The sequence below is a fragment of the Chelon labrosus genome, assembly GCF_963514085.1.
Source record: "Chelon labrosus genome assembly, chromosome: 2".
Taxonomy (NCBI): Eukaryota; Metazoa; Chordata; class Actinopteri; order Mugiliformes; family Mugilidae; genus Chelon; species Chelon labrosus.
In genome coordinates this window covers 15,627,785-15,688,732 of record NC_140338.1, presented here as the reverse complement: position 1 = coordinate 15,688,732, position 60,948 = coordinate 15,627,785, and the positions used below count along the sequence as shown (strand labels likewise).

Here is a 60,948-nt window from a genome sequence, read left to right as displayed (position 1 = left end):
CAAAGGAATAAGACACAAATATACAAACAGTACTGGTTATAAAAAGCAGCCTGATGTGGGGAAGTTATAGGAGAGTATTGCAAAGTATAGTAATCATGGTATAAATAAAAAAATATTGTAAGAAACAGTAACAGTGCAATGTAGCATGGTGAAAAACAATTGTAGTTTAAGTAATATAAAATAATATTGCAAAGTAAGTGGTAAAAAATAATATACAATTAATTAAATTGTGGAGTAATTTCACTCAGGCGTGACGAAGCTATCCCTAAATTAAAAGTGGTTAGAACTGATTTTACTACTAAATGTTGAGAAACTGTTAACGTGTTTGCAGTGTTTCAATGAGGCTCACATTATCAGCAGCTTCGCCTTTTTTACCAACAGAGGGAGCCACAGGAAGCTACAAGAACTCGCGAGATGGGACAAATCTCACGACCTCGGTCTGTCTCTTTATTTCTCGCGGGATTTCCATGTTCCTCCTCTTTCACTCCCTGTAGCCAACATGGCAGTCGGCAAGAATAAGAGGCTGACCAAAGGCGGCAAAAAGGGTGCCAAAAAGAAGATGTAAGTAAAAAATTTAAACATATTCACACAAGGAATGTTTTTCCCTTTCCAGCGGTGTCACTTCGGTGAAAGAAATTTGAAGGATGAAGCCGATTTTAAGTAGATGCTGGAGGGCCGGTGCTAGTCTCGTCATTGCCTGCCGCTGTCGCGCTGGATGGAGTTGTAACACGCCGTGTCCCTTTTTTATACTATAACGTGTTTTCACAATTAATTTGCTTCAACTATACTTGTACATCTCATAGACGGGAATCTCAGTGTGCGAAAAGAAACAGTGGAAGAGTTTGGTGCTACAGTGACTGCAAGTAACGTTTTGTGCTAAACAGTTAGCATGAATTTAGCCGACCTCGATTAGCATTGTGGCACTCAGCCGGCACACTTTAAGCGTTACAATTAATGTACAGTGGTACACAATTATATAAACGGTTAACAAGAGCTATCTGGTCAAGTCATCGGGAAATAACGTGACAGCTTTGAGTAGGTAAACTAGTTATTCGTGGTGCATGCTAATCTGAGCGGTGTCCTTAATAGTAGAAGCCTAATGAGAGCAGCTGGTCTTCCTGAATTGAAGCCGCGTGTGTTGTGGATATTGGATTGTTGTTTCTGTGTCATGAGGTCTCATCAATGTTTGCCACTCTTCTGCAGTGTCGACCCTTTCTCCAAGAAGGACTGGTACGATGTCAAGGCACCAGCCATGTTCAACATCCGCAATCTTGGCAAGACCTTGGTCACCAGGACACAGGGAACCAGTAAGTCTGCATAATATAAATGCACTGTACCTAGGTAAATGTGCATTCATTGAAAGCTGTCTTTGAGGCAAGACGAGCCCTATCATCTGTCTTAGTGACAGATGCGCCGAATGAGGTTATAGTGATGGTGTGGTAGTGTGGAGATGAGACGTTTAAAGCTACCCTTTGTTTCTGAGTTTTCTATACATGTAAGTCAAAATGGTGGGAATTGGAGCAACCCCTTTGTTCTCAAGTGACTATTTACTGTGGAAAGAAACATCACAAGTATTCAGTTTCAGAAATTTCTCATTACCCGATAGTCCATACCTAACTTTAACATCCTATCATCACCCAGGGATTGCCTCCGATGGTCTCAAGGGACGTGTGTTCGAGGTGAGTCTCGCTGATCTGCAGAACGACGAGATTGCCTTCCGCAAGTTCAAGCTCATCACCGAGGACGTTCAGGGCAAGAACTGCCTCACCAACTTCCACGGCATGGACCTGACCCGTGACAAGATGTGCTCCATGGTCAAAAAATGGCAGGTAATGATCATGTTGTGAATAGGACTGGATATCAGTTCAGAACTCTACAGCTGTCACTCTTGAGTTTTGGCAACAATAGCAAATCAATACTTGTCTGATGCACTCATTAGCTCTCAAACTTCAAAGCACCAACATCAGACAGTTATTTTACAATAGCCATTTGAAAAATGGTAGGTAAGGTATCCACTGTAGGGATAAATTAAAGGATTGTGTCTAAGTTTCTGAATGCTTTAGACAGTGCATTGCTGAACAAGGTTTTAGATGGATAATGTGGAGTGTTAGGTGATGAGCTCAATAACAGAAGTTTTCCTAATTGCATTGCTTTGTGGGGTTACTTACTGAAGTGTGGCTTGTGGCATCACAATGTGACATTCATGTCTACCGGACTCTGGGCTTTATTTACATGGAGAAATGTTGAATAGCATACATGTACTTTTTCCACTTTAAATATTTTTTTGTAGCGATTTAATTCAATTCAATTTTATTTATATAGCGTCAATAACAATACAAATCGTCTCAAGACGCTTTACAAAAACCCGGCCTGAAACCCCCAGAGCAAGCCTGAAGGCAACGGTGGCAAGGAAAAACTCCCTTCAGTTTAAGTACATAAACATTTTGTGCTCATGATTTCTGTAAAAAAAAAAAAAAAACATCTTCCATATCCTTTCATACAAGAATACAATACACATATGGTACAAGAATGGGGTTGAAAACTTTACTACTTGCTCTTGTTAACTTGACTGATTGCATGAAAATCTTCTGTATTCAGAAGACAATAAATGACTGTACCTATTCAATAGAAAGTGAAACCTGTCCTGTAATGGTTTAAGTACACTTTGGTTGAGCTCCATCAAAAGCTGAAATACCACCCACAAATACTAATATCATCAGTTGAAAAGGTCCTTTTTTTCCCCCATTAATGTTGATATTCCTTGAAGGCCTAATCAAGATTGATTTGATCTTTCCACTCAGACCATGATCGAAGCCCATGTAGATGTGAAGACCACCGATGGCTACCTTCTGCGTCTTTTCTGCGTGGGTTTCACAAAGAAGCGCACCAACCAGATCAGAAAGACCTCATACGCCCAGCACCAGCAGGTCCGTCAGATCCGCAAGAAGATGATGGAGATCATGACCCGTGAGGTCCAGACCAACGACCTGAAGGAAGTGGTCAACAAGCTGTAAGTCCTTTACAGTTACTCCAGCTGTTAATGATAACCTGTTAATGGTCCTGTCAGTGGTGGCCTAGAAGCTAATTTTTGGGTGTATAGTTGGTGTTCTGTTTTCTCTGTACATTGATGTTTATGGTAATAACTCGTGAACTGTTGGATCAGGTATTGGTGAAAATGGCTGTTCATGTATTTAATCAAAAGGTTTTTTCCCAAGAGAAACACTGCTGAATATGATCTTTAACAACCAAAAATGAATTCTTTTAGCTATAAAACCATATTATCCAGTGGATGCACAGTGAAATTTGCTGTGTAGGCTGCTGTTGTAGAGCAGTGAGTAAATGATTTCTGGCAGTGTTAACCAGAGCTTAGATCTTATGTCAGCAGTCTGGCAAAATGTCCCACTGGAATGTCCCAATTGGAAAAACAGGGTTGTGAACATGATGCCAAGCTTTAGTTTAAGGGATTGAACTGGTGAAGACGCCAAACACCAAAGAACGCTACTCGATAGGAGCCATGGCACAGTTTACCAGGTTGCAAATACATCTAAACTATACAAGATGACAATGGAACTCATTCAATACCGGCTAAAAGATTTGCTGATAATTAGCTGATAGCTTAGCAATCGCATCCATACATGGTTAGCTGAATATTTTTTAAGCACTTTTATTGGCTCTGTATTTGGTCCTGATGACATCTAATGTTTGGGTTGTTATTTAAAAGATCTATATTAATGACGTTTATTTTGTTGTGTTCCAGGATCCCTGACAGCGTTGGCAAAGACATCGAGAAGGCCTGCCAGTCCATCTACCCTCTACACGACGTCTTCGTCCGCAAGGTCAAGATGCTTAAGAAGCCCAAGTTTGAGTGTAAGTAATACACGGCAGTAACATACTGTATTATTTTTTCTTTGTACTTGTGGGAACAAGTGATGACAAGCTGTTTCGGTCCCATATGACGGCCTGATTACTACCTGTTGAGATCACCTGACGTTCCGCAAGTTAGACTAGCTTCTTTGTTAACTTGATTTGCATTGAACTGTTGCTACTACATCTGTAAAGGTTTTAGGTTAAAACAGGAAGGGTTCTCAGTTGTTCAATAAACCTGTGGTTAATCATGGGCCTGTGTTAAAACATTCATGTCATCTGTTGCAGTGGGCAAGCTGATGGAGCTCCACGGTGAGGGCGGTGCCGGCAGTGCCACAAAGGCATCCGGTGATGACACTGGAGCCAAGGTGGAGAGGGCTGACGGCTATGAGCCCCCCATCCAGGAGACGGTCTAAAAACCCATCTACAGATTTAATAAAAAATGTAAATGACCAACAAACTGTACTGTGTTCTGTTTTGTTGTTTGGTATTTGAGCTATTTGTATAGTATTTGTACTTTGTACTTGTGGACAAAATGACAAGTTAGACAAGCAGTGAAGGAAATCAAAAGGTAATGAATGCAGAAATGTTAAGATTTGGAGGCTGCTGTGCTACAAGGTTTTAATTTGTTCCTGTAAGAAATGTATTTTCCATTTGTTTAGGTCATCTCTATTATTTGAAGGGTAAAGGGTGCTTGTAGGATGGAAACTACAGCAAAAAGTCATGCAAAAATCACATTTTTCTGAAGCCATGTGAAACTAATCCGATAGTATCACCATGTTTAAATAGTCTGACCTCCATTTGAGGTCAGGTAATGCAAAAAAAGGTCAGGTTGTAATGATATTGAGCACATTTTTCAAATATGTAGAGGCAATGATGGAACAAACCAGTAGATGGTGCTAATTCACCATTTGAAGAATCCAAAATCAAATGACGGTGCCAACAATCTTTAATATTTATTTATAGGCATGATAAATTATTCAGTAAACATTTCTGGATAACGTTGCACTAGTTGGAGGTTAACACTGCATGAGAGTTAAAGGCAGTTCACTTCTGACTTCCAGTGCTGAAAACATCCCGTGATCTCAATAGTTCATGCCATAGCCCTATCCCAGTACTTTCACATAGTTTTTAGGGACCAGGCCTTGTTTTCCTCTCAAATGCCCGAAAAACCATTCTTCATCGACAGACTCCAGGTTTGTTATAATGTCCCCGATCTGTGAAAGAAGAAAAACGAGACAGCTGATTCAATTGATGCGTTCTTGGGAGTGATTTGGGGGAAATGCATTGATAGAGACAAAAAACTATGACTGCACCTGCAGAGAGAGCTCCTCATCACAGTCTGATGAGAAGTTATACAGAGCCTCTGCTCTTAAACTATCGACAGCTCCGTTCTGCTCACTGTTAGAAAACTGCTGGCCTGTTGAAGAAAGCCAATACTGAGTTAATGATTAACAGTTGTGGCAAATTAGAAAATTATCAGTTTGAATGAACAAACTAAGTGATAAAGTATTTTGATGACTAATTATTTATATCCAAAGATCAAATTATACTAGAAAAATCCCATTAAGGATTTTGGTCACTTATAATAATATACAAAAAGTGGTTCCTTCTTGCTTGAAGAATCATGTTTCATTGGGAATTTAAAACTTTATTCCCCAACCACAAGGTAGCACAGAACGACATTCATATTAACTTCCATTACTAACCCAATAACAAGCTCAGATATCACATTAACCAAAAGACATGTTAAAATCTTTGTACCTGAGGTCTCAACAAACGCCCGGGGGAACATGCCCTCTCTGCCGTTTAGCCTTCCACTGCTCCAATCGTCGTCAAGGTGCTGCGTGACCAGGATAGAGTCGCCCTGTTGGAAGGACAAGTCGCCCTCTGACTGCCCGGTGTAGTCGTACAGAGCCACCACCCACTCCACATTGGACTGAGACGCCTGAAACAGGAAATGTTTTACGAGTGACAATCTTGCAGATTAATCGCTTTGCCACACAGCCAGCATTGTCTTTATTGATATATCTGGTTGTATAAATGGTGGTTACCTGAGCAGGTTTGGCAGCCTCTGGGTGTACACTGTGAGAAGCAGCAGCCATGCCTGTGGAAATATGTACAACATTCAGTGAAAAAGGACAAATCGGTTGGTTGGTTTGTCTGTATTATTGGAGTAACTGAAGCAACAGTTGATGAGAACTCTTTGAGTATCTACCACACGAATAAATCCAGTATTTGTTGATCAGAATTTTGATGTTGCATACAAATTTTGTAATTCACCTTATTACAAAATAGAACCTACTATACAGTATAATAGTAATTACAGAGAATAGGTTGTATTGTAGTGTTTGTAAAGACCTGATTTGAAAACAAAATGTATGTTACTCTAATAGGTGGTTTAGGCTTCTACGTCAATTTGACGGCGTAGCTACGGTGACAACATAGACACCTACGCAGACGCCACGCGGAGCCTAAGAGGCAGTTTATACTTCTGCGTCAATTTGACGCCGTGGCTACAGCGTCAACGCAGACACCTACACAGAGCCTTCGCCTAGCACCGTAACTTTACCTCCCCAGAAAAGCAACTACGCGACACAGCGCAAGAGCTGTGTCGCGTGTTACTAGTTAGCGAACCAGACTAACTAGCGCACAAGTATAAATGGCTCACACCGGCATAGGCTACATGCGTCTATGTCCTGCAGAGGTATAAACTCTGCTTAAAGCTGTAGCTGACGTGCACCTCCCCAGAAATGTAACTACGCGCCTACACAGACCGCCAGAGCTGTGATTGGTCCGCTTGGTAGTAGCGTAGTTCCGCTTCAGTATTTCCGGCTGCTTCTCCATTGTTGCAATTTTCAAATTGATTATTTTAGATTAATAAAGATGGAAAGGTCAACTGAGGAGGTTCGGAGACACAGATATTTGTATGCCTCATTTTTGGTGAACATTTCAACGTTCCACTGTTGACAGTGAAGCAGGAAGTAGAAACAAAAATTAACCCAACTGACAAAAAAGACAGAGAGAGTCAGACTGACGAGCATAAAAAGAAACAATATGAGATGTTTGGTGAGGGTGTTGTCACAACCCATGACCTCTAATCTGTATTTCTAAACTCCCGCCTCTTTACTGGACTTCAGTAAACAATACTTTAATGAAACAGAAACACAGGAACAAATTCCTGACACGCCACAGAGGGAAATGCCAACCAGCACAAAGGGCAAGGTCAAATAAATGCTCTTCAGTAACGGACACAAACTGCTCTTTTGCTTTCGACCAAGAGTTCAGGGCAGAGTAGATATTTGCATTGAACACATAAACATGTTCAATGGTAGAGAGGAGCATTAACTCTGGAGAGACTATCTGTTTGGTATATGGTGTTTTCTGGTAACTTACCAGGCAGTGCAATTTTGGCAGACTGTTGCTGACTCGGGGGTGGAGGCAGGTCTTCGACAATTTCAGCAAAGTTAAGTGGGAAGATGCCGACGCGGCCGCCGACCTCTCCGCGTGCCCACTCCTGTCCCACATATTCCATCAGCTTGATCACATCCCCCTCGCAGAACGTCAGCTCGTCACTGTGCTCCCCATCAAAGTCGAACCTTGCCACACACCTCGGGCCACTTCAGGGAATTCAAACATCCTGTTAGCTCATGGGGTTTGTTTGTTAAAAAACAGACTACTGCAAACATTTTGTAAAAACGGTACCTGACTGATGCGGGTGGTGGCTTTGCTTTTCGTTCTGGGAGGGGTTTTGGTGAATTCGGCTAATTGGAGAAAAAGGTGACTATTATTCATTTTTATTCAAAGATTACGCAGAAGGTGCTACTACTAGAAAAGTTGCACTGAAACTTACCAGGACTTTGACATAATTGATGGGAAAGAAACCAGTAGATCCCTTACAGGTGCCTCTGTACCACTCACTGTTCACCTGCTCCACCATGGTCACTACATCACCTGCTCTTAGAGCCAGCTCTCCTGACTGCTCTGTGAGAAGGACAGACACATCAACTTTATAGAATCAAAAAATAAATACAATAATACATGCCTAAAACGTGAAATCCAACAATTATCTCTATATGATTCCCTTTCAGTTAGAAACAGTATCTTAGCATTTTTAGCTAGCTTTCTGCTATGCTAAGCTAACCCTAAGCACCTGCTGGCTCCAACAAAGGGACTGAAAGCAAGGACACACATAGTCTTGGCCTCTCCAGAGTTAATGCTCTTCTAAATCCCTCTAGCTGGCTCATGGTGTCTTATTTGTTTTGAGCTTTAGAGGCAGGCTAGCTATTTCCCCAGTATGATGTGCTAGCTAATCACTTCCTGTCTGACTCCACCATAAAAAGGTTCAAAGCAGAAAGGACACAGACAGCTTAGCCCTTTTCCAAAGTTAACATACTATCTAAAATACTACTACTAACTGTTTCCCCATACCTCTAGGAATTATGCTATGCTAAGCTAATCACCTCCGAGCTCTACCTTTTATAATTAAAGCACGAGAATGGTATCAATCTACTCATTTAACGTCCGGCAAAAATAAATTATATCCACCTATTTTCCAAAATGTCAATAGTCTCCATTTAGTGTTTAGTGCAACCAAACTGCTATTTGGTTTGTAGGAACTGATGACTTACCTGGAAAAAAGTCATGTAGAGCCTTTACCTTTAGCCCAGAATCATCACCACCCCAAGCAGGAGGACCGGCACCCTGCTGAGAGAGAACAAAGGCTCTTAAATTGCCCACTAAATCAAATTTTAAATGTGTCTTGAACTAAATACCACCTTAAATCTTAATGGTATCTTAAAGTTTGTCACTTTGTGGAAAATGACTTTAAAATTCTAATGACTCATCCTGCACTCGCAGGCGTATACAATTTTTACATTCAATCGTTTCCCCTAGTTTCCTGTTTTTCTATTAAACATACAGAATCACTTTTTTGCTAGCTATTTCATGACAATAGCCGACTTGGCACAAAAGCAAATACGGCTCAGGCATTCATCAGACAGTTACCTCTGGAGAGGCGTATGACTCGAGGGGAGTTATGATTTGCATGCGAGACTTGTGGACTCGGCCTTTGGTTTCTCCAACTTGGCACTCAAACTCATTGTGGTTAATCTCTTCCAGCAGCAGAAGCACTTCATTTTTCTGTTGAAAAGGCCAACAGAGGCATTAGAGTCCCACTTGATGTACCGTATTACATTTTTACATACAGTACACAGGCAACATTTGCATATGGGGGTAAAAAGTTCAGTCACCTGAAATGAAAGTTCTCCTCTGTTGCTACCATTATAGTCAAAGGCTGCAATCCCATGGGGAAGTTGAAGCTGGTGGAAGAAAGAAAGATTTAAAGCAACGCTCATGAAGTGGCAAAGGGAACACAGCTACAGCACTCTGAGGTGCAGTGGGATCTCCCTCACAGTGTATTTGTTGTAGAGACGGTGGCCTGGGTTGGGCCTTGGAGGTAAGACGAGCCCTCTCCTCTGAGACTTCTGAGTCTTGGGTTTAGGTGAAGCGTTCACCGGCACTGACTGTGATCGACCTATGGCCTGAAGGCTTGGTGGGGGAGGTCTCCCGGGCCCTGGTTTGGCTGGAGGTGGGCGAGGTGGGAGGGATTTGTTCATACTTGGCTTCCTGAAGTGCAAAGACATCAATAACGTGAGTGGAGTATGCTCTTTGCGCACACCCTGCCTCAAATTAATATTCTAATTTTAGCAATTATGTTTCACCATCACTTACCGTGGTGGTAGCGATGGCACAGGCGTAGTACTGAAAGAGTCCTGCAAAATAATTCATTTGTATTAGCATTAAAACAGAAACACTATAACAGTGTGCAGCACTTGGGCCCATGCTATCCATGTGACAGCACGTAGCATTCAACAGGGAATTGTTTGTGGGGCTACAATGGTTTCTTTGTCTGTGGAAAGCAGAGGAAATAGAGCAGGTAAGCTGCACGGTTAAGAAAAACCTGACTGATTTCCCACATAGAGTAGTTTTTATAGACTGACAGCACTGTGTAGGAGGTGCATAATAATATTATTTTTTATTTTATTCTTCTAAGTCAGTCCTAAGAACCAAATACATTGTTTCTGGTCTAAAGAACAGAACATGACACCAGGAAATGGAGTGTTCATAGCTAGACTGTGTCATTTGAAGTGTGTGTCTGCACTGTCATGCATCTCTTACCTGCAAGGAGAGAGCAGGTGTCAGGGTTTGTTTTTGTTTCAATGAGGTGTTTAGCGTGCCCACAGGCTTCTGAACTGGCAGAGGGGGAGGACCATCCTGAAAGTTATCTGACACTGAGGAGAGATTTGTGTTTAATGCAAAATGCTGCAAACCCATGCTCAGCTATAATGTGTATAAATAAATTGAAAATGGTTAAGTTTGGGGTAAAAACCACAGAACCAGATACGATAATGTACACAACTTCCAGTAGTTTCATGTTAGTATAACAAAAATCTAATGACATTCGGTCACGCAACATTTGCCGGACTCACTTGAGTTGGTTTTGCTGGGCACTCGGATGGTGGTTGGTCTTTTTGTCACACTCTGTCTGTTGAACGAGCCTCCGCTGCTGTCCAAGCTAAGCTGAGGTTTGACTGGGATGGGGACTGAACGAGAAGACACTTGACTGTATAGACGTACATTTATATCACACCAAGCAACAGTTTTCTTGCCTTATTTTTAATTAGAGCTATGACTCTTTATGTGCTGTCTAGCTGTTAAGTATTTTATTTATGACTTATCTGATTTTCTTATTTGATTAACCATTAAAGGATTAGTTTGACATTTTGTAAAAAATACGCTTAGCAACTTTCCTGCAGACATACCACTTTCATATCTACTTTTGCAAGTTAGCCTAGCTGCTAGTTAGCCTAGCTTAGCATAAACTCTAGAAGCAGATAACACGACTGTGCATCTACTTTTTGCCCGTACACTCCTAAATATTGATACCTGGGCTAGTACTGGGCCACAAAGTATTGAATGCTCGGTCATAAGTTATTTGGCCCCAGTAATAATAAACATTTAACATTGTAGGCTATCGGTATGGTGGCTACTGTACACTGAACTTGGCACAGCCTGTCAGGGCCTTTCATTTGACTGGGTTAGCTGTTTCACCATAAATTCAAACTGCAGATGGCCCAAGAAATGCAAAGAACTGGATCCGTGACCCACTAATCAATGTCAAATTGTCCATGTCGGTTTGGGAGGAAGATCAACTTCTTACGTTTGTAAATGAAAGGTTTATTTGACTTAATGTCGGTATGTTGACTCAAAGCAGCAATCATGTCTCCGCAAATGGGTTCCGGGCAATGAATTCTTTTGGTTTTTCAATAATTTATGTCTTGTAACTGCAGTATTTATTAACAGCTCCTCCACCCACCCTTTCATTTTTTGTCCAGCATCTCTGGCTATACAGAAGTGCTGGTTGCTTGGCAACCTCATGGTCAAAACAACACTCCTGGAAGAGGTTGGATGCCTGCACGAGGCTGCTGTACAAAGACAACACACTGCACACACAGAATTGGCTTGCTTTTCTCAGATTTTCTTTTGTTGTTTGTCGTTGTTTTTTTTGTGTTGGTCAGACAAAGACTGATATTTTTAGGCAAAAGTCATCGTTTAGTTTAGTTTGTCTTATACATTGAGATGTACAGAGTTGTACATTTTACCTCAAAAACCTTAAAGTAAAATACAGTGCTACTCACGTGATGGAGCGTCCACATATTCGTACTCTCTGTCCATGGAGGCTGAGTTGTGGTTGTTGATATTCAGGTTGGGTTGAAGCGGCTCCATGCGTGGTTTCGCTGGAGGGACAGGAGGAACTGGGGGTATTTCTTCCTCATAGATGCTGTTGGCTCTGGTCAGTACCGACGGACGTGATCTCTGCGGGACGGACGCCTTGCGGTGTAAAGTCTCTAACTCCTCCTTTATCGATAGCCCCACTGGTTTCTTGAGGGGTTGGGGCCTAGGGGCTGGTGGAGGGTTTTGTGGGGCATCATCGGCCGGTACGTTTTGATAGTTGTCATCTGTGCTGTGGCTAAGTTGAGGTTTAAGAGCCACTGAAGGCTTAGCAGCGACTGGGGGTTTGTAGGAGGGCTTCCTGGTTAGCGGCTCAGATTTGGCCGGTTCAAATGCATTTCCCTCCTCTGTGGTTTGGATCTCAAAGGCCTGGATCCTGGCCCGGATATTACGTTGGCTGTGGTTGTCGTTCATCTCGCCAGCATCATATTCATCCTGCAAATCCTGGTCTGATAATGGGTTGATAATGTCACTGTTATCCTCAAGCTCGTTATCTGCACTGAAGACCTCCAGTAACTCCTGTAAATACTTATTTGATGAGACTTCCTGTTGCTCAGATTGGATGTCCTCACAGTTTTCACTAAGCTTGACCAAAATATGATCTTTGGTCTCCTCTTCAGCTGCTAGCTTTCGGGATTTTGATCGAGGACGTGGAACGGGTCGTCGGGGGGCGGGGGTAGGGTCGGTGGAAACAGCAGAGACAGGATGAGGATTTGTAAGAATATCCCAGTGTACGGTGACAGATCTGGTGCATGTGTGAGCGGAGTCTGCCTTTTCAAGTTGCTTTATATCTGCGTTAGAGTCACTTTGGTCGGCAGTGTTTGTGAATGTTGTGGTATTAGCTGTGACCTCCCTGTCTGCTTCAGGTGCCGGCTTTCTGTCCACTGGTTTCGGCAGTGAGGGCCTTGGCGGCTTCTGTGGCTTTTTACCTGTGAGCAAAAATAAAGTCACAATAGGAAGAGCCAAAATGTCAGCTAGTTTTTCCCTGACAATGATTCTCGTATGCCTCACCAGCTGATGGTGGAGTTGCACCGCACCGTGGGGAGGCGGTGGCAGCGTGTTCCTTCACAGGGTCAGTCTGCGTGGAGTTTGTGGCGGTGCAGGTTTTCCGGCGGGGGGCTGCAGTGGGTTTAACGGTATGTTCCTCCTGGGTCTTCTCTTTAATCACCTGGTCATAGGATGGTGGAGGCTGAGTCATGAAAAAGAGAGGTATTCACACATGCAGACACATTATTTTGCACATACCATAGCATTTTCACTTATTGCACTGGGCGAGTGAGTAATACGCTGTATATACAGTCAGAATTTACTTGCTGCTGTTGAGATTACAGTTGAATGGATGAGTTTTTTCTAGGATGGATGAGTTATGAATAAGGTATTAGCATTTTACTGTAAAACCTCCCATAAGTGAGTGTATGTTACGGGTTGATCCCAATACTTTCATACTTAAATTCTAATATTTTCCAGAAGACTTTTAAAAACACACCGATCAGCCACAACATTAAAACCACTGACAGGTGAAGTAAATAACATTGACCATCTTGTGACAATACAATGTTCTGCTGGGACACTTTTGGACCTTGCATCCATGTCGATGTTACTTAGACATGTACCACCCAGTTAGACCAGACCAGACACCCCCAACCCCGGAGCCATGATACACCTTGATGGCAGCAGCCATCCCCAGCAGGATGCAGCCTGACACAGGCACACACACACAAAACCGGTTTAGGAACAACTAAAGAAAACATGAAGAACAGCACAAGGTGTTGACCTGGCCTCCAAATTCACTAGATCCCAGACTAATCAAGTATCTGTGGGATGATCCACAGAGGCCCCTCCCCTCAACCCATAGGACCCAAAGGCCCCCACTATCAACATCCTGTTACCAGACACCACAGGACACCCTCAGAAGGCCCATGTCCATTCTCTGATGAGTCACAACTGTTTTGGAGGTACAAGGGAGACCTACATAATATTAGGAAGATGGTCATAATGTTATGCCTGATCAGTGTTTATACTTGTATTACATTTTTGTGCTCCATTTAGTATTCTTGGACAGCACAGACCACACAAATGTCCATACACACATTCAGAACCAGGCAGGGATTATTGAGGATACAAACTAGATAAAGTCTACCTTGGAGACAGCCTGAATGTCTGCAGACCAGCCTGGCTGAGGAGGAGGGAAGACCACGGTGGATCCTGAGAACCAGTTGTTGCTGACCAGAGGTTCAGCAGAGACGATGGTGATCTCTGGTCGCCTGGAAGACAAACCACACGGGCACCGTAAAAGAACATTCACCTCCAAGTTCTTTTCCTACTCATTACTTAATTTTTAGATTCACAGTCAAGGTGTAGACATGAACAGGGATTGACGGAAATTCAATTTTACATTACCGTCTGTCTCTGGTGTTGTCACTCTGAGAGCCGGATCTTGCTGAAGGACGGAAAAAGAAAAAAAGTATGAATTTTGCCTGCTTCACACTTCAAGTCCATCATGTCTTTGTTATTCCAATTACATTTCAGCGCTGACATTTTATCCAACCACACATTTCATCAGTAAATAGCTCCCGGTCTTACTAAAGCTCAGATTGGGTAAACTTACTTCGTTTGATCGCAGCTCTTAAAGAAGACAGAGGTCCTTGACTGAAAAAGAGAGCAGAAGTTCATCAATAAGGTGTGGGGGGCGGACGCAAACAACAGCAGGCTTGTAACAGTACCACACAATGTACTCTGATCGTACAGTTTATGCCTACCTACTTTACAAAAACATGATGCCCTGTAAATGGTACCACCTCCAGGCAAACACAGGGCATAAGTGTACACAGCACAGTCGCTGAATGTGCTGACACAGTTTGAGATCCTCGGGTTATTTACCTCTGGAGACTCTTTTCTGCTCCTTTTAACACATCATCGTCATCTCTCTGCTCATCTTGCTCTCTAACGTGCACCTGAAGTCACTTCATCGGAGCTACGGGAAGCTCTTGTGGCAGCGGCAGGGCTCATTATGATCACACTTTACGACCTGAGTGCAGGAAGAGCATCTAAAGCAACTGTAGGGAAGATCCTCCCCTTCACTCTTCTACCACGTGCTGGATTAAATTGATAAACTAAGCCGTAAACACAAGGAGCTAAAGGTCAGTAACGTATCTTGTGTTATCCAGACACCATAATATCTAAATGTAACTAGGCAACAACTGGGGGAAAAAAAGAAAAGAAAAAAGAAGCAGCACGGTATGTTTTTGTGCCTGTGTTGACCCCGTGTGTGTCAGCGAGGATGGAACCACTGCATTGTTTGGTCCATTCACAACTTCACCATCAGCAGATCTGACCGTTAAAGGGACAGGGCCACGTCCCCCGGCCACAGCTTGGTGAATCTAAAGAGGCGCCGCATGTCAGGTAGTGATAGAAGCTGGAGAAGAAGTGACGTACCTGGAATGTAAATGCTCTGCCTTGGTTCTTTCGGGACGATCTGCGGGGGAAAAACAGACGTGCGGCAACAAATTTAACATCCAGGCACACGTCATGAAGAAGAAAACACAGTAGAAGAAGAAGACAAATGTGTATTGTCCTTGTGTTTCTACACGAATACAAACGTGGCCTCTACACTTCACTCATCCATTTGCACACACATACACACAAGTAGCAGGGAGCGCACACGGAGCAGTGGGGAGGGGTGCCTTGCTCAAAGGCAGGGGATGTTGAGGGGGATAGCGCTGCCTATTCACTAAACCCACCGCAGTCTCTCACAATAAGAGATAAAATCCTGCATCACAATATACACCGATCAGGCATAACATTATGACCACCTTCCTAATATTGTGTATGTCTCCTTTGTGCCTCTAAAACGGTTGTGACTCATCAGAGAATGGAAATGAGCCTTCTGATGGCGTCCTGTGGTGTCTGGTAACAGATTGTTTTTAGTGGGGGCCTTTGGGTCCTACGGGTTGAGGGGAGGGGCCTCTGTGGATCAGGCTTGTTCCAGTGCATCCCACAGACACTTGATCAGTTTGGGATCTAGTGAATTTGGAGGCCAGGTCAACACCTTGTGTCCTGCTGGGGATGGCTGCTTCCATCAAGGAGTGCCATTACTATGGGGTGGCTGTGCCTGGTCTGGTCTAGGTGGGTGGTACATGTCTAAGTAACATCCACATGAATGCCAGGTCCAAAGGTTTCCCAGCAGAACATTGTATTGTCACAAGATGGTCAATGTCATTAACTTCTCCTGTCAGTGGTTTTAATGTTGTGGCTGATCGGTGTATGTATATTTAGTACAATATTATATTATCAAAGTACACTGATTCAGAGAAAGTGTTTCAGGAGAGATTAACCAGAAGGGAATGTAACACTGAAACATACCAAATACCTTCGGACATTCGTGAGATACTTTCAGGCTTTCATTTGTTTTGCAAATCAAATGAATTTCGTTGACACTGCATACATGAGTATGAACCGTAAGCTTTGAAGTCTCCATCAAAAGTCTCTATTAAAGCTGACCAACAGCAGTCGACCGCGGTGTGTCACCTAAAATCCCATCTGCTTGCGACACATTTCCGACTGTAGTTTCAGATCGGACTGCTTATGAGCTGGAAATACAAGAACCCAACCCTAACCATCGCACAATTAACATCTCGATCAACCTGTTTGTCTGAAGTAACTGCGATGATACTTTCAGGTCTAGATTTGCCAAGTAGAGCATCAGCGAAATATTTTCAAAAGAATGAGAGATATTTTAAGCTGGTTCATTTAATATCTCCTAATTCAAAAACCTAGATGTATCTGCACTGTAGAGGACCAAGAGCACAAAAATAATAAGAAATACAATAAAAATAGATTATGATCATCCTCTAGCTGTCCTAAGTATGGTGAACAAAAACTGTGTTGTGTTAATATCTAACACTACTCGGAAATCATCAGGAATATATATTATGTTCGCCAGCAGTCAAATCAGTATTAAAATGCTCTCCTCTATATAAAAATAGCTTTTACCCAGGCTGTAGCCAGATTAACAGGTACTTTCAGTGCTTTCAGATGCACCTCAACACATTCACGTCTATTAATTCCCATACTATCTGTCAGTGACCTATTTGTCAGCGACCTGAATTTCAGCGTCTTAAACAAACAAATAAAAAAGTTCATTCTAATGTCTGTGAGCAGAGCTGAGGAGCAATATCTGAAACGCAAACAATCGAATCAAACAAGAACTCATTTGTGTATGGAGAAAAATGCAGGCACTTGTTAACGCCTGCAGCCAGAAACCATGAGCTCGTTGGCAGTCGATCCCACCTGTCACACCTGTTCCCTGTTATCTGTTAGACCCACGGTGCCTCGGGTTACACTTTAACAGCATGTGGGAAAAGAGCTTCTGCACTTTTCTCCTAATGAGAAAGCAGTGTTTTACTAACCCCCCCAACAAGCCTTTACGGTATGTTACTTCAAATAAAGAGCCATGACTTCCTTGTAGATGTACGGTCTGCCTATACTCGGCATAACAGCTCAACTGTCTCATCACCTGTGCTTTCATTTTGTGGAAGTGACGTAATCATAAGACCCTTCTTGCGTTACTTTATGCGATGATGTCCCTACCTGTGAGGAGTGACAAATACCAAATCTTCAGCGTCAAAAGGACAATTTCCACCTAGGTGTTTTCCTCCTGGTCCACGGAGAGTCAACAGAGTGTTGACTCAGGACTTGAAGGTAGCAGTCAGTCACACACACCCACAGACAACAGAGAAGAGAGGGACGGCCCTGTAATATCTCGCCGCTGTTTACTTGGCCAATCTGTTGAGCAGGAATGCGGTCAGTCAGGAAGTGGAGGCTGCGCCGCACGACGCTGCGCCGTCACTGTCTGTTTCACTGGGATATAGGCTACATGTCACCCCGGGGCATTCGGCCAAATCATGTTCACACTGATGTTCAGATGACGGTCACAAGAGTATTTGTCTGCTTAAAAAATGGACTGGAATATTGTCCAACATTTTATGTAAAGCATTGTTCGTGATGGTTAGGAAACTAAATTAAAACACTACAAGAGAAATAAAAGTTAAATGAGATTTTTGCTCATGAGAACTTGACCAAAAAAAAAAAGTTGATCCGCCAGTTGGCTAAATTTTTTTTTTGTCATGTCTGGAATTTCAAACAGTTTAAGGTTCCCAGAACATCACACATTCAAAGTATTTTAAAAATGCAGTCTAACTTTGAAAAATATAATCTGAACAAACCGGAACATACAACAACTGAGCAACTTTAAGATTCATTAAATGCCATCTAATTTGGTGAAAAATGCAAGTGCGCATTGATCCCTGACTGAGAGAGAAACTGATTTGTTGAGGTTGCCTAAAGCTAAACATTAACTCGTACACTCACACAGGCTAGGTAGGAAATGGGGAACGCCTTAGACCTGTCGGACCTTTGCTGCAACAACACGTCAGTTTTATCTCGGTGGAGCTGTAGGAGAAGTTCATAACCCTGAGACATGAATATCTCAAATACATGACTGAAAAGGGTATTAAATGTTGAGTGTATATCATGAACCCTGGACACTGGGAAGGCTGCTTTCTACAGGATTGTTATGTATTGTAGTTTCAAAGGCAACATATTTCATTCCCATATAAATTTGTGGAAATCCCAGAGATTACAGATTATACCTGATATTTAAAGAGAACGATGGCCAGTTTCAGACAGACCAGTGTCTTCCATCGGACCTAAACGTCACTATGCGACTTCAGCCGTGATATCTGAGTTCATCATCAGAGTGTTCTTAAGATAGGCAATGTGAAGATTCTTAGTCGTCAAGGTCGTGGTTGTGTCCACAACAAATAGCTAAAACAAAGGTGACGGTTTAGGAACAACTCAAAAAACATGAAAAACAGCACAGGGCTTCCAAATTCACTATATCTCAAACTGATCAAGTATCTGTGGGATGATCCACAGAGGCCCCTCCCCTTAACCTATAGGATCCAAAGGCCCCCACTAACAACATCCTGTTGCCAGACACCACAGGACACCCTCAGAAGGCCCATGTCCATTCTCTGATGAGTCTCAACTGTTTCAAATAGCACTGATGCCTCACAGCAAGAAGGTTCTGGGTTCAAATCCATCGGCTGACTGAATGTTCTCCTTGTGGGTTCTCTCTGGGTACTCCTGCTTCCTCCCACTGTCCAAAGACATGCTAGTTAGGTTAGTTGGTGATTCTAAATTGGCCGTAGGTGTGAGTGTGAATGGTTGTCTGTCTCTCTGTGTTAGCCCTGTGATAGACTGGAGACCTGTCCAGGGTGTACCCCGCATCTTGCCCAATGACAGCTGGGATAGGCTCCAGCTCCCTCACCCCGCGACCCTCCAGAGGACAAGCAGTTACAGTTCTAGCATAATCTTATTTCCTATTTAACAACAATAACAATAACTTCTAGAAAAAAGACGATCTCTCTCTTAAAGTTTTGAACTGTATTCCAGATCAGTAAATATCTCTGGGTGACACCTGGAAAAGACAAATGCGACGTGAAAGCCGCTGAAGTCAGCAGGAGAGGAGTCCCTTCACAGGCCCACTCTCACTTGAACACATGCTGACATTACTCAGCATTACTGCAGCAGCAGTCGCGGAGCAGCTGGGCGAACTGGCCACAAAGGGAAAGAAAGCAAAACAGTCTGCCCAAATGTGTCACACTACACCAGCCAGAACCCGAGCAAAGAAGCTGATCCCTGAACTCTGATCAGCGATTCAACTTTAATCTGCCTCCAACTTTGGAATTTTTTTCAGCAGGGATGTGCTGACTACACATGTTATCTAAAACATGCTGAGACATTTATAGGGGAAATATTCTGACTCATGTCAAAGTGTGAACAACAAGAGTTTTAACTTGTGTTAACAGGTAACTAGCCAAAACAGACCTGGAAAACTAGACCATTTAAAGTTGACAGATGACAGCGTCATGACTGAACAACACAATGTCAGCGGCTGATGTGGACCTTTAGTCAGAGAAGATTAGATGGTGTCAAAGTAGACGCGTGATTCACAAACTGATGTGGATCCAGACATGTTCTGTTACTTTGATAAACTTCATCAAGCTCAGACAAGGGCTCGTTCATGACGCAGCAGCCTGTCTTGCTCAGGCTCTGACAGGAATGCCCCCGTCCAGACAGCTGCCGGGGGTGTACGGGGGTCTGAGCTCGTGCACCGGCTGCAGATAGCTGAACAGGGCAGGGCGCACGGGAGTCCAGGAATAAGCGTTGGCACGGCAGGTGTTGATAAGGAAAACAATGAACCGAGGAGCAGTCTTCTCAACTGCAGTAAAGGGAAATTATTCCTACATAATACTTGCTTGAATACGGCTTGAACTTGTCCGGTGGCTGAAGTTTGTACAGTGAATCACACACTAAAGCTAACAGGAACTAGAGCAGCTTTCTTTTCAGGAGCAAGTGACGCATGGTGATATGAGCAGTGAGGGACAAGTTTGCTGCAACCACCAGGTGGCTGACAAATGCTGTTTAAGACGTGTTGCTGTATTGAGATGGTGTGTTTTCAGCTCTGTCGTCTGCAGCCAGTACTGTACTCAGGTCTTGGAGGGACACACTTTTCATTCATGGTGAAATCAATCAGTGGTTCGAGACAGAAAGGAAGGTATGAATATCATATAGAGGACATTCCTTTAATCGTTGAGGCACCATTAACCAAGCAATCTATCATTGCTGTTTATCTCTTACGCTGTAAAAAATATTTATGAACTAAAGTAAGTTGATTTAATCCCACCCAGGAGATGAACATGTAACAGGAGCCTGTACTTCCTCATGCTAGATTTAAGTTTTGGATGAGTCCCAGAGGCAGCAGAGCACGCCTGTTAACTTGTATATTCACGCACATCAAGAGATTTAACTAATGCCTTTAAAGTGTGATGATTTTCTATCTGTTTCAGATGCTTCTCTCTGTTTCTCTCTGAGTTTTTCTTTTTTTTTTTTTTTTGCCTTCCCAGCTAAAAATCACACTGTCACATTCAAATTTTGGCTGATGAATTCCGAGTTAATGTTTTTGACGTAGTTTTTTATGCTGTTTTCCAGTGCTTTCCAGGAAACTCCTCCCGGACTTGAAACGGTTGAAGGGTTTGACTTGTGGGAGTACAGATTTTTCATATTATTTACCCCTTACATTGCATTTGTACACAGTGAGTGGACAAATCTGTTTGACAGGAGTTAAAGCAGACCCGATGTTCCCTTTGATGGAGTTCACATTTAGGAGATTTAGAAGTTTGTTGAATGATTTACATTCTCTCTAAAAATTAAGGAAAATAATGGCTGTCCTGTATAAACTGTATAAAAGAATTAATACACTTTTGGTTGGTTGCTGAGATGTAAAGTACAACTGATTTGGTTTTAAATAAAAATGATTTCTGACAGACAGCAAATCAAAGACTAAAGTGGTTCAAAGTGGAAAGCTTTCAGCTCAGCTCCTCAGATGATCATCACATACCTGCTGTCTGGCTTCTGTCCCGCAGATCTCTGTGCTCCCCCTCTTCCTCCTCCTCACGCCGGGCTTCAGCCATCGGGTCTTGTAAATAATTTAGAATTTCAAAAGAAGTGACCTTTCGAGAGAAGTTGATTGATCTTTCATCTGTCTGCGGGCTCGATTAAACGGTCGGTTTATCTGTCCTGTAGCTAGAAGTTTCAGCGCGTCCTGCCCACAACAGCACTTTCTCTGGATGGAGGTGGTGCCACAGTCACTGTCCGGACCCCAGCTGGCAACAGCAAACAGCCTTTACGTGGGAATTCACAGAGTCAAAGGCGGACTGATCGCCAGTAATGCTCCTTTATCCCACTGGCGAACGAGTTTTGAAGTTGACATGCGAAAGAAAAGCATGTATTTGTAGGGGTTTCATCTGGAAAACACACTGAAAAGTTTTGCTTTTTTTTCTCCACAGACCAGATTTTAGGTTCCTTTTCAGGATAAGAAAAAAAAAAATCAAAACTGTAGGGCTAAAATGTCACTGGTAAACATTATTTATATATAGTTTTTTAAATAACCTTTATGCAAATTGTACTCATCCTTCATGATATTCTCAGTGTTTAAAAACTATGCATTCAGAAAAAAAACCTTTAAATGTCACACACATATAATTATATATATATATATATATATATATAATAAAATATATAATATAATATATATATAACAAACAAATAAATGCTCAGCTCAAGCAAGAAATATGCAAATGTTAAATAGTTGGATCACTATCTCGAATTTCTCTCCATTCCTCTTCACCGGAAACATTTTTCCACCATCATGAAAAACTTTCCCCTCCGGACACTCATTCGCCCTTAATATCTATGAATTAACTAATGTGGCTTTAATATTTATGTGCACCCCTGGCAAAGATGCCCGTGGTGAAAAGCGGAAATAGTTCTGGTGTTGTTTTAAAGTTTCCTGTCGATAAGTGAATTCTTGTCTCTGGTGGTGGTGTAATTCGCGCGTTTCACCACTGGGTGTCGCTGTAGACCTGCTCATCTGTACAGTCTGGTTTTAAAACTTTTAAAATTAGAGCTTTAAACTGTGTCAGCAACTACCTGAAATGACTTCATTACCACTAGGCTAAATAATAATTAGAAGCCTTTGCTTGAATGGCGACTTGGTCTAAACACATCCTTCAGTCAAGAATACATAGACGTGGTGTTGTGTGCTGATACATCAGCTGGAATGGGATAACAAATGTTTGCGAGGTTCATCTTCATCTTATTATTTAGTTTTTTAGCAAAGAAATATGAAATTTATTTATTTAATAATTGGTTTATTTAAAGAAAACTTGAGACATAATTCGCCAAATGTTTGTCGTGTCCATGCGTTTCACCTTTCTCCTATAGGTGGCGACAAAGAGATCAAATCTAACTCATACATTTTTTTCCTGTTTTGGTTTTGATCTTGTGTCAGTTAAAGTAACCACTAAAGATCAACTTCAGGAAACGCCTGTAATCATGACTCAAATAAAGTGTTCTGGAAACAGACGGTTTCAGATTTCAGCACAGACCGAAGGTCAAATAAAGGTTTAACTACAAGCCCAAGGCTGAGGACAACTCCAAATAAGGACAACATTCACGTGGCTCCAGTTTTACTTTTTTATATGCCTTTAAAATCAGGTATACTTCTCCACCAATCACTTCTCACGTGTTTTTTTCCCGTGGGGGGGAGACTAAAGCCTAAAAAAAATGCCTCCTTGAGTGGATGTGGGTCTGGTCTGCTGTGGCTCAGTGGGAGGAGCGTTCAAATGAGGATTAGTGTGGTTTCACCTATGTCTGCGCCACGGACCAGGTTAAGTAGGTGGGTTACATACAGTACAGCCTAACGACGGTAGTAAAGTGGGACAGTGTGGAGCTGCGACCAAGAAAGAAAAAAAAAACCCACGGGTGTTCATTCCTGGGAGGACGTACTGAGCGTTTCTTGTTGGAAACCTGCTGCTGCTCTTGTGCGCTCTCGTCTAAACGGAGGATCCGTCCGAGTCCGACGGTAAGAGAGAAAGAAAAATGACCTCTAGTTAGGTTTCTTAGTGTAGCTCAACTTGTTTGTTAGCTTTTAGTTTGACAGTGAAGCTTTTTCTTTGACAGTGGCGGACTCTGTGATTGACATGTGCGGGTGGGAGCAAGGGAAGGGTTGGGTATCTCCAAACTGGTGTTCGGGGGAAAACCAGTGGTGTGTGTGTGGGTGTGGGTGTGGGTGTGTTTGCTGGGGAATATCCAGCAAAATAACTACTCGGTTTGCGTCAGTGTAAAGTTAGAGAAGTGAAAAACTAAACTGCCTTCCGCGGTATTTTCTATTTGACTGTCAGGCCAGAGAGAAAACAGGCCAGCCCTGCCTCCAGTCATAGTTCACAATTTGGCAGCGCACACACAGCCAATAAATCTGTCACCGCTTAATGACTGTGTATTTGCAAGGGTTTCATAATCTCGCGGTAACTCGCGACATGTTGTATCCACGTGGTGCTGTTGTTGTGAAGTTAATTTCCAGGTGAATGCTGAGGTGCAGCCACCTGTCCTGATTCCATCCTCCTGTTTTAATGAGCCTCTGGACTCAGGTGTCCAGAGCTGAGGTGAGGCTCGGTGTGCGGGTGTTGAGTTACCTGCAGACATCATCAATGTTTCATGGCCGCCCAGGGTTGTGGAGGCGTGTGTCATTCCACTGCAGGTGTTCTCTTCCACCTGCTAAATCACTGTTATTCACAACCACCTGATGTAAGCTGAGCTTTTTTTGAGGGAGGTTTAGAAATGTGTTTCTCAGCTTCTTTCTCTATGTGGAAAATGTGACCTCAGCCTTATTTGTGTTCCCACCCTGTTTTTGTAGATGTTTAAGCTCAGATGACTCGGCAGTCTGCACAATCTATGACTAGGTGGACATGTCACATTCCCAGCAAACATTAAATAAAATTTTGTGTTTTCACAGAACCAATGTAGGGAATTTGTGTTGCACATTCGCTTGCCAGTTCATTAGGTAGGCTACACTAGTGAAAGCACGTGCTTCTAATAGAACAGTCCTGCACTAAATCTTTGCTTCACGAAGGTTGTGGTATTCAACAGTTGTTTAAAACAACAGAGAAAACCGTTGATTCAACAGTGTTTTCATTGTGGGCGTGTGGTTTGTACTATTGGATTGTATTGGGTTGTAACGACACGTTTGAGTTCATATCAGTCAGTGGGTGAGGTTAAATAACAGAAATGCATGAAGGAGGATTTAATACAGAGCTCTTACATCATCATCAACATGCATTCACTTCACTGGTGTACTTAATGTTTTTGACAGGTGAGAGTTTATACGCTTCAGCTAAGAGATTCAGCTCATTTTCTTCATTGAACCTGCTTGCTCTTTAAAGCACGGAACAGCAAAAAAGGCTCATCACAGACTCCTGGAGCCAAATGATTTTATCATCAGAGGTGTGTTTTGTTCTTTCAATGGCTCATAGCCCAGAGATTCAACTCATTAAATGATATATATATATATATATATAGGTGTGAATTCTCACCCTGAACCATTATAAATACAAATCAAAGCAGTTAATGCTCTTCAAAGTACTTAAATAGCACAAATTCAACATATACCACTATTGCATTTTGATGTAGCTCCGAAGCAGTATGCTTATTTTACTATTTATTTCCTATTATGACTATTATTTAAAGCATTCTGGGTTTGAACCCACTGGGCCTTTCCTGCATATTGTCCCAGTGCCTGGGGGCGTTTACTTCAGGTGTTCCAAGGTGCATGTGACCTCTTTCTGTCAGCTGGGACCAGGTAAAGGATAAGCAGGTGTGGCTAATGGTATTATATGGCACCAAATCTATCCCATAGTCTTTGTTTTGTTTTGTTTGTTTTTCAGCCCTGGGTCGTTTTTGACTTAATAAATTGAGTTTGACAAACTCTTTGGGCTTTCATCCTCAACTTGTGGCTTTCACAAGGACGTGGAGATTGCCCAGTTGTCATGGCGATGGTTCAGTTGTATGGAGCTGTGGTCATTGTCACTTTCACATCCCTCACGCTCCGCAGTGAAGAGCCCTGGAGTCGTCATGTGACTGACTGAAATGCCACACTCGGGGCCACGTGATTCCTGCCGAACTGTTTGATGTTTTTTTTGTGTCCTCTGCAAATGTGCCAGACGTCACCATCAGATGTGGCTGCTGTGGTCGCTGCCCTGGTCCGTTTGAAGCTGTCCAGCAAACAACCAGTGGCTCTGGTGTGTGGCCCTGTTCACAGCTGGCTGCTCTGCAGGGATAGGATGGAAATGTATCAGAGGATGTATTCAGGCAGTATTTATTTTAAATGCTGCCACTATGAAGGATGTGAAACTGTGAGGTTCTGATGAGCATAGATCATTAGTTTACTGCGGTTTTGATGTCAGCTATTCGCAACAAAGCTGCGTTTGTTTTCAGACAGGTTTATAGAGAAGCCTCTCTGATGCTGTCCAAATCAGTTCAACCTGATTCCTGCTGTTCATAATTAGTTACATGCTGTGTGGGCTCTTCCTCCTAATCTGTTCCAGTCCAGAGACTGCAGCAAAGATGTAAATCAGCGCTATCTCTCCCACTTTCCGTAGCTATCAACCTAAACATGAGTTAGTTGAGCATAAATTCTGACATGTGGCAGGAATGTAAGTTAAGTTACGGCTTTGTGAAAGTGTTTGTGAGGAATGAGAGGAATGCGTGGCTAATCGGTCATCTGTGTGATTACTGCTGATTTTCAGAAAAGCTCACAGCCTCAAACCTAGAGTGTATGCTCAGACCTGCTACCCAGACCGTCACACACAGGAACAGCATGAGTCTCCACTGCAACGTGCCAGACTGTGAAGAATGGTCATTCTAATGTGATTAAATATATAACTTCAGGTCACAAGTTTGTGATTGGGATCTGATTTGGTGCCTCTGCTGCTGAGAAAATGTTTATATTAGATGTTCTTACATTAGAATATCTGCCCCCCCTTGATAATAATGCCTACAGACTTGCAAAGTGGCACTCCAAACACTATAAAAGTCATCAACAGTTTCTCTGTAGTCAGTAATCAGCATAAACTTGCGAGGAATTTAAGCAGGACAGGTGCTATAGTCAACGTATCGGCGGGTGTTTGTGTGTGTTTCTGCTTTCCCACCACGAAGGAGCTGGCTCAGCTTTGTCTCGTGGTTGGGATTAGCCCCACCTTACTCCCTGCTTGCCCCTACGGCGACCCTGAAAACATGCATTGCAACTGGCTGCATGTCAGCACAACCCCAAAATCTTAAAATAATCATTTCCAAATACAGCTTTTTTGTCCTTTCTGCTTTGGTTCTGATAGTTAGATGTTTGCAAATGGTAAACATGATACTAGTGCCAGGAGGCAGTTAGCGTGGCTTAGCATAAGCCGGCAGCAGGTGTGCAATGTCTGGGCTTGTTAGAAGTTAATAAACAGAACAGTAATGCATCAAGTTGGTGTTTTAGTCGAGGGGACACATGCTCTAATTGTTTCTAACTAACTAATTCCTGAGAAAATGTCTATATTTAAGCAGTCAAACCATAGACTGTATGCAAATATGGGAGACATGACCGCTCCAACAAAGTGAAGCCAAAGCGAGTCGAGCCACACTACCAAGCAGACATCAAACGCACATGATGGCACCACCTGTATGTCCAGGTGTTTGGCTTCATTTTGGTCCATTGGAAGAACTGGGGACGCGTTGTCCATCCTTATATACAGTTCGTTAGTCAAACAAACACAGCTCACCTCTTTCCCTTCGGTGCCTTTGTCAGACGTTTGTCCACCTCAGTTGCCAAGGCTACGACGCAAACAAGAGAGCACGAACAAAACGGCTAGTAGCTAATGTTAGCTACGGTTTCCAGACTGTTGCTACAACTGCAGATGGGAGGAGAAGGTCATCCCGCTCATCAGCTCCAGACAGAGATACTCACCACTCTGCCACCTGTTGCCTGGAATGGTTTTTGTGTGAATCATCCCAGCCCATTTACTAAAGACCGTATTGGATTAGATTGACTTGTTCGACCTTTTACAACCGCATGGGTGTAATCTCTACAGTGATGGTTGTTTTCCTGCAGAGATGGACGTGTGAGTGCTGTTGTGCTACGATATAGCACTAGCTTACGTGATGCTGCCTTCAAATGGTACTTTTGAGCTTGTGGTTGCAACATGGGAACTCAAGTAGACAAAATGCTCGGCATTCAAGTGGTCACTTGTGAGAAGATTGCTGCTAGGCAACTGCCGCTGTCTGGAAGCCACTGAGGTTAACAGTTTAATAAGTTAACGGCTGGCTTACATAATGAAGGACATGCAAGAGCGTAGCCAAAAGATGAGGTTGTTGGGGAACATCAACACAAAAAATGTGTGTGGCTTAATTCCGCCACTTTTTTAAAAAATGTCAGCAAACACCTCACAACTTGTGAACTCTAGCAAAAATTTCCACTTATGAGGTTGTGAATACCACAAGCTACACTTCTAGTGAACACTGTAGCCACAACCCCATTTGAAGGCAGCATGGGACATCCATATTTGCTTGTTTTTAGCCGGCATTTCTGTATGTTTTAGCACCGTGTTGGATATTTTGGATATACAGTAGCTCTCAGAAAAAAAAAATTACACTTGGGATTACGGCTTGAGTGTTTATGTACAAGTGGGAAACTGTTAATTAATATGAAAAGGGATTATACAGCACGCACAGAGTGTTAATGCCTGGTAGGACTACATGACGTCATAGCGGCACCCGCAAACTGATGTAGGTTTTTTTCCATAACAACACTCGGTGAATTGATAAAACTATCCATGCCATTATACTCAATGTACTAATTTTACTTTGTAGTCCCTACAACTTTTGCAGAGCGTATTTCGGAGATTTGTTGAGTGACGGTGTAGCTGTTTCTCCTGCTTCCAGTCTTGGTTCATGCTAGGCTAGGCTAATGCTACTCTGCTCTTCTTTGCTAACTCTCTAAATATAATCAAGGACATTTTGTTGTGTTTGCAGCACCAAAATAATTATATAATAAGAAATAGGTTTATTGTTTTTAGCATTTGTGAAATTGTCCCATTTCATGGCTCAGGTCTGTTCTGACCTAAACAGTGGCCCCTGCCCAGCTCATAAACTTTCTGTGGTTTCTCAACCAGTACTGTGAAAAGAACAAAATCTGGTTGAACCACTTTTGTTGTCCAACTGGAAAGAAAGGTACAAGTTATGTTTGTGGAGCCTGCAGTTTGTCCACTGTTTAAGAAAAAAGTCAGTCAAGTGAAAAAGTATTGTGCAGGTGTAGTGGCCTGTATATACTCATTACAGCGTATATTCACATGTTTTGCATCTCTTTTGCCTTTAAAATTATAAGCAAAATAAGTTCTCGGAATAGGACAGGATTTCAGCTCCTTTTTCCATTAAACATTATTCTGTTCTTGTATTTTATTATTCTATTACCCACACCCGTGAAAATATTTGACACAGATAAGTCTGCAAGACATTTTGTCGTGCTTCCTTTTAAATCAAACTTTTTATCCTAATAAATGACACGTGTGCGCCTGTGCAGCTTGCTCTTGTCTCCCTGATAAACATCACAGACCTGCTCTGTCCTCTGTTCTTCCGCTTCCATTTTACGTGTAAACATGGATGTGTTATCAGCAGGTGAGACGTAATGCAAACTACAGAGGAGGCAGCGGGAGCGGAGATAGGATATACCCACACAAAATGCGGCCTTATCGCTGACTGAAGCCTATTGTGGTCTCACCAACATGAAAGTGGGAATGATGTCAGCGGCCAACACTGTGCACATACAATGAAGTAATTTAACCAGCGAGGGTCAGAGAAGACAACACTCTAGCTTATCAAAAGGAAGGAGGACACAGAGGTCTTGTTTTTTAGGAACGTTTCTGGAATTGTGGGGCGAGTATGATGACACAGGAGGTTACATTTCACTATTACACACATAGATTATTTTATTTTATCATGTCATGATAACAAAACTAATTCATTTTCTCTCAGCTGTATTTTTTAATTTTCTTTCCATAGAAATGTAACTCACAGCTGGAGCACTTCTGCAGCTTAGATTGGTATGAAACGTCCTAGATACAAATTTTTAGTCCAAATGACTGAAACTACAAAATATACGGTTTAAAAAGATTTTTTAAAAAGTCAAAGGTACAAGTTTGTGTACCTTGATATATTTCAAAGAAGAAGAACTCTTAATTTTGTCATGTGAGCCAGTAATGACGGAACAGAGCTACGGATTACACTGATAAGACACTATATTAAAACGAGACGGGTATGCTGGGAAACCTTGGAAACCTGGACTTTACACCGATCAGGATAACATTATGGCCACTGACAGGTGAAGTAAATAACATTAACCATCTTGTGACAATACAATGTTCTTCTGGGAAATTTTTGGACCTGGCATTCATGTGGATGTTACTTAGACATGTGCCACCCACCTAGACCAGACCAGGCACCCCCACCCCATAGCAATGACACTCCTTGATGGCAGCAGCCATCCCCAGCAGGATGCAGCCTGACACAGGCACACACACAAAAACTTTTTTTAGGAATTTTAGGAACAGCTCAAAAAACATGAAAAACAGCACAAGGTGTTGATCAGTTTGGAATCAAGGGAATTTGGAGGCCAGGTCAAGTATCTGTGGGATGCACTGGAGCAAGACTGATCCATACAGGCCCCTCCCTTCAACCCATAGGACCCAAAGGCCCCCATTAAGAACTATCTGTTGCCAGACACCACAGGACACCCTCAGAAGGCCCATGTCCATTCTCTGATGAGTCACAACTGTTTTGGAGGCACAAGGGAGAACTACACAATATTAGGAAGGTGGTCGTAATGTTTGCTACCCATGGGAATGGCAGCCCTTAAATGCAAAGGCCTCCTCCTGCAGGACAGTGCCCTCCACCAGGCCAAAAAAACTGCTCATGCCATAGAAAGCCAGTTCTCACTCCAGTCGAGCATCCACGGGATGTGACGGAAAAAGCTCGATCCACGGAGGCCCCACAGGAGCCAAAGGGAGCATTGCCAGCATCACAGTGCCAGACGCTGCAGGACTCCATCAAAGGTCCTGTGTTTATGCACTGATGAGTCAGAGCTGTTTGGTAAGGGCACAAAAACATAATGTAAGGCAGTTAGCTTTGTTCTTGTGACTGATTGATGTACATCGTTAAAAAAAACAAAAACAAAAAAAAACGGAAAAGTCTGCTGCTTTAATCAGTTCACATTCAAGCTATTTGTCAGGTTCTTTGTGAAGGCTTCTTCTCCACATCATTGACGTCCAAGGGTCATGAGTATTCTAGTACTTAGACCTGTCCACCATGTAGAGACTAAGACTAAAAACTAAGCTGAAGCAATGAAAGGTTATAACAACCAAAGCATCCTCTAAGTTTTCTTCATTATACCATGTTGCTACGTTCACTAACATTATGAGCATCCTGATTAAAAAATAAAATGGAAAGGGAATCCACAATGTGAGACAACAGTGACTTCTCCTTTGACTTTGCAAGTAAATTAACAAATGATGCAAGTGTTGTAAATATGAGTGCACGCCGATGCTAGCATTTAGGTCAAAACACTTCTGTGTCTAAGGATGGCCTTGTGTACAAATTATGATATAAAAGGAGATCTTGAGTTATACTTCCTAAGAACAGAAATTGATCTTTTCTTTTAAAAATAGAAAAGAAAAAAACAAAGTCATTAGTAATTTCCTGTGTTCCTGTGTAGTTTTAGCAAACGCTACACCTCAAACCTTGGCTGGGGAAAAATGTGTACCCACTCACTTATAGTTCATGGATTAACTTGTGCACAGTCAGGTGGAAGGTGCCAGTATCAGCAGGATACAATCTCATCCATCCCTGTCTGGAAGAAAAAGCTCTTCAAGCCTCGTCTCTCTGCAGACTGGATGTGACGTTGGGTGTGTTTGAGCTTCGACGTTAGCTTCTGTCAGTCTCTCTCTACTTCTATTTAGATCCTTGTTATTGATGTGGTTTTCCCCTTCAGGCTTTTGGTACCGCTGTTCTATTATTGACGCTCCCTTTTACAGTCTTTCCTCCGAGCCAAACTGAGCACCTGCCTCTCTCTGTTTGAACATGTTAATGAATTTCATCTCTTATAGTCACTCAGCAGTTATGATGGGAACAGCCTGTTTCTGAAACCAGTTCCAAGATGAATACAGCGGCCAACACCCACTTAGCCTTCACGTGCACAACATGCAGAATGGAGCAACAGTATCTGCTTACATAACACAGTCTTATCTCATAAGCTAGTTAAAGTTATTGTTCAGGGCATGTCGGGTTAGTGTTGTGAAGCAAGAACCTATAACAGGTTATGAATGGCAGGTTGTAGTCGATTTATTATCTGACAAGATGTCGTCAATATTTCTTCAATGAAAGCGCAGAAAGTGGTTTCATCCATCCCTAATGTCGCTCAAACACTTAATTTGGACTCTTAGGACTCTTTAGGAAGACAGTTGATTCTGTAGTCGGTCTCTGTTATTGAGGTGCTCCAATACCCAGGTGTACCAGCTGTATAGTAATCTTTATAAACTGACATCTGCTCATGAATATGCAGAATGTGTAGGAAAGGGACAAGACTTCGCTTCGGGAAGCTTTCTAGAATCTATTTGTAGCCTAAGTGGTATTAACCGTTAAAACCGTTGGTATTAACGGGCTTTGGTTGCAAGTGGAGGGCAGAAAGGGGGCAGAACGTCCCGTCGGCAAGCGAGCCGACACATCGTCAAGAAAAACGAAGCTTAAACAAAACCACTGCAGTGGTTTGAAACTGTTAACCGAGTGCTAACGGTCTCGACTCCAGTGTCCACTTCTCTCTATTCTTTATCTGTTATTTGCATACATATAACTTCAGCGTCAGATGGCAGCTCCAAATTTATAGATGTACCTGCTTGTATGTATCATTTGGTTAAAGCCCCACACAGTCTGAAGTCTGGAGAAATTACACAATTCCAGCACGGCTCCACCCTGACATCAAGGCCAAGTAAGAGCAGGTTTATAGATATAGTGTGCTATTAAGAGTCTGGATTCTGAAAGCATGTTGGTGGATTAAAGCAAGGTGCCGACCGTGAACTACTCGTTGCACGTATATCATCTCTTATTTCTCATGATCTGCTGTTTGGTCTTTCCTAAAGATGAATGGGTCTTCAGAGGTCAGTGCCCGGCTGGTTAAATGGAGTATTAAGACATAGATAAGAAAATAAATGTTTTTTTTCTGCCTGCTATGTTGTTGATTGGATGAGGTTGCAGAGCGCTATTAATACTCAGGTCTGTCACTATCTGGCCCTTCAGCGGCTTCACCTGTAGCTCTAAATATTTCAGCAGCTGCTATCACTTTAATGGGCCTGTCTGTCACGGGGCTTGCCGCAGCCTTTTTGTCAATGTCTCTTCTGTGAGCGCCTCCTTCAGGCCGAGAGTGACGACTGTTTCACGGTCAGGAGAAAAGAAACTCTAATGGGTGTTACAAGTAGTGCCCAGATTACCACATCTTAGACAAACAGACTGTGTCTTTTTTTATGCTCAAACCATGATCAAATCTGAGCTTTGAAACTCCTGTGTAGCCAGAAAGTTGATCTTCATTCTGAGTAACGGGTGTGTCCTGCCTTTGAGCTATTTATCCAGACCACACCTTTATGTATGAATCCCTCTGGGATGGCAGGAAACTGACAACAGTAGAAACCAGATCAGAAAACAAGAAAAAAGGCAAGGCCCTTAGAGGCTGTCATTTCTCTTTTATTTCTGTGCAGTGTTTGCTCCTATCCCCCTGGGGCCTTTATCTCCTCTTTGGATTCTTCTGAAAAGATCTTACTATTTATGTTTACCTCAGGAGAGGTCACACCACTGGTAAAACCATTCCCTCTAAATAGAAGTGGGGAAATGTATTGCTTCCATCTGTTTTTGTGTGGTGGTGATAATGAATAATTACTTAAAAGTGTGAAACAATTTGCAGCTGGCAATGTGGGATATGTGCGACGTGTTAATAAAGAACAGTCACTTATTTGGTGATAATGTAGAGGAGATGAGTTTGCAGCAGGCCCTAAACGCTTCCAGAGTCATTATCAGAAACAGCAAGGGCAAAGAAACCTGGCAGAGCTTTGAGTAATGGTTTTACGTGTCTGGAAAATCAATTCGGCTTCTTAAAGCTTTTGACATATTATCCCCTTTTAATTTTCCTTCAGCTAAAAATTTGCATTTTAATGTTAATGCCGTACTTTTCAGTCTGTTGGAATCTACAGGAATAAATGGAGATGCAAGCATTTCCTTAAAGACTCTGAGGCCAGTCGGTTTAAACTGCTATATTTTAAAGTCGAGGGGTAAAAAATAAAATATCTCAATGGATTTGGGAAATTTAAATCAAAGAAATGTCCTACTTGAGTTGTAATTATGCTGCTTCCCTTCAGAGTGAAGACCTTTCAGTTTTTTAAATAGTTTCTATTAAGAAACTGTTTCAAATGAATCCAATGAATTGTCCTCTAAAGAACAAAATGCAGAAAGACACTGAGGGTGACATTTATCAGCACTGGCATTCTTTCAAAAATGTTAAGTATCCTCTCATGTAAGAAAAGAGTCTATGGGTGCAGCTCAGTGCTTTTCTGTCTTGCATATCATGTCTCTGGTAGTGGAGACGTTGGAAGCAACAAATGTGTGTAATTATCAAATTGCCATAATTGGATAATTGGACCTTACCAAATCAGGAGAATCCAGTGAGGCATTTGACATTACGAACCATCTTAACGGACAAATGCACAACACTGCATGCCAAATTCAGAACCACAAATGGTCACACTGAAAAGCTGTGTCTTTTCAGCAGCCTATACTTTGGCCTGAGCTCTGCAGTCCCGTTTCTGGTTGTACTGTATTTCAGTTTATTTTGAGCAAGTAGAGCAGTGGCTTCTGAGTAACAGGGCGCTCTCCTTCTGTGCGCTAATATGACGGCAGGAACTGTAAACGAACCCATAATGTAGGTCATGACTGTCAGTAACAGCACTTTACTGGATTAGTTTAAAAAGCCTGATTAATTCCTCAAAAACGTGTAGCGCTGTTCTTGTGTTTTAGAAGTGTTGAAAGGTGAAGGTGCAGGTGTATTAGGGGGTAAATCTAAGTCTCGACTTTTTTGGCTTATAAATGAAGATTTACTGAACTAGATGACGCATATATGAGAGAAGTTGTCTGCAGTGTATTGTTGTCTGAGACGAGCTAATTGCTGCTTAAGCTAATCTTGCAGTTTGCTGTTCTACTAGCTGTTCTAGTGGGTCTAACACAGCAGAAATATGGTTTGCCTTGTCCCCAAGTCAGAAAATCCTCAGATGTTAATGATTCCATAAGGTGTCTTGGCGCAATTAGTATGCTAATTGATAAACCGAGAAAGCAGTTTTCTATCTGTATGTATGCTAGTGAATATAGCCCAGCCGTCAGTTTAGTTAGTTCAGTCAGTTTAGTTTCAAATCCAAATATACCACAATTAGTGTTTTTTGCTAGTTATCAAATGTTAGCATGCTAAATGCTAAACCAAGGTAGTGAAAATGGTAAAACTTTTACATGGACGTTGAGAAGTCGAAACAGCAGTGGCTTAAAGTGCAACAATTCTCATTCAGAATTAATTAATTTCTCTCTTAAAATACTTAAGTAATATATTTGTCCATAAGTCAGTATGATAGATTAGCTAGACTGGCTATAGCTAGATTCACTTCTGATCAACGTGCTAGTGGTCAGTTTGGAAGCAATTCCATAGATAATAAACCTCAAACGTATGTGTGGGAAAAAAAGTAACCGTGGCTTCGCTCATCTTTGATATACAGTCTCTGGTTTTACCTGCTAAACATCAGCATACGGTATTGTAGCCTATTAGCATGTTCCCGTTAGCCTTTACTTCAAACTGTGATAAGTGTAGCATACCGCTAAAAAATAAACTTAATGGTGAACAAATCATATCCCAACATATATCAAAACTACCAGTAACGTATCTTATTCCATTCTTGTCTTCTTACTTGTCGGTGTGTACCGTGTACTGATATCTATATACGGTGTGTAAGTCAACGTAGACTTACATGTTGTGCACTCAGACGACTTTTTAATTAAATCCATTCAAGTGGAAAGAGAGGCACATATAAAACGAGTGCCATGTAAAATGATTAACGCTTCTTGATATCAGGTTTTGTTTGCTGACATAGCAGGTATGATTACACAGCACCATTATCACTCCACTTATAAATGATTAATTTAAAGCCAATCAACAGTTGACATCCGTTTCCCAGCCTGGCAAAACAAAATCACACACACTCTAAAATCTGATGCCTGGTCAGGTGTGCACAACAAGTAGGTTGACGATTAATCACAAGGTTTGTCCTTCAGTTTCCAACCTCTTGTCCACTATTTTCTAAATGTGAAGTGGCCTCCAGAGTTGTTTCTATGTAAAATAATTGGGCTGCTTCTGACAAGTAAATGTAACGTTTGCAGACTCCATGAATGGCTTCTATAATGCAGGGAGAAAAACTCTGCGTGAGTCCTCAGCGAGGCACAAAAACAGCCTGGGTGTTTTGATGACTCGTCTTTAGCGCGCTCACTCACCCACACACATATATCACCTTCCAATCTGTGCCCCTCTCACTCTCTCTATTTACACAACATCACGCTTTTAGAAAAGGTGTCGTGTTTTCCAAGAAACTCGGATTTTATTTTAATTTTTTTGCAACTGTTACCGGCTAAAACATTAACCCTGAGCATACTGCTGCAATAATAAGTGTATGATATGTCAGATAAGACTGCTAATGCAACGTGACATGATTCCCACGATGGATGGTGCTGGAGCAGGAGAGGGTTGTGAGGAACTCTGACAGCTGAGAGTGGTGTTATTCTATGAGAGAGAGGAATCACAAGAATGTAACAGAGATTATTTATTTTGAAATACTTTAAGACTGGTTTGATCTCATGTTTTATCCACGTGAATATTTGTTGTTGTCATTTCTCTGTTACCTCCTTTCCTGCACACTTTCCCTCAGCCTGTTTTTCCTTTTTGCTCCCTCCCACTCCTGCGTTCCCTTTCCAGTCTTCCCTCCCTCCCTCATTCCCTGTAACCTCCTCCTCCTCTCCATCTCCATCCAAGTGGCTCTCGGAGCAGCTTACTCATGTCCAGTCACTTCCCACCATGCCTCGCCTCCCGCACGCAGACACTCACTTCCTTCTCCCCGCCTGACATATCTTCATATCTCTTTGTTTGTGACTACAGGACGAGAATGAGGTCCTTGTCCGCTTAGCGACCCGTCCATGCTGAGGATGGTTCAAGAAAGGTAAGAAATCCCCTCGGCACACACACATACTCACAATCTGAAACACACTCTCCACACTGCTTTTACATTCCTTGTCAAGAATCCAAGCAGCCAGCTCTCTCTTCTAACTGGAAGCAGATGGTGAAAGTTTGACTGTGCGCCTTGTTATGCCTTAACGCTGTGGATGGCCGGGATGTTTGTGTGGCACTGGGGCAAAGTGAATTCAGAAGAGAGTGATGGGCTGTGATTGGTTAAGAGACACATGTAGGGGCAGGATCTAGAAGCTTTAATTTGGCATCGTGGTGTGCAGCTGCTGGGTGTTTTTACAGTTGATCGCCTATGGTGACAGAGTCCATATGTCCCCATGTAGTTAGTATGAGTGCGTTACTTTGTCTCTGTTGACACAGAGGCACTATGTCATGTCACTGTCTGGTTCCCAGATGAGGAATCTTGAAGATGCTCTTGATGCTGACATTTGTGTTTTGCTTATGTTACTAGCATAGCTAATAACTTGAGAAACTTGTCTAGACCTTTCCTGCGCATGTGCTTGTAGTTTTTGCTAGTCCCCGGACCCCTGTTGAGTCAGTCAGATAGATGTCTCTGACTGGCTGTCCAGCTTAGCGAACCAGTGCACAAGAAAAGAAACGGAAGTGACAAAACTAACCAAAAAGGAAGAAGCTCAAAGGGAACACAGACAGCTTTACTCATTTTATGTCTTTATCTAATCTGAATGTTCAGACATTTTCACAATGACATGAATCATTTAGTTTGAATAAACTTTAGACCAACTGGTCCGAATGATTCAGGAGAGGCACTCCTGTAGCTCTCCCTTGCTTCCTAGTCTCCCAGATAATAGTAACCCTTCCGGTTTTGCCTTTTGATTGACGAGTACAGACTACTGCCACCTGCTGTTATCAGCAGAACGTATGGGGCAAACGGTCACTGGTTACAGACTTTTCTATGTACAGGTTGATGATGTGTTGTTGCTGTATGAATAAACTGGTCTTGATTTGGCCTGAATACTTTGGTTTATGGCCAAACATGTGCCACAGTTGTACTGCTGATTAGTAAATATTAACATTGCAACTCTCTTGTTGGCTTGTGCTTGCATTTAGCACAGAGTACTTCAAATACATCTGTGTTTTCTGTCAAGTCATGTCATAAAATCATCTTGTTTATCTATAATTTACAGGATTTGTTATCTATTCTTTTTCCAGTGCAACTGTTCCTCCATATAGTCTTAGTCTAAAGTCAATTGTTGTGGAGTTTGTGTGCAAGATCCCCTGAAAGTAACGGTGATTGTTCAAATGACTAATAATTTCAAACATGAATGACAAACACACACAGGAAACACCAGGAGATAAGTCACATCTTCACATCCTTTCTCCTGAGCTGCAGGCCCGTCCATGGAAACATACCACAGCGCAGCAGAGAACTAGATTTATCCATGATATTCTTTTGGTTCCATAGCAACTCACGTGTTCTTGTTTTAGAAAGCGCTACACTCCTTCTCTTCACCGGCCTTGTCAAAGAAAACTTAAGTCTCGTTTTGGCAGAACCAATCTTTCCAGTAACGACCGCTCCAAGGACAAACGACAAATTACTTCCTTTCTGTGGAATAAGAAGACATGGTCCAAATTTCCATGGTGCTGGAACTGTTTTGCAAAGCTGTCCTCAGGCTATTTGTGGCTAAAACAATACATGTATATATAGCCATCAAAACAAGCTATGTGAGCAGTGCAAACTTGGCTTGCCTAAAAATGATGTAAATGTCTCATCCAGAAATGAAAACAGCACATACCAAAACTGGGTTAGATCTGCAAAACTAGCAGTCTTGTTTCTTATTACCCTCCTCGCTCCCCACATTGAGTCAAAGCAGCTCACACCCAGTTGCTGTTCGCCTTGTGATGTCAAAAATGTTTCTGTTATGAGAGTGATGTCAGGGGGCCGGCAGGAATCCACTGTGGGCGTCTGAGGTATTCCGAAAGCAATCTGACAGCTCAGCTCTGAAGTCCGTAGAGCAACCATGGTGCGTCGCTTTCTCTCCTCTACTGAGTCGTGGGACTTCATCTGTTATTGTTCTCATTCCTTCATGCCTCTCATACCTGCTGTCTAGCCACGCAGAGCCAGAGCAGTTTTGCAGCGAGCGATCACCCCGGTCATATCATTGCATCAGTGCTGCTACTTTATGAATCAACCTTTCTGTGCTTGTATGTGTCATGACGTCTTGCTTGTGTTTTCTGACTCCTCAGGTCCTCTGTGATTTCTCCTATTTCCGTGGTTATGGTCGCGCCCAGCAAGGAGTCAAGAATGCCCTCCTTCTCCTACCTATGACATGGTTTAACCCACGTACAGTCTGGTCACCATGATGGCCTCTATGGTTGCCAACGGAAACCGAGACGGGCAGTCTCTGGTCTTGAAAGGGGTGGACCCGGAGACCTGCATGATTGTCTTCAAGAACCACTGGGCTCAGGTAAATGCCAGCACCACATAAACAGCCACACATTTGTTGAGCATTAGAGATTAATGCCACCGCCATGAATGTTTAAGTATAGAAGCTTGAGCCGGGAGGCAAGTAGCTCTGTTAGCTTAAAGACCAGAAGCAAGGGGAAAGGTCTTGCCTTGTTTGCTCAGTTTCAACAACATAAAGGACCCTAAAGGAAGCTAATCTACATGTGCAGATTTACATACTGGGCTCAGCTTATGGATAATTTATCCCTAGATTCACTTAATACATGTTTAATATGTCAGTACTTTCCCAATAGGAGAAACGAGCACACAGAGAAGATATTTAAACAGTCAGTTAAAACTTTACGTCCAAATCATGTTGAAGGGAAAAAAAAAAAGATGTGTTGACTGTCTCTTCACTGTCTGCACAGCTAGTTGTTATTCCTTTCTTTTGATTTGATTGGCAGTTGGCAAACCAGCTTGCGGGCACATTACCGCCACCTGATGGACTGGAGTGTGGCTCAGGTCTTCATTTCGTTTTACTTCCACGTCCCCGTGAGATGTGGTGGTGGATTTGTTATTTTATGTGAGATAATACCATATAGTCTGTGCTGAACTTTTATTTTCAGATCTCTTTGGGATTAGGTTGAACATCTATCTCCTGAAGTGTGTGCAATGTGCCGATTTTTAAAACTGGGTAGGATTTTGTACCTCTACCGGTCTGAGCCCAGCTTTGAAACTGTTTGTAGGTGAATCGTTGAGCTTAGGAGAGAGCAAAGCCAGCTTCCCGACGTGATACTTGAGGCACCGACATGTTTAACTCTGGGCATAAATGGTTAGTTTCTTTATCATACTCCTCAAAGATATTTTCATTGGACTGCTTTCCTCAAGCTTTGCCCTTATTTAGGGCGGGGTATGGCTACTGATTTCTTGCATCGGTTCTGTTCAGTTAGATTTTGCTCTGAGTTTTGTGAGACTAGTCATGTGAAACTGCGGCGAGATCGGTCCAAGGATTTAATGCATTGATAATGACCTCGTCTCCTTTTGACTGCTTGTCACAAGTTACTACTTTACGGTTTCCCCCCTTAAATGTTGTTCCAACTTTCACAAAATAGAGCCATAAATGAAAGTTTGTCTCACTTTCATTTCTTGGTCACTACATGCTTGTTTGTTTTGCACCAGCTGAGGAAGTTCAGATCTCCAGTTTGGGAGGAGTTGAATCATATCCACGTTATATTACAGCTGCATCACCGATTGCACTGATTGCAGGCCTGTTCATAAAGACGATACATTTTGCCAAAGTTCTGCCTCAAACCCTGACGGCAGACACTGACTCCTGCGCTATCCCAACAACAGTAAACTGCAGTGTGGTCAAGGCCAGTGGAATCTTGGCAGCGTGACGCCGACTGTCTCGGCCGTTTGGCTCTTTGCAGCAACATGTGTCCCTGTTCACCCCTGTGGGACCTGGCAGCCTGCAAATCCTACTCCTCCCACTTTGAGACGAACAAACCCTGCACGCTGACATGAGCCTGAAACTGGCCAGACATTGAGGACATAGAGAAGCATGTCGGTAACTAAGAGTCATCCGCGTCCACATCTGTGTTAGTGGTTGTCAGCGTGGGGTCTGACCCTTCAGTCAGTCCAAACTTAGAAGAATTCCTCTGTGGTTTTAATAACGGCGGCTTGTAGGGATTAGTTGTGTGATTTGGTTGGAAGTGGTCTGGTGTAGTTTGTGTGTGTGTGTGTCAGTAGGCTTCACTCTGAGGCTTTTATTGTGCTGCTCCATTTAAAAACTCAAAAATGTTCCTTCAGCGCACACAGTGGTATATGCACACAGTTACCGGAGGCAAAGCTGTGAAGGTAATCTTCTAAAGTGCTCTCTTTAAAAATTCAGATGTGTACGTACGAACGTGATTTGTAACCAAACTGTAAAGCCAGTCCATTAAGCAATGTACTCAAGGCTGATGTGGACACTTGAAACCTTACGGACAATGCGCTAATAATAGACTTGCTCATGAAGTGGGATGCATCTTGAGTCAAGCAGTTAGACCTTTGCATATTTATAGGTTTTAGATGGTACATAATGCTACACCAATCTGCCACAACATTAAAACCACTGACAGGAGAAGTAAATAACATTGACCATCCTATGACAATACAATGTTCTGCTGGGAAACGTTTGGACCTGGCATTCATGTGGATGTTACTTAGACATGTACCACTCACCTAGACCAGACCAGGCACACACACAAAAACTGTTTAGGAAGAACTAAAAAAACAGCACAAGGTGTTGACCTAGCCTCCAAATTCACTAGATCCCAAACTGATCAAGTATCTGTGTGATGCACTGGAACAAGCCTGATCCACAGAGGCCCCTCTCATCAATCCATAGGACCCAAAGGCCCCCACTAACAACATTCAGTTGCCAGACATCACAGGACACACACAATATTAGGAAGGTGGTCATAATGTGATGCGTGACTGGCAAACATAGACACGCTAGCCAAACACAGCACCGTCATTAGCAACTTGTCAGCCAGATGTTTTCACCTGGAGCTGGTAAAGATCAGAAACGGAGGTGAAAGAGAATGAATATAGAACTACTCTTTCCAGGATCAACAGTGAACATCTGCCAAAAAGTTAGAGAAACATTACTTTGCCCAAGATATTAGTGGAAAGATTCCACTCAGGCTAGTTTGAGAAGTTATTTATGCAAAAGGTGGATCACCCCATATGATGATAGGATAAATCTGGTAAGGAACATTTAAGTTGGCTTTGTTTAAAATATTTAGTACAAGAGAAATTGTACTAAATGTAATGCAAAAATCTTTGTGGCAAGTTGCTGTTTCCCTTCAAATCAGGACAGAAGTTGTTATAATCAAAAATACACCAGGCAGACTATGAAGAGGGAAAAAAAACTAGAACTCCTTGTTCCAGATTAAAGCTTGTTTTGCTTTGGGCAAACTGGCAGCACAATCCCTCTCCTGCAGAGTCTTATTTCCATGCCTTGTTAATCTGCAGCCTGATAAGAGTGCTCTTGACTTCGGTTTCAGTTCGGAAAACCTTGAAATCAGAGTAACGTGTTGTAAGGAATATTGGTCCTCTCCCCCTGTAAGAAGCCCTGTCTTTTTCAGATTAGGTTTATGTTCACTTGCTGGGTCTTATCTGCTGCTCCAGGCCCCACAGAGCTCATTGTGTTTGTTGTGACGAGCTAAACGATCTGTCAGTCCCTGCTGACGATCTTTAACTGTGGTCTCTGTAGTGTGGACAGTTTGTTCCTCGTCGCCATGCCTCTCTCAGGGTTACAGATTCATCCCATTCAGGGATCACGCAACGTGACCTCTGATACATTTGTCACTTGTGTGAATCCTTGAATTTCCGTTCAGCGGCTTGATGCATTTAAGTTGAAACGCATTCAGGCAAAAAAATAAATCAAAACTGTAACTTCTGTTCCTCTGCTGAAGTTATATTCTTCTGATTAAAATAACATTTGGTTCTTGGGCATCTGCAATCTGTGATTTTTATTTGCGAATAACACAAACAGCTTCACATGCTACGTGAGTCCCGTATGTTGTCCGTGCTGTTTACACAGATGCTTTAAGGAGCAATAGAAAAATTCTTACAGTATCAACATTGTATGGAAAAAATAAGAATAAGATTTGTATCAAAACTCTCACCTAGGCTCCTGTTTGAAGAGCATGATTACTAATTTAATGCCGTCCCCCTGCTGCATTTTTGTTTTAAAGCAAATTCTTAAGCAAATTATTAAACCTTTCACTGTACTGGAGAGGTATTTATTTCTGTTTATTGTTTTTGGGCAGATGTGCTGAGTGCAGTACTCTCCCCTTCTCACACATCCAGATGTTGTTCAGCAAAACTGCGGTCTGATCTGTTGGCACAGTCTCATCAGCTCCACTGAAGCAGTTAGGGACTAAAGGGCTCCATGCAGGAGGTAGTGAAGAGGAGGAGGAGGAGGAGAGAAAAGCTTCATTTTCTCTGTTCCTCTCCAATGTCTCCTGTCAAAGTAGTATTAAATATTAAATAACAAACACAGCTTTTATATGTGGTCCAGCATCTTTCTACTGAGGTGCGTTTGTTCAGCGCGGCACAAACACAGTGGCAATTTGATGCTACCTTCATCCCAACGACCTCCCATATCTTACATACCGTTGTGCCAAGAGCTTTGATTGATTGCTTTTTGTAGAAGTTGTTATGAAACAAAAACCTGTGCATTTTTACGTTGAACTATCAGAGCCCAATTCAACAGCCCTCAGTAGCAGCAGCAGCGGTATTAAGGCAGCCCATTACCACAACCCCATTCCTCCATACATGCATAAAGTAAAATCCTCATAAATTCTCAAACCTGGCTACTTCCTGACCATAATGGCTCGGCAGCCTGAGCCTGAACTGATCCCCGCAGCTCAGACCTCTGGGCCAAGCCCCATCAGGCAAAGGCTGGGATTACGGACTCTGTTCTCTTGTTTCCATTAGCCATGCCCAGTTCTCCCTTACACTGCCAGTTATTGTCATGGCAGCAGTGTCAGGCTAGGGACACTGGCTCCATTATTGTGACACTGGTTTCTACGCAGCGGACACATATGGGAGGGACTAGGTGCACAAAGGACTGTTTCATTCTGTTCTACCACACTGAGTTTATAAACACTGCGCTGTTGGTCTATTTACACTCATATCTGCTGGGAGTTAACCTGTCGGGAAGGCGGGTCTTAGTGCTTAAAACATGCTTGATTGTGGTATACATGTTTCAAAGTGAGTTGCTGACTAGCACAATGGTTGGATTCTCTTTGTCGGCATCTTTTCGAAACTCATATATAGTAAAGATTTCTTCCCATTCAGTTTATTCTGTTCAGGACTAAAATTCCTGGAGCAAACTCAGAACATTTCAAAGATCAGATGAGACTGATTAAAAAGTCAAATCGGAGGTGCATTAATAAACATTAAAGCTGTAAATATTACCTCCCTTTATCATATGAACACTTTATAGATGAAGTATGAGGGGTGAAAGGACATTAACTCATGGAACTGAACATTTTGCAATTGCTGGGTTTTTATGTGTACATTTAAAAAGCATAATGCTCATACTGTGTTCAGGTCAAGTGTTATTTCTCCTCGTCTCTTATTGTAGGTGGTGAAGATCCTAGAAAAGCATGATCCACTGCGCAGCAGCTCCACCCTGCCCTCCCTCGGGGTCATCAACCTCAGCGCTGGCTCCAGTGGCAGCCCTCGCTTCGGCCCCATCCCCGGAGACGAGGCAAACGCGGTGCAGAACTATGTGGAGCACATGCTCTTCCTGCTGATAGAGGAGGAGAGCGGCCAGGCCGGAGCCATGGGCCCCATCCTGGAGTTCGTGGTGATGGAGAACGTGATGGAGCGCCTGTTTGTGTGGAGCCTCCGCAGGGAGTTCACGGACGACATGAAACTGGAGCAGCTGAAGATGTACGAGATGCTGGTGAGCCAGGCGCACCAGCCCCTGCTCCATCACAAGCCCATCCTGCGGCCGCTCATGATGCTGCTCTCCTCTTGTTCGGGCACAGCGGCGCCCGTGGTCGAAGCCGAGCTGGTGCTGCTGCTCCACCAGCTGTGCTGCGTTCTGGCAAAGGACCCCTCGATTCTGGAGCTGTTTTTCCACACCAGCGAGGATCAGGGAGCCACAAACTTCCTCATCTTCTCCCTGCTCATCCCCTTCATTCACAGGGAGGGCACAGTGGGCCAGCAAGCCAGGGATGCCCTGCTGCTCATCATGTCGTTATCAGCTGAGAATGAACGGGTGGCCAAACACGTTGCAGAGAACACCTACTTCTGTCCGGTCAGTCCCGAAAGAAAATCACATTTGCTTTTCTTCTTATCTAACACTCCTGGCGTTTTTTTTCTTTTTTTTTTTTTTGTATCTGGGACTTGCCCCTGACTCAGCCGCTCTCTCACTCTCTCTCTCTCAATTATTTGCAATTCAGTCTGTTTATAATTCTGTCCGTAACAGTCCCACTCAATCTGCAGCACCATTATTCCCTGACATTTATGAGACCCTGAGCCTCATAATAAGGCCACAATATGCAGATAAATTCACGAACCCACTCACAACGAGGTTAAATAATCTGCTGCTGAATGTTAAGTGACTGTTAAGTGACTGGCATTTATAAGATTACTGCACGGTTACAGGCTAATCCCGTGTAAATAATGCTGTTGACCCGTAGCCGCAGACGGTGCAGTTAAAACAATAAATAAAAAAAATAAGAAGGTTTTTGACACGATGCCAGTTGAACAACAACAACAGTCTGACTGTAACTGGTTCAACTGGCATCCACAGGGAGCGATGTGCCTGTAGAGGATATATACATCACAAACACTCCTATCAGTTAAAAGAGACGCAGTGCGGCCGTAGGCTCTGTTGTTCTTTGAAATCCTACAATGAAAATAAATTCTTACGTGGTCATTAATTAGTGATTGCGTTGTGTCGTAGGAGGCAAAAATCCATATGTGCCATATGTTTGCCGTTTGAGTAGGAGGAAACAGGCAGGGTGATATGTAGGTTGTGCAAACACATGTATCTTTATTACATTACACTGCATGGCAAATGATTACAGTATTATTTTGCTTTGTAGTGAGTTGTAAAACTCTTACAAATCTGCTTAAGCTAAATTTAAAACCTACTCCAGAGATTCTGCGTATAAAAAGCAGAGTCTCTGTGAAGAAGCTGTCGTGTGCCACCTGGTACCCTGCCTCATTAATGTTTAATAAAGGCCATAATGTTCTCTTCATAATCGCCATCATTTTATGCTGCATCATTTTTCATAGACGGTATATATTACATGACGTTTGCATCATTCAGACACTCTCCACAGCAGTGCTGTTTTTTTTTTTTTTTTAACCTTTTAGGGTTTATTGTGGAAGCTAACAGCTGCTGTGGCTAAATTAAGATTATATTAGACTTTAACATGTGTATTAGTGCTGTGAAAACTCCAACACCTACTACCTGTCTGTGTTATTAGCTAGACATAAAATCATCTATATATTTAACATAAATAAAAGGGATCACTGTATAACTATATTAAGAGTCTTTAGAAACCTGCTAGCGTTCTCTGTGAGGCAACAGTCTTTAGAGCTAAATGCTGTTGTCATGCACGTTGACGATGCTGATGTAGATGTTTACCATCTTTACTGTCCATCTTTAGTTTAAGAAGTTGACGTGCTAACATTTGCTGATTAGGTAAAGTGCAGCAGGTTTTAGTTATTTTTTGCAAAAATACTGAAGAATACCGTACTATTTGACGTGTCACACAAAGTGTTGAATCTAGGGAGTCTTTTATAATAATTCAAAGTCTTCTCTGTCCCTCAGGTGCTGGCCACAGGGCTAAGCGGCCTGTACTCATCTCTTCCCACCAAGCTGGAGGTTCCCAGTGAAGAGTGGCACTGTCTGCACAGAGAGGACTGGCTCCAGATGCCGTCGCTCGTCCAGTTCCTCAACTCACTGGAATTCTGCAACGCCGTTATTCAGGTGAACACGTGTGCCGAGGCTCCGCCGTGCAGGCTCCGCCTCATGAAAAAAATTGAACACGCGCGTGGTAAATGGCCGGGACTTTCTGCCTGATAGCACTTTTGACTGATGTTGTCCCTTGATTTTGACCGTTTCCAGGTGGCCCACCCTGATATCAGAGACCAGCTGGTTAGTTACATCTATAAAGGTTTCCTTGTGCCTGTCCTCGCACCAGCACTCCACAAGGTTTGTGCTCTACTAATTTGTTACTTGCATTTACAAATAAAATACTTACTATTCTCTGCAGCAACTTATTCAGCATTTTATATATTTCTAAATGACAAGAAATCCTTTGTAGAAGACACAGATATTCCACACTAGTAAAGTACAAAGTGTGCTCTGATGAAACATAAATAAAATATGTCACTAATGTACGGATGAGGAGAGAAAATAAGATATTTTGAAAGATTATCTAAAAAAAAAGAGAGAAATCAGCCAACAAACATATTAATTGGCGAGCTGACAGGTATGTGAATATTATGGAAAGGTGGTTAACCCAGAATCTGGCTGTGGCTTATTTAATATATTTATGCACATAAATGAAAGTGGTATTTATCTTCCTATCTAACGGGGAGAGAGAGAGTAAATGGCTTATTTCACCAAATGTCAGGAAAATTTTAAAAAATAACTCGGCGCATGCAATATTAAAGTCACCTAACTTCCCCTACAGAGATATTTCCTTCCCAAATGGATCTTGTCAGTAGGAGTATTGATTAAAAGTACTTGTCATTGCTGGAATATGTGATGTGTGGAAGAATTAAAATGTGTATATCAGCGTGCAAGTAATTTGTTATCATGTATACACTGCTGACTGGTTTCCTGCCTCTGTGAAGCTCACCCTAGAGGAAGTGATGACCACCACGGCGTACCTCGACCTCTTCCTGAGAAGTGTTTCCGAGCCGGCCCTGCTGCAGACGTTCCTCTCCTTCATCCTCCTCCACCAGCACGAGAGCGTCCACATCTTAGATACTCTGGTCAGCCGCATCAACACTCCCTTCCAGGTACAGGACAAACTTGTAATTGTGTGTTTTGTTTTTGTAAAAGCACACGCTCAAGCACCGTTTGATTAGTTAGAATAGTCTGAGGTTTCTTAGAGTTAAAAATGACCTCAGAAGCTTTGGGACTTGTGACTGAAACTTTAAATGTCACCACCGAAGCTTTCAGATTGTTGCCATGGTGATGCCCAGCTGCAGTGATTTCCTCTGTTCATAAAGGAAAGCCACGTGATCGTTTTAGTCCTATATGAGGAGATATCCTGTTCAAATATTTCAGCTGCTGAACATTCAAGTCTTTATATTGCTCTTTGACTGTGTAAATGACTCAGGGAGTTCCTCCAGTGTTTGCTAACCATCAGCTGCAACACACCTACATAAAATAAAGAGAAAACATTCACATTTTGCCCTTGCCCTTAACAAGTAAATCATGTATCACTTGTTTTGAATTAATTTCCAGCCAGGCTAGCAGCGTTTTTATAGGAATGAGAAAACGTAGCTACACTATATTACCAAAAGTATTCGCTCACCTGCCTTTACTCATTCTACGAACTGAAGTGCCATCCCATTCCTAACTCATAGAATTCAATATGATGTCGGTCCACCTTTTGCAGCTATTACAGCTTCAACTCTTCTGGGAAGACTGTCCACAAGGTTGAGGAGAGTGTTTATAGGAATTTTTGACCATTCTTCCAAAAGCGCATTGGTGAGGTCACACACTGATGTTGGTCGAGAAGGCCTGGCTCTCAGTCTCCGCTCTAATTCATCCCAAAGGTGTTCTATCGGGTTCAGGTCAGGACTCTGTGCAGGCCAGTCAAGTTCATCCACACCAGACTCTGTCATCCACGTCTTTATGGACCTTGCTTTGTGCACTGGTGCACAGTCATGTTGGAAGAGGAAGGGGCCCGCTCCAAACTGTTCCCACAAGGTTGGGAGCATGGAATTGTCCAAAATGTTTTGGTATCCTGAAGCATTCAATGTTCCTTTCACTGGAACTAAGGGGCCAAGCCCAGCTCCTGAAAAACAACCCCATACCATAATTCCTCCTCCACCAAATTTCACAGTTGGCACAATGCAATCTGAAATGTACCGTTCTCCTGGCAACCTCCAAACCCAGACTCGTCCATCAGATTGCCAGATGGAAAAGCGTGATTCATCACTCCAGAGAACGCGTCTCCACTGCTCTAGAGGCCAGTGGCGGCGTGCTTTACACCATTGCATCCGACGCCTTGCATTGCACTTGGTGATGTGTGGCTTGGCTGCAGCTGCTCGGCCATGGAAACCCATTCCATGAAGCTCTCTGCGTACTGTACTTGGGCTAATCTGAAGGTCACATGAAGTTTGTAGCTCTGTAGCAATTGACTGTGCAGAAAGTCGGCGACCTCTTTGCACTATGCGCTTCAGCATCCGCTGACCCCTCTCCGTCACTTTACGTGGCCTACCACTTCGTGGCTGAGTTGCTGTTTTTCCCAAACGCTTCCATTTTGTTATAATAGAGCTGACAGTTGACTGTGGAATATTTAGGAGCGAGGAAATTTCACGACTGGATTTGTTGCACAAGTGGCATCCTATGACAGTTCCACGCTGGAATTCACTGAGCTCCTGAGAGCGGCCCATTCTTTCACAAATGTCTTGTTTCACAGTCTGCATGCCTGAGTGCTTGAATTTATACACCTGGGGCCAGGCCAAGTGATTAGAACACCTGATTCTGATCATTTGAATGGGTGAGCGAATACTTTTGGTAATATAGTGTACTTAATGGGCCCCTGTACTGGCTCAGACTTCAAATGTTTCCGCAGAATTCATGGTTAATAGGATGAATCTTGGTGGCTTTGTGATTTTCCTGTAGCTGTACTTTAAGTTTGTAATTAGCAAATACGAGAATGCTAATAATTAGCTAATAAAGTGCTTTTTTGTGCTCTCACTAGCTAATGCTAGCATGCAAACCATTAGACCAGCTAAACACCAACATGTTAGCATGTAGCTAACGCAGCCTGTCTTATATGCAAAATACAATGTAATATACTACCACTAATACTATGACTTGTATTTTACTTTTTCTTTATAAAAAACAGTCCAAAGCCCCAGTAAACACTATTTACGTTTGATAAGCTCAAGCCAGTAGTATTTATCTTTTCGCTGATGTATGAAATTGAACTAATTTAAATTAATTTATTTAAATACTTTAGAAAAATATAAAAATAGTTTCCTCTGTCTTCATTTGATTTAATGTTATTTCTTTGTATCTTTCCGTTGAACACTCCAGCTGGGCACCGTGTCGCTGGCACTTTTCCGCACCCTCATCGGCTTATTCTGTGAAGATGTGATGCTGCAGCTCGTATTGAGGTGAGTGGCACCCACACTGACTTATCACTCTTACGAAGCATGGTACATCTAATTTGTTTAAGATGTGATAAGGCATTACTCTCTACCTCCCGCACGTTGCCATCTGTCCCCTCACTCCTCCTCTCCCATACTACTCCTACGACCACCAGTTGGGTTTCCTAACATCCCTTTCCTTCTGCCTCCCCAGGTACCTGATCCCCTGTAATCACATGATGTTGAGTCAGAGACGTGTAGTGAGGGAGAGGGACTGCTACTCGGTATCGGCAGCCAAGATTCTGATGTTAACGCCGTCCTGCTGCTCTCCTGATCGCAGCCCCCCACCACTGCGACAGCTGGACTCCATCCTCTTCTCTAAGGGTGCAGAGGCTCCCAAAAACTCTGACAGCACAGGTAACAAGGCATTGAAGGAAATTGTTAGCTGGTTTAATACAGCTCAAGTCTTTAAAGTTTTGGACATCATTTTAATTGATGATGATACAGAGAAAGTGGTGAGATGAACAGACAAATTCAGCAATTCAGTGCTTGCACACAGCGACAGTAAGTACAGTTAGTCAAAGCAGAATCTGAGAGTTGGTGGGTGATAATTTAACTAGTGCTGTGTTCAGACCACAGGAGTTTCAGTCTGATTCATCCTAATTCAACCTTTCTAACAACTGGTGGAGAAATCTGGTCTGGAAAAAGGTTCTATCATGATTATCTGGTAATGTGAGGTTTTTACAGATCCACTGTTAAACATCTCAAAGCAAGCAAAGATCAAGGCTTATTTATTTATTTATTTTTAAATTATTGTCATTTCAACTATATATAGCGCAGTATAGTGCAGTACATAGTGATAGGATGTTTTTTCAAGACCATGGAGTTACCTGAAGACATAGGACCATACAAGGGACTGAGCATAACGTTTAATCTGCATATAAAGAGTAAGAGTTAAAAGCAGATTAACAGAGTATGAATTAGGGTGATTGTAAACGTCTGACTGATTAGCAGCGTAGTGTGTGCAAAGGGCTGAGTACTGTATTGATTGTGGTTGTGAGTGATTGTGTGTATTGTGTATGTTCAGTCCAGTTTCAGCGAGGTCAAGAGTCTGATGCAGCCGCCTCGATTACATATAAAACATGTTTGATATTTAGGATTTAAACCTGGTTGACCAAGTCAGCCCTTTCACAGTAAACAATGCGAGAAATTTGTGTAGGGGGACATGGAGCAGCTGACGGTGTTGTAAAGCAACAAGAGACATTCTAGCCCTCGATGTTAACGTCAGCTAGCACACTGTTGTTGACAAGACAAATAGACAAATATTAAACCAGCAGACAACCAATGTTGACTGTGTCCCTCCAGCCATTTTGTCATCCACGCTTTAGTGTTTAGTGACTGCAAAATATTACAAAGTTACAGCGAGTTCTTTTTCTTTTCATTTGATTAGTGGTTGCCAACTAACGTGCAGGTGCTTTGCCTCAACATACCGGGCTGTTGCATGGACCAGTAGATTTAAAGCAAGTTGTCTAAGCCCAGTTTTAGCTTAACAACTCAGAATGACCTTTCTCTGAGAATATAGTGCAGCTTATTATTGCCCAAGTTGAAAGGCAGACAAGCATGATGTTGGAGTGAGTTAGAAAAATGGCCTCTTACCCATACTGAGTCCTTATGTGAGTAGATGTCTACATTTCTGGGGTATCATTAGCATTAAAGTTATGTTTGTCCTCCAGGCTAGTCACAATGGATTACTGCTTTTCAGACACATTTGTAACCAGCTTTTATGGATGTTTTCTGTCCTCTTAAATCAGCTGCAAAGGGAATTCATTTAGTAGAGTTTTCCATTCTTGAGCTCATTTGACTGAGTCGATGCTATAACCTCAGAAATAGCTGTGTGGAGTCAAAAACGAGCATAACAAACAGAACAAAAGGAGGACATTCATTTTATGTATTCTGGCAGTTATAAAACCCAAAAGGATAATATTGTCATAAAAAATGTAATTTATTAATGTTATATGTCCTAAATCTGTTAAAGCAAACATATGGTGCACTGTAAAGTGTTGCGCTGCATTTAATTAGGACATGAAGATGTAACGCGTATGATTGTGAGCATTTAATCAAATAGCGAGACCTCCTGCTGTTTCGCCTTATTACATCACTTTACCCCCTGTAGTTACATGTCAAGCTAATTAGTTCTGCTCTGTGTGAACGCTGTGCCGAGGCGCTGCACACCAGCTTTCATCAACACTTCTTATCTGTTTTTGCCAGAGGGAAAAAAGAGCTTCCTTGAAGAGGGTGATGGCTCAGGTAACTCCTGCACCATTGGGTCCGAAATCTACCTAGATGTCAGTTATCTTCATTACCTCTATGACGCCCGGCTTAGCATCAGCGACTGCATTCGGGCCTGCCAGGTTTGGTCGGCCCCATACGATGGCGAGAACCCACCCCCTGAGAAATACCAGCCGGGCGTCCTCGAGGATCCGGGGATGAAGAGTCGACCACCTCAAATTGCTCTCAAGAGGGTCCCGCAGCCGCTGGGGCCGCAACCTCGACCCGGCCTCCCGTCAAGTGCGGAGCTGCCTTCCGTCAACCAGCAGGACCTTGAGTGGGATGATAGTTATGATGCGTGCCCGGTGCAGACTGCTGAGGCTCCTGTAGAGACGAAACCCCCGCAGATGCCTCCTGCTGAGCTGCCAAAGCACATCCAGGAGATGAGGAGAACAGCCATCATGTTGGTTAAAGGCTCGTACATTGAGGAGAACGAGTTCCAGGACGACGTCATGGTGTACGATCTTGTCGCCAAGAAAGACAGCAGAGACGTCGAGCTCGCGAAGCGCAAACCCAGTGGTTCGCAGTCAGAAGAGACCCAGCCAGGCCCAGCAGAAGTTCCCCTAAAGAACGGGCTCAGCCTAACGCTTCCTAGCTCGCTTGTGGCTGATAATGGCAAGAGTAGCTTGGACACAAAGGCTAAAGGTCAGACGGACTGTAACGCCAACCTCCAAAACACGAGTACAGCTGAACCGGGTACTGACCTCCTGGCTCAGTATGAGGAGCTCATTCGTACTTTGGACACTGAAGCAGGTGTTAAAACAGTCAAAGCTGATGCAGAGTTGAAGAAGCCTGTCGCAGCCGTGGAGGACGAGGAGGATGAAGAGGAGGAGATGGATTTCACCTCTTTCTCTGCTGAAACACCAGAGCCGGAGAAACCGCATTCACCATTTGGGACGGTTAACAAGTTCCGCAGCGGAAGTACAAGTCGACACTACGCAGTGCCTTTTACAGGTGAGTTGAAGGGGATTCTTGGTTGTGTGGGACTTTCAGTGTTTATTTGGAGGGCACCATTAAAAGATCTTTCCTAATTACCCTTCCTGCAGGTCCATTTGTCAGCGTGCTGTTATCTCGTCTGGAGAATATGCTGTCTAACTCACTTCATGTCAACCTGCTGCTTACGGGCATCCTGGCCCAGTTGGCTGCTTACCCTCAGCCTCTCCTGCGCTCATTCCTCCTCAACACCAACTTGGTTTTCCAGCCAACTGTTCGCTCCCTTTACCAGGTAACACCAACATGTGAAGTTTGTTTGAGTTTTGTGGTGCTACTTTCGCTGAGTTGAAGCGAATACAGGACTTGGAGCCTGTCCAGACCAAGGTGTGAGGGTGTGAACACGCCCAAGCAGCGTTAGACATCAGAACCCTAACACCACATTTGTGAGGACATGATTAATTCCATCATAAAAAAAAAATCAGCGTGTGGTTAATTAGTGATGTGTTCATGTATACTGACTGTGATCAGATCTCAAGTGTCGGCTTGGTGCATGTGGATTTGCATTTTAATCGCAGGTGGGAACAGTTGTACTTGAAGCAGTATACTTGTGATCCAATCACTCAGGATGGTGGTTCTCATTGGTTGCGCACTGATTAAAAGTGTGCGTGAACACTGCTGATGTTAAAACAAATACAAAACAAATTTTTTTCCTGTGATATTTTTTCAGGTACTAGCCTCTGTGAAGAACCAAATAGAGGGGCTGGCTGCCAGCAGAAAGGACTTTCAAGAGTTGATCACTGCTGCCCAACACTGGCTCCTGGCCAGGGAGGCTTCGTTCACGACAACAGGTAACAATCCACCCACAGCTGGGATCTCCTTTTTAAGTGCCAGCTGTCATTGCAATCAGTATCTGCACATCGATCTATAAGGAAAAACAAAATGTTTTAAACGTGCAGATGTGACTCAAATTCTACAAAAAAAAGGATTTTACTCAAATTCATACTTTAAAAATACTTTGACATTTAGAAGAAGATTGATACCTCTCTGCTTAGCTTAGCTTAGCATATACAGAATTTAAAAGCAAGAATAAAGAAAAAGAGTCACTGTCTGCAGTATTTATGCTAAACTAACCAGCTGCTGGTGGTTGCTTTTATATTTCTTTCACTTTTTCTACATTTGCAAATAGGGTTGCAAAATTCCGGGAATTTTCAAAGTTGGAAACTTTCCATTGGAATTAACGGGAATATATGGGAATTAACGGGAATATATGGGAATAAACAGGAATAAATAAGAAATTTACAAAATTGAAGGTTGGCCCTTAACAGGGAACTTAAATATAGTTGGGGGGAATATATTGTAGCATAGTCTTGGCTAAAACAACCAGATTTAATGCAAGTACACTCCTCAATCACATGCACACAGCACACTGCTTACTGCAGGGCTATTGAGGCCACGCCCCCTACATGAAGCCTGGAGGCCACACTTTTGAGCTCAAAGCACAAGACTATTGAAGCCACACATTTGAGCCCACGGACTATATAAAGTCAAGTAAGTTTTGATAATATCATGGGGTAAATATATTTGATCTATAACGTTATTAATGTTTAACTTGCAAATATTAAATAAAAATGTATTAATACAGTAGCTAACTATCTGGTAAGTTAGGTGCTAAATGAAAGCTATTTTTGAAATGTCATGTTTTTGTATTATTTTGCATGGATGTCTGCTTATGACAAAAAATATTTACATTTATGTTTGGATATGATACAGTTTGTTTAAATTACCCCCAATTTCCAGTTAATTCCCATAAATTCCCGATAATTCCCATAATTCCCATAATTCCCATGGAAAGTTTCTAATTTGGAATATTCCCCAGTTTAACTTCCCATGGAAAGTTTCTGGAAATTTACCGGAAATTTACCAGAAATTTTCCACCCCTTTGCAACCCTATTTGCAAATCATCAGAAACTCTTTGCATACAAGTGGCTGAAATGAGGTCCCTCTGTAGTATGGTTGTGCTCGGCCTTAGAGCTAGGCCGAGGAGCTCATACATCTGGAGGGAGCTCAGAGTAGAGACGACTGCGACTTGGCATCTAAATGAGCCTGTTGAGGTGGTTTGGGCATCTGGGCAGGATGCCTCCTGAGCACCTCCCTTTGGAGGGTTACCTTGCACAGCCAGCTGGGAGGAGACTTTGGGGCAGACCCAGAATTCACTGGAGGGATTATATATCTCGACTGGCCTGGGAACGCCTTAGGACTTAAATGCGTTGCTGGGGGAAAAGACATCTGGAATCCCTTGCTTATTTGGAAGGGTTTCAGTGTAAACCTGACGATCAGGAACAAACTTTCTCAATCGACCTCTGAAAATGCTTCGAGTTGACATCTGCATTCAAGATAAGTTATGTTTTGGCTCGCGTTGCAGCCCGGAATAAATTCTACTTGATTTCGTTAACTCATGCATCTTTGTAGTTTGGCATTGGCCTCACATTCAGCCCTGGAGGTTTAGGCATGTTTTTGAACGAGATCCCCCGTGGTGCCAGAGCTTTACTCGTTACAAAAAGGTTTGCCGGAGGAATGTTTGTGGAAAGATCAGAGACCAAATTGGAAAATTTAAAGGGAATTTTTTAGTTGGTTAACTAAATTGCTTTCATTTTGTGTGTGTGTGTGTGTGTTTTTTTTTTTTAGAAACGCACATGCTACTTTTTAGTTCAAATTATTTATAAAAAGTGAATTTATTATGTTTACAGAATGTCTTAAATTCACCCTTGCAGATATACAGTAGCTCTAGTATATCTATATACGTCAATCAGGCATAACATTATGACCACCTTCCTAATATTGTGTAGGTCTCCCTTGTGCCTCCAAAACAGTTGTGACTCATCAGAAGATGGCCATGTCCTTCTGAGGTGTCCTGTGGTGTCTGGTAACTGAATGTTGTTCGTGGGGGCCTTTGGGTCATACAGAGGGGCCTCTGTGGATCAGGCTTGTTCCAGTGCATCCCACAGATACTTGATCTGTTTGGGATCTAGTGAATTTGGAGGCCAGGTCAACACCTTGTGCTGTTCATCATGTTTTTTAGTTGTTCCTAAACCGTTTTTGTGTGTGTGCCTGTGTCAGGCTGCATCCTGCTGGGGATGGCTGCTGCCATCAAGGAGCGTCATTGCTATGGGGTGGGGGTGCCTGGTCTGGTCTAGGTCTAAGTACCATCCACACTAGTGCCAGATCCAAAAGTTTCCCAGCAGAACATTGTATTGTCACAAGATGGTCAGTGTTATTTACTTCTCCTGTCAGTGGTTCTATTGTTGTGGCTGACTGGTGTATATTAGGGGTTGTACCGACTAGTCGACTTGCAGAGAGAGAGCTGCAAATGAGAAGGTCAGACTGACGGTGTTTATGGTGTTGACCGTGATGGTGTTAGCTCCGTAGCTTCCTTTGTGTGAGATGCTACAATTTGTATTTCGGTTAAGAACATAGATTTCATTGTTACACCAGCATTACTTTCTTTGTTTTTATGTGTGACGTCTTCGACTAGTCGTTGTTGACTCGACTTTAACCACATATTAGTCGACTTTAAAAATTCTGAAATCGTTCATCCTCTAGTGTATATATAACAACATGTGTTTTATTTTGTTCGTATTTCCTCAGACAAAAGCAGCAGCGGCAGAGGCTCCAACCAGCACGAAGGGGGGAGGATCCTGAAAAGTTCTCCACCACCAAAACCCAAAGCCATCTCTCTGGATCAGACAGAAATCTTTGCTACCGTCCTCTTCACAGAGTTCCTCAAAGAACTGGCTGCAATTGCACAAGAGCACTCCATCTTATCTTACATTCCTATGGAAGAGTAATTGCGTCCCAGTAGGCCTCTGTGATGACTCCAGCCTAACTCTGAAAGATTATAAAATTCTCTTTTGATACTTTTTGTCCTTTTCAGGCACTACTTAATGAGGAAACCTCTGAACTTTTTTAATAAATATATATATATATTTATTTTCCAATCAAAACAATCTTTTTAAATTTCCTCTTTTTAAACTTTATTGTAAACTTTGAGCTGGAAAGCCGTGACCTATTTGGTGGAGACTGCACCAGACGATTATCTCTACAAAGGCGAGCTCCGGGTCCTCCAACCAAAGACCGGAGAGAGATGATTAGACAAACATCTGTTTTTATCAAACAGCAGCCTTCAAGGTCCTGAATGTGTTCAACAACCAGCTCAAACCACAGCGATATGTCTGCTTCTCACTTTTGTAAAATACTCAGGTGGCCTTTTAGGAGTGTTGCCTTTACGCCGTGGGATTACATTCAATATTGATTTGTTATTAGCCTTGTAGCTGAACAGCGGCAATGTTGGCGATGTTGTGAAAGCACATCCAAACTCAGACTTTGTCCTTATGCAAAAAGTGGTACATGGCTAAACTTTTGTCTTTTCACAAGATGGTGTCTGTGTTGATTTCTGTTTCACACTGATGGTACCTCAGGACTCTTCAAATGCACGCTCTGTTTCCTCTCTTCTTGAAATGGACCTTGGGTGAAGCGGTTTTCTCTACAATGCGCCCACATCCACACACATTCACCAGCTCCGCGCACGCTGACAAGCAGCAGAACCAGGGATTTGATTTTCAGTGCTATATTTAATTTGCCTTACTTTAGTGGTGATTTGTAGAATGTACATATTGTGAGAAAACAAATGTTCTGGACACGTAGGACGCTATGCAAATCAAGTACGTTTGGGTTGTAATTAAGTTTTGCATATTTTCACAATGGGAAGGGGTATTTAAGCTTTTTTTTTTTCTTTTTTTGAGTTTTTATTGACATCTCTTTTCCAACGTGGTTGTATCGGAGGCTTTTTAGTTGATAGTCTGTCATCACTATCTTGTGTTTAGGGGTTGTGTTGTCTTTAAGTTGTGATAAAATCTCACTGTCGGGGAGAGAGAGACATGTAGTTTTGTATGTGTTGGAACAGATTACAGAGGGCAGCATGTTCTAAATCCTCGTTTCAATCCAGGTATTGCACATGATTGTTGGAGTGGACGATGAATACAAGAGCTATATGTTTTGTTACAAAGCATGCTTCTGTAAAAAATTTATTTGCCGGGACAGATATGCTTGTAAACTGGTGCCTAAGTTCAGATTTTAGTTATTTCTAATTGATTTAAACAGTATGAGTAATACAAATTTTACTTTTTCACTTGAAGCTATCCATTGTCACAGAGTTTTTCATAAACACTCTTGGAGCAAAACAATCCGTCACTGATTGTGGGAAGAGAATCAAGACATAAACATTTATAATTCCTCAGTCTCCAGATATTTTTTCCACTTAAAAAAAATTCAGACTCTGAGATAATGGCCTGCTTTAAGTAGATCTAAGTACAAGTAAACACATTTTTGTGTTGGGAGATAATGCGGTTTAAACTCTATCTGGTAACTAAGTAGATCGACGTTCTCATTTCACTGGTTTAGCTCCGAAGATTAAGTGCTGGGTTTTAACTTTAAGGTTTAAATCTGACATGCGTGTTTCTGTTCCCTATTTAAATCCAGTCTACTACTAGATGCTATGCAGGCGGCGGATGAATTATGCATCAGAATCTTTGTATGCTGACATGTTTTTACCACAACAACAAAAAAAAAAAAGGCATAGAAATGTATATTTGTATCAGTCAGTCGTTTTGAGATCTATTGAATAACTCTCTGAATGTATCAGAGCACTTTATCAGCCTTTTCATACCACAGTGCCACTCGGTCTGTGTTAACCACAGTGTGGCAGTCACTGCGGCGTGAGTGCAATCAATACAACCAAGAATATGGACCGGCTCCTGCCTGGTCTTATATTCCAAAGATTCGTCCTTTCTGAAGGCGTTAGGCCTGTTTTCTGTTCGTGATTTGACCAGGTTGCTGTTCGTAGTCGATGTATGAAATGCAATGGTATGCCTCTTTTTAATAAAGCAAAATTCTGGTAAATGAAACGGGATTCGCTCAGTGTGTTAAAATGCTAGATTTTCAACCCAGAAAGCAAGCTTCTTTCCCTAAGAGGATTCATCCGACACATCAATAAATTTGTTCTTTTTCTCCCGGAGTTGCTTTGCGGCTGTTTGTTCTGTAGACACTGACGGCCTCATTTAATACACATTCAGCTTCCGAGCAACCCCCAGAGAGAGATCTTGTTCAAAACTAGGTCTTGTTCTTGGGTAAACACATCGTTTTACATTCACCGTTCACATGCAAGTGACTGGGACATGCAGCAGCATTGGGGCAAACTGTGGTGTACGACACTTTATAAACATCCTGCGCACCATTAATACCTGAATACACAAGAACAACTAAGCTGCATCATTTTATAGCTGTTACCTGTGTAAACGGGTCATTAAGCCAGCAGTAAACTGAAGTGATATGGAGCAAGTTGGAGAAAATGTGTAAATGGGTCAGAATATAGGGCGCTGGATCCGGTCAGCCTTTACAACCAGAAACCACAGTCTGTAGTAACATGCTTCTGATCTGAACACAGTAAAATCTGATCACTAAGTTTACAACCACCTTCCTTAATCTGTAATTACTAAATTTGACTTGCCTTCTCTGAACGTAACTGATGTGGCAGCTATCATTAGCTTATGAGGTTCAGTATATGTACCTCAGAGAAGAAGAAGCCTTAAAGCATGAATACAAGGATGACTGCACATCTGATGTAGTGGAAAAAATGGCCGGCTTGAACCACAAGAGGGAGCTCACTGATCACTCCTACTTAAATGAAATGTCTGTCTGGCACGTCAGCAATCTCGTCTTCCTCTTCTCAAATGAGCATAATGGTCCGTATGGCTGCAGCCAACGGTACATTAGGTTAAATGGAAAGGGTTACACTAAATCATATGCAGGTCCGTTCAGAGGAATATTTCTCGAGCGCACCTTGTCTCACCCTACTTACAGTAAAGACAGCTGAATATGAAGCAAAAATAAAGCACATAAAAGCCACATTGAATATCTCATTAGGAAGTTAAAACACAGGGATCAAGAATGCCTTTTTGCTACAAACCGTGATCACCTGAAAAGCTTTATTACTTTTCAAACACATAAATAAACAACAGAATGTCCAGTGAATACAGTATTTACATAATGACAACCTCAGGTAATAAGCTTAATTTTAAGCTTGCCCATGAGTAACCAGTAAATCTGGTTTTATATATCAGCCATGTATTCAATATTTCCATACAGATGTATAAATTAGTTGTCTTGCAGCACGGTCCGACCCCTCATGAAGTCTTCTTCTGCAGAATCTCCCTCACCAGAACCGGGTCAGCTCTGCCTTTGGTCTCTTTCTGGACCAGGCCCATCAGCTTGTTCAAAACTTTCTTGTTCCCATTTCTGATGGCTTGGACCTACGGGGAGGCACAGAAAACTCAAACATGCACAAATATCCCTTCCCCTTTTTTTTTAAATTACGTGTGAGGTTTTGTGTTTCAGCCCTAACCTCTTCAGGATGCGAGTCCACCACCTTCTGGCAGATGCCGTGCAGCTGTGCAGAGTCACTAACAAGCCCCAAGTCCTGCTCCTGGATGATCTGCAGGGCCGTCTTGCCTGATGACCTCCACATCTCCTGGAACACCTGAGAGCAGAGAGAAACCCGTAAGACGCAGGTGAGAGCCAGAATACGAACAAGCACAGACGGATGGGGGTAATTGCGTGGTCTGTGTAGCTGACTGACCTGCTTGGCAATCGAAGAGGAGATGTGTCCTGTTTCTTGGAGATCCAGCAGCTCAGCCAGGGCAGAAGGAGTGATTGGACTGAAATCAAATTAAGGGGTAATTTAATTTCACTTTAATAGATGGACTTGAATAAGTGATATAAATGGCTGGGGAGATGGAGAGAAGGCACTAAAGAGTCTTTCGACATTTGCGCTTTGATTGCAGTGTTTCTGTCTGCCCCATGTCTGCTTGTTTAATCCAGGTAAACTAAATCAAAAAGTCTGTAATTAATAATAATT

General features: G+C 42.5%; 4 protein-coding genes across 4 annotated transcripts in view; 2 read left to right on the top strand and 2 right to left on the bottom strand.

Moving 5' to 3' along the window:
- The first annotated feature begins 433 nt into the window (after positions 1-433).
- Positions 434-4,324, top strand: rps3a (ribosomal protein S3A). Its single transcript, XM_084565514.1, has 6 exons — positions 434-561; positions 1,204-1,307; positions 1,642-1,829; positions 2,802-3,010; positions 3,758-3,867; positions 4,153-4,324. Exons 1-6 carry the CDS (start codon positions 500-502, stop codon positions 4,278-4,280), a joined length of 801 nt encoding a protein of 266 aa, XP_084421640.1. The 5' UTR covers positions 434-499; the 3' UTR covers positions 4,281-4,324.
- Positions 4,325-4,468: 144 nt separating this feature from the next.
- Positions 4,469-21,194, bottom strand: sh3d19 (SH3 domain containing 19; the record flags this gene model as incomplete). The annotated part of the gene is made up of 23 exons (XM_084572817.1): positions 4,469-5,081; positions 5,181-5,284; positions 5,629-5,812; positions 5,919-5,971; positions 7,261-7,484; positions 7,570-7,628; positions 7,718-7,848; positions 8,496-8,568; positions 8,872-9,006; positions 9,117-9,185; positions 9,279-9,492; positions 9,598-9,638; positions 10,045-10,157; positions 10,356-10,469; positions 11,565-12,587; positions 12,670-12,847; positions 13,799-13,922; positions 14,059-14,098; positions 14,267-14,307; positions 15,094-15,133; positions 17,248-17,299; positions 19,779-19,942; positions 21,122-21,194. 23 exons carry the CDS (start codon positions 21,192-21,194, stop codon positions 4,971-4,973), a joined length of 3,360 nt encoding a protein of 1,119 aa, XP_084428943.1. The 3' UTR covers positions 4,469-4,970.
- Positions 21,195-22,749: 1,555 nt separating this feature from the next.
- On the top strand, positions 22,750-56,824 carry fhip1aa (FHF complex subunit HOOK interacting protein 1Aa; the record flags this gene model as incomplete). Its single annotated transcript, XM_084561660.1, has 13 exons — positions 22,750-23,146; positions 36,371-36,431; positions 38,663-38,883; positions 44,002-44,682; positions 46,210-46,368; positions 46,507-46,593; positions 47,241-47,408; positions 49,666-49,745; positions 49,933-50,135; positions 51,987-53,000; positions 53,093-53,271; positions 53,707-53,827; positions 56,625-56,824. Exons 3-13 carry the CDS (start codon positions 38,776-38,778, stop codon positions 56,822-56,824), a joined length of 3,000 nt encoding a protein of 999 aa, XP_084417786.1. The 5' UTR covers positions 22,750-23,146; positions 36,371-36,431; positions 38,663-38,775.
- Positions 56,825-60,207: 3,383 nt separating this feature from the next.
- gatb (glutamyl-tRNA(Gln) amidotransferase, subunit B) overlaps positions 60,208-60,948 on the bottom strand; it is a 17,532-nt gene continuing 16,791 nt past the window's right edge. Inside the window, exons 11-13 of the mRNA XM_084561677.1 lie at positions 60,670-60,748; positions 60,436-60,570; positions 60,208-60,343 (exon numbers count right to left, since the gene is read on the bottom strand). Of these exons, the coding sequence (XP_084417803.1) occupies positions 60,218-60,343; positions 60,436-60,570; positions 60,670-60,748 (340 nt within the window). The 3' untranslated portion in view covers positions 60,208-60,217. The remainder of the gene's footprint in view (positions 60,344-60,435; positions 60,571-60,669; positions 60,749-60,948) is intronic.

Excerpts from the sequence above, each read along its gene's own strand:
- rps3a (XM_084565514.1), top strand. The coding sequence starts at position 500 with ATGGCAGTCGGCAAGAATAAGAGGCTGACCAAAGGCGGCAAAAAGGGT. Across the intron at positions 1,830-2,801 it reads CCATGGTCAAAAAATGGCAG|ACCATGATCGAAGCCCATGT; the intron begins GTAATGATCATG and ends CTTTCCACTCAG. Across the intron at positions 3,011-3,757 it reads AAGGAAGTGGTCAACAAGCT|GATCCCTGACAGCGTTGGCA; the intron begins GTAAGTCCTTTA and ends GTTGTGTTCCAG.